Source organism: Camellia sinensis, chromosome 7 (genome assembly GCF_055761805.1).
Source record: "Camellia sinensis isolate YWXY chromosome 7, ASM5576180v1, whole genome shotgun sequence".
NCBI classification, from domain to species: domain Eukaryota; kingdom Viridiplantae; phylum Streptophyta; class Magnoliopsida; order Ericales; family Theaceae; genus Camellia; species Camellia sinensis.
Window position 1 is genome coordinate 105,222,281 of NC_138967.1, and position 72,089 is coordinate 105,294,369.

At 40.5% G+C, this 72,089-nt stretch overlaps 2 protein-coding genes across 2 annotated transcripts; one reads left to right on the forward strand and one right to left on the reverse strand.

Moving 5' to 3' along the window:
* The first annotated feature begins 18,151 nt into the window (after positions 1–18,151).
* LOC145796006 (uncharacterized) lies at positions 18,152–18,610 on the forward strand. The gene has a single exon (XM_082880974.1). It carries the CDS (start codon positions 18,152–18,154, stop codon positions 18,608–18,610), a length of 459 nt encoding a protein of 152 aa, XP_082737100.1.
* Positions 18,611–24,897: 6,287 nt separating this feature from the next.
* On the reverse strand, positions 24,898–29,331 carry LOC114300321 (pentatricopeptide repeat-containing protein At2g20710, mitochondrial). The gene is made up of 2 exons (XM_082878957.1): positions 28,927–29,331; positions 24,898–26,248 (listed from the first exon to the last, which is right to left on the reverse strand). Exons 1-2 carry the CDS (start codon positions 29,227–29,229, stop codon positions 25,019–25,021), a joined length of 1,533 nt encoding a protein of 510 aa, XP_082735083.1. The 5' UTR covers positions 29,230–29,331; the 3' UTR covers positions 24,898–25,018.
* Between the last annotated feature and the right edge of the window lie 42,758 nt (positions 29,332–72,089).

Below are 72,089 nucleotides of genomic sequence, written 5' to 3' on the forward strand. Positions count from 1 at the left end.
AGTTAGACTGGCTCCCTGCTTCTCAACTTTTACTACGATTTATTCATAAGCCCTATTTAAATGCCCATTCTCATTCTTTTCAGATCTACAAGAAATAAAGACAACAGTACGAAAAAGCACAACTCATTATTTTATTTACAAACTTACACATAAATTCACTACAAAAGTTACACGACCAAAAAAAAAATAAAAACAACAACAACAACAAAAATTTTATTTACAAACAACAACACGTAAAACGCAAAAATTTTACATCAATCATTCATCCTCGCTTGAGGCTAGGTCTTCTTTGTCAACCCCCTCATCTAGGGGGATCTGGGCCACATCGTCTTCATCTATTCTCACATTGCTGCAGTCCAAGTTTGGGAACAATTCTTTTATTTTACGTTTAAAAGTCTTCCAGCTGCTGTCCCAGAACTCAGCCATCTCATGCTTGTAGAAGTCCGACCGCTAGAAGCTCTGGATCACTTCATCTTCACTCCTACTTCCAGTGGTCGATCCCGACGGGCCAGCCCCCCTATCCCTCTCTTTCGCCAAGCTGCTGGCGATAGCGACATCAATAGCCATCTGGAACTCGGCGAACCCGTTGAACTGCTCTACCACTGGAACACATAGGTCGTGGTACGCCGCCCTCTTAGATGTCAACTTGGCCCTCTCTTCTTCCAAGATCTTCTCCAACCCTGCCTTCTCAACCACTGACTTGGCCCTCTCGCCGGCCAGGGCCTTCTCCATCTCTGCCCTCTCAATCGCCAGTCTAGCCCGCTCGTTCGCCAGCACCCTCTCCAACTCAGCGATCTTCTGATCTGCTTCTTCCTTTTCTTTGATCGACTGAGCGCGTATATCTTCATTACAGACCATGGTTTCATCCCACATTTTGTTGGCAACGGTACAAGCTTTTTGGGCCTCTTCCAGCTTTTTCTGCTCGCCAGCTAACTGAAACTCGAGCGACACCACCTTGTGGCGTTCCATTTCTAGCTCTAACTTGGTCGCGAGCAGCTCAGTATTAGCACGGTCTGCTGAATAGCCCTGCACCATCGCCAACACCTCCATCTTCTTGGCGTTCTGGGCATACTCTAGCCCCCTAGCACACGCACTCCGCGCAACTTTCCTCTAGCCCCCGGTCTCCCTCTTTAAACTTTCAAGTTGGGCCTTCACCTCCTCCAACTTTGCCTTCAGTGGCTCAACTTCACCTTTTGCGCGTGCCGTTTTGTTCAATAAGGCTCCTGCTAAGGCCGTCGCCTCCATCTGGGTCGAGCACAACCCCCTTAGCAGTTCGGCCTCTGTGAAACTTGCCATCGAACACACGGCCGCGTCCTCCACTACTTCCAAGAGCCGATCTGTAGCAGTCCTGGCTTCACCTACTTCTCCCTCTAGTCGCCCGGACACTGCTGGAGCGTGGTAAATGGCGGTCTTCAACCTGGCCCTCCCTCCTTCTCCTTGGGGCACAAGACCCCCCTTGGGCTGTTGCTCTGTCCCCTGCTCAGAGCCAGTCGCCCCACCTTCTACTTGTGTTTCGGGGCCCAGGGTACTCTCCATCCCCTTCGTTGTTCCCTCTAACTCCACTTCGGGGGTCCCCTCTGCCATCCCCTCCTTCATCCTCTTCAAGGCTGGCCCCTCCTCCATTTCCTTTACTCTTTTCTTCTTCTTCAGCATAGCCTCTACCTTCTTTTTGCTCTTTTCCTTCAGAGGATCCATTGGAGGTGGTCGTGGCTCAAAACCGCTCAGGTCCTTCTCTCCCAGCGGCTTGGGGCACGGTCGGACTCGTTCCCTCACGATCGGTTTGAGCGGGCGGCCTAACTTCGCCTCTTTGTACTGATCGGCCTTGGTGAAGGTGGTTCTGTCCTCCGCCTCTTACCTCTTCCTCCTCACCTCTAGTTCTGTCGGCGCAAGATCTCTACCGGTCGGCTAAGGGCTGAACGAGGTCGTCCCACTTGGTGCCCTCCTTCTCCCTCCATGCATTCACCTTTTTCACCCTCTCCTCTACCATTCGCCTCCAACCTTGGCTCAACCGACTTGGTTGGCACCTTCCACACCGTTCACACTCCTACTCCCCCGTTGGCGGACACATAGAACCACCGCGGCCTTTACCTCTTCACTGACGACGACAACCCCACCACCAGACCCTTCCCTGCTGCTACTTGTAAAGCGACCCAAGTCTCTTGCTGGCCCGAAGCCTTGTAGAATGCAAAAAACTCATCCACCGTCATTGCAGCCCCCTCGTTCACCCGCGGCCACGTGCTTGCACAGGCCAATAAAATCTTCCATGCATTGGGCATTAGTTGGCTCGGAGCCACCTCCAACCGATTCAACACGTCCACTACTATCCGGGGAAGTGGCAACCTCAACCCCCCTTTAGCACCACTTCGTAGAGGGAAAACTACCTCGGTCGGGCGTCAGATGGCCTCTCCTTCGACGTCGGCAATTTCAACTCTATCTCCGCGGGAATCTGATACCTCTCGCACATCTCCTCCAACTTCTCCGCCGTACATGTTGATTTATCGGCCTTCATGTGCCAGTGGTCCAGCCCCACTTGACTAATAGGTTTCGCGGCCACAATCATCGTCATAGGACGAGCCCGCACTACCTGACTAACTACCCCCCCTCCCTTCGCTTCGCACGATACTGTTCCACCAACTCCACCACATCGTCGTCGCTTAACGAATCAAGCCTTGCGGTTGCTACTTCCTTTTGGGCCATTTCTCTTCTGTGTCTGCGAATGGTTTCGGATGCAGGTACAAGAAAGTTCACAAAATGTTACAGAGGTGTATCACTAGAAACAAACGAGTTTACTTCTGGGACGTGCTGGTTTTTTGCACAAAGATAGGTAAAATGGATAAAACCAGAAGCTCAAGGCTTGCCTGTATTTCAAGGGTCAAGGTCAAATTTTGCCAGTTTGAAATTTTTTTTTTTTTTTTTTCAAAACCGCCTTTTCAAACACCCTATATTGACCTATCCCTTTGTTTCTTGCTCAACGCCTAACCTTCCCCATTACGGGATTTCGCCACGTGTACGACCACGATCCACTGCCCCCTTCCTCTACTCTGTCTTTTCCACTTCAAATCACCACGTGCCCTGCCACTTCTCGTGCCCCGCGCACCGCCACTTCTCTCTCCACTCGGTCACCCTTCGCAGTCGGCCCTCCTCACAGTCGGTCTCTTCACTCGGTCACCCTTCACGGTCGGCCTTCCTCACGGTCGGTCCCTCCACTCGGTCACCCTTCGCAGTCGACCCTCATCACGGTCGGTCCCTCCACTCAGTCACCCTTTGCGGTCGGCCCTCCTCACGGTCGGTCCCTCTACTCGGTCACCCTTCGCAGTAAGCCCTCCTCACAGTCAGTTCCTCCGCTCGGTCACCCCTCGCCGTCGGCCCACCTCTCGGTCGGTCTTCGCTCCGCTGGTCTCTCACAACCCTCGTTTTCTTCATTATTCCCTTCGTTGGACTAAAGCTGCACTTGGGAATGGGGGACTACTGACATGGGTAAGCCCATAAAGGATATGGCCCACCACCTAAGGTCCAATCCATGATTCAAATACTAAAGCTCAACACTCGTGAAACCCGGCGTTACACCAAACACCAATGACATCTAAACACTTAGCAAGTAGAGAATCACCCACATCAGCAAACAAAGATCCTGCAAAGTTATTACATCACACATCAACCATTAATGAGTTTTCCTACGGCATTTATTGCGATAACCCTTCCCCGTCGGGACAAGACGGCCTCACCATGAACAAGGTACGCTAGAGCATAGACTTTTGGCCAAGGTGACAGGTCGGAAGGGACAACGAAATGATTAGCAGAGCATATAAGCAGGCATCAAAGACAAGGAAATGGTTAAGCTTTTCTATCACTAATCTATCTCTACATTCCATCTCTCTTTCTAACTTGCTCGTCGGAGGGTTCGTTGGGGGACTCTCCGTTTCTCGTTGAACTCTTGTGCAGGTCTCTCTGTGGGCTTGGTACCTCGGGCACCGGTTTGGGAAGCGTGGATCAATTCGACCCATTTCATCTGAAACACGTTGTATCATCAGAATCCACTTGGGCCCATTTGGTAATAATTTCTCCAAGCTCACCAATAATAATCTGGCTACAATTTTTGACACAGTGGATAAATTAGTATTATTATAGATAAGCTCAATCACCAGGATTCCCATGTTCATGGCTTCTTGTGAGGCTTCAAGCAAATGATCAAACATAGAATTACTATTCATCCTGCAAGTAACCAAGGAATCAAGGAAAGAAAAAGTTACACATTCTATTGGAGTTTTAAAATCTGCCAATAATATAGGCATTAAAGCATCAACATGACTTTCAAAATCCAATTTTATCACATTGTCATACTGAAACACACTTTTATCCCCATAATTAGCAGTTAGTAATGTAACCCTACGAAAAAAAAAATGATCTTTAAATTAACAAAAAAACAATTAACTAAAATCGATAAAAAAAAAAGAAAAAAAAAAGAAGAAGAGGGTATTTTAGCTAGTATTAAACTTGAAAGAAAAAAATATTTTAAATTTTTTACGTGTATCTACAGTAATAGATGCAATGATTTAGTTTGAAAACAAATAAACAATGTGAAATCTAACAAGAAATTTTTTCGTTAACGATGACCATATTTCTCATGAGAGATAAAGTGTTCTGTGAAAGATATTTTGCCATAGCATTTTAAATATATCTACTACTACCATAAAAGTGTGAAGAGCATATCATATTTTTTACTTTTTTTTAAATCTCAATTTTACTCTCTTAAATCTATTATAATTTTTAAAAGTCATGAAGAGTTCTATATAAACCAACTATCTCTTTCTTTTTGGAGCAGAAAACTCAAAAATAATATATCTGTTTCCAAGAGTCCTATATAAATATAAACAAACTGTCTCCCTTCTTATCAAAAAAAAAAATTTTATCTTTTTATTTTTTACATTGATGATGATTAAAGAACAAAAAATAATTACCATTTCTTATTTGATGTGCCTGTTTCTATACTGATATATATAATATTTCAATATAAATATAAACAAACTGTGTCCCTTCCTATTAACAAAAAAAAAAAAAAAACGTCTCTCTATTTTTTACATTGAAGATGATTAAAGAATTGAAGAACAAAAAATAATTACTCTTTTTTTATTTCTTGTGTCTGTTTCTATCTTGATATAAATAATATTTATAATTTTTTTATCATGGATTAAATCATTATGAATAATTTTGGTTGAATATTAAATTGTATGTATTCATTCGAATCTAGATAAAGTAAAGCATATGGGTTTTTTAAATAAAGATTTGTGTTGCATCTCAAAAATTTGTAATTTATCTTTATACGCTTTCTTTTTGTTTAAATTATATTTTATGAACAGTAATATTTTATATTTTATTTTAATAACCAAGGTATGATATCAAAATTCTAAACAAGAATAACTTTCGTTGGTTTTCTTTTTTAAATCTATTTTTCAGCTTTTTATTTTTTATATTTTCTCATTTTTGGTGATTAAAGATACTGAAATTTCATCATATTTTATATTTAAATTATACTTTTACATGAAAATCTAATATTTAATAATCTAAATAGAATTAAAAGGTAAAACATTAGTAAAAAAATTTACAAATTCAAACATGTACTGATTTTTTATTATTATATTTTTTTTGTTATTATTATTTTTATTTAATATTCATAATTTTTTTCCCAAAAAGAATACACAACAAATTATTTTCTAAGTGTATTTAGATTAAGTGAATCTAAATCTAAAAGTAAAATTAAAAATTAACAAAAGTATTAAATTAAGTGAATCTAAAAAGAAAATAAAAGGGTTATTAAAAAAAAAACAGTGTCAAAGACCCTCCCCCAAAAAAAAAGTATGAAAATCAAAAAATTCAAAACAAAAGTTTGAAAAAACAAACCAAATCAAACACTATAAACTTCTCATTTTTTTTTATTTTTTTTTAAATCATTCTTCACTAATCTCTAATTTTACACAAATCATTTGCAAATTCTTTTCAATTTTTATATGAATTTAATAATCTAATTAAAAAATGATGCATATACAAAAAAAAAAAAAAAATCTACGTTATGACAAATTATTTAATTATGAATAATTAATTTCTCATTGTTATCTGTATTATATTGTTACAAAAGATTTCACATATTATTTTTGTGATATTTTATATATATTAATGTCTACATATAATATATATATATATATATATATGTAAATTATATATCTTACTGTATTCATACATTGTCAATCTGTAATGCTATATTACCATCAGATACTTTAATTTTCTAACATGTATCGCTTTAGTAATATAGTTATATTTGTTAGGAAAAAAATTGCGGAATTGTGTATCATTCTCCTATCAACTTATATTCAATACATGTATACATACATGTCATACAAACTAGTGTTCACAACAAACATTTTCAATAACAAACGAAAACTTTGCAAACACCTCCATCACAACAATAATTTAACTTTTTTTTCCTTACAGAAAAATCACATTATTAAAGGAAAATTGATTTTAAAATTCATAACAATATGGTATCGCCTCAAACTCTTACTTATGAAAATATTTTTATTACCAGGAGATGGTGAAATAAAAGCTACAGAGATTTATTGCAACATACTCTCCAAGTGTTGTGAAGTTCAAGAAAAATAATGTACCTCATGTACACATTTTATGTTTATAAAATTTCTCATTTGTCATTTAAATTTTTTAGCCGAGTATGTGTTCATTTCTTACTTAGTTATATTTTGAATACAAATCAATTTACCCATACAAGTCTTCATACTTTGTATATATATCACATACTAATTTAAGAGACACACATAATTACAGTACTAATAACTGATGAAAAATCACATGTCACATGCAACGCACGTGCCCAACCAATAGTATGTATATCTCAACAAAAGTGTATATTTCCTTATTCTTCTATGTTACATTATCTTTTTTATTTTGCATAAAAAAGTATTTTCATCCTATTATAGATTGCTTTCATGATGTTTGATTTATTATATAATTTATATGGTATATTGCACGTATATGTGTACTTGTGTATATGGTAAAAAAAAAATTATTCTTCTTTAGCCCCATTAGTGATGAAATCTTAGTTCCTTCTTGTGGATGTCGTGCCTTTTTAGGTATAAGGCCCATTTCTACACTATGTTGTGCCAACTCGCTTTATCACACCGATAGAGTTGCCTCTTAATTTTAAGGGAGATTAAGAAACCTTTAATAATGAAAACTAAGTAAAAGACATAATCCATCACAACTAGAGAAATTAAGGTTCAAGAATTAATATATAAAAGGGGCTGGTCATTGAATGATGCACTCTCTTTTTTGAACATTGGTGTTTTTATTATTGGCAATCATGTTTGACAAAACTCTTTTCAGTTATAATTTTATTCGATCTTTTTATTTCAGTGAGGATATGAGTTTTAGATGTGAATTCAACTCGAATTGTGTCTTGCATAGATGTTTCAGGAGTTAATTTTTTTCATATTTGCCATTTCGCTGACTATGTCTGGGATTGAGCTACCCGGTTAGCTCGCGAGGGTCGAAGGGGTAGCTCCCAGGCGGGGTCCGAGGGACAGAGCCCCCAAAGCAAAAAGTAAAATTGTAGACAAAGTTGTTTGTCCGCTTAAGTGGCCATTCTTGCACTCGAACGGAGATCGCGACCTTTCAGAAGTTTCACTCGCCTACAAAAGTACTAGGAGTTGTTTTTTTCTACCCAAGCTGCCATTCCCGCGGTCGAGCATAGACCCTGTTTAGTCACACACGTTTTAGTCAGTCCGCTCGAGCGGCCATTCTTGTACGAACGGAGATCGCATATCTGTTTTCTATAAATATGTGGTTTTATCAGATTTTTGGGTTACGGTTTCCAGATTTTCTTCTTGGGTATTTGGGTTTTTCTCTGGAGCCACTTTGCTTGTTTCCTTTGATATCTGTAAGAGTTTAATCATGAATTGAGTGGATTATATCAAAGGGTTTGTTTTGTTTGTTTTATTTATTCAATACAAAAGAGAGAGTTGTTCTTCGTTGGATTCCGGGGAATTCTGGCCTGAAGCTTTGGTGGATTCCGGAGTGACTCATTGTCGTGATTCGATATCGACGTTGTGGATTCAATGTTGGGCAAGACAATTCCGAGGTGAAGACGGGGCTAGAAGAGACACATAGGGGTCGGTTCGATTCGGGCATAGATTCACTAGATAATTGAGAGTACACTTGTGTAATTCCTTTATGTCTTCTTAGTGGATTGTTTTGTAGCTTTTGCCTATGATTTTTTTATCACAATATGAGACGCTGTAATTGTGATTTTTCTACGTAAAATCGTTGTGTCTATTTGTCTTTGATTGTTTGATTGAGATTGCTATTTATTGTTTAAAATTCTTACATAATCACATATCAATATTTCTAGGATTTTAGATTTTTCAATGAGTTTAATGATTAATTATTTCATACAAAATCTATTATTGACCCAAAAACTTTTACTAATCTTAAAACTAGATGATTTGAATAAAATAAATATCATTTATTTTAGATAAAATGAATAAAACCACGTTTTTTTTATTAAAATTATGATTTTTAAATAAAAAGAGAGTTTTATTTTATTATGGCCATAAACATGAATTAAGATAAACAATATTTATAAAAATACTCAAAACATCTAGTTTTGCATAGAAAGAGAACTTAACTTGATTTATTGGAAAACAATGCAACCAAGAACATGTGTAATGCTATCACTATAGCAAAACTGGGTTTTCACAGCTTCACATCAGTGACATACAGTAAATGCAAGCTGTGATTTCTCACTTTTACGACTTGCTTTTTTTTGCATGTCGTAAATAATTTTCCAACAATGATGTGTCTATTATGTAGGTCGCGAATGCTAATAACGATGATTTTTTTTACGGCTTGCAATATTAGTCGTAAATAATAAACTTTTTATAACGTGCATATGACATGTCGTTAATACATCAACTATACACGACAAGCGTACACCATCTATTAAAAATATTGAACATTTCACGGTGCATAAAAAGCCAGTCGTTAAAAAGTACACTTTTCACGACGCACATATGCTAGCCGTTAAAAATATTTTACTTTTCACGACACGCAATTTCTATCGTGAATAGTATGACCGAAATAAAAATAGGCGCCAAAGTGAAATACTCTGGAGCCAAACCCCCAAACCCAAAAATATATTAGACAAAAAATAAATATATCAAAATACACCTACTGTTTGGCTTCAAATTGTACAGGAACATAGAAACTGAGAAAATGGGGAGAAGAGAGAGGGTTCGAAGAAGATACTTGGGCAAAACCAAGAAGAGGGGGTTAACCGAGAAGGCTTTGGCTTTGGCTTCTAATCAAAATGAACCCAGAAGGTTTCCTCAATAGGGAGAAGGGTTCAGAGGGAGCTCAATCTCATCTCTTTGAATCGTCTCATCAAAGAAGGGTTACCTGGTACATTGCTTCCTCACCTCCTTCCTCTTATCTTTGTTGATTTTTATTAAAGTGATTACTCATTGTTTGTTTGGTTTTAAAGAACAAGGAACTTACTTGGGTTCCCTCACAAGTGTCTTACATGCATTACATAAAATAAATATGATCCTAAATATACAACTAATTATACAAATATAAATCTAAGTCCAGTTTGAGACTACTAACAAGATTTTTATACGCAAAAAGTAAATAACAAGTAAGAAGAAAAAATATTCCAAAAAACAACATGATAATTCAAACCGAACTTAATGCATCATTTCTACATGATTAAGTTAGCCTAAACATGTTGTTTTAAGAAAAATAAATAAAACATGCGAAAATAGGTGAAAAACAAGCAAAACTAACACCCTACATGATGATCATGCCATATTATTGTCCTAACTATGATTAACTATTGAAAAAAGGTAGAAAATAAGTGTTGAAATAAATAAACAATGAGGGTTTTACTGTTGATTTGGATAAACTGAAGAGCATGTGAAGAAAATGCAAAAAAAAAAAAAAAAAAACAGTAAGTTTTCTTGCTTGCAAAACATCCCTCCAGCTTAGTTTCTAATTTACTTCAATTGTTCCAAGCTTTAGATGATTTTTAGTGATTAGCGTTACTGTGAGAGGGTATATTTTCCTAGTTAAAGCAAGGGAAGAAAAGAAGGCAAGTATTTTCTCTCAAAACTCACAAAAATTGTTCAAAATTCTAACCCATTGAAAGAGGGGAGAAGGGGCTCATTTTATAGGCAAAAAGGATCTTGGGGAGCACACTAAGGCTTCCCCATCACTTCCTCTTGTCACCTCCTTCCGTAATTGCACCAAGATTGAGTTTCCAAAACAGGTTCTACCACAAATGGAAGTGCACCCACATAGAGCATGTGCGTACGCACCAATCATGTGCGCGCGCACAAAGTAGATACATGCGCATAGTTTGCCTTTGGTTCCTATGCCATCCACGCATGCACAAGTATGGAGTCCCATGCCCTTGGCTTGCTTGTGGCTCAAGTAAACTCAAATTATCTCTCAATCAATGTTTTTAATAAAACTAGTCACTAATTTTGAAAAATATCATCATTCAATACACAATCGGGCCTCTCTCTCTCTTTTGGGGTTAAAAAGTTAGTTTTGGGCTTAAAATGGGTTCAAGATAAAATGGCCATTCGCAAAAAGTCAATTTTTGGCTAAAACAAAGCTACACAGCAACTTTAAACAACCTCAAACATTTTAAAGTTGAAGTAATTATCATTTCATCATCAGGAGACTAACAAGCGCTTAGGGCCGTAAATGAGCCAAGCCGAGTCGAGTTTTGCTGAACTTGAGCTCGACTCGATAACTAACTGGGCTTGAGCTTGGCTCGGCTCGGCTCGACTCGATAAGATTTTTTTAATTATTTAAATAAAAAATATTATTTATATTAAACAATTTATTTATTATATAATTTAAATAAAGATAAACAAACCGAGTTTGACTAGTTGAGCTTATTCTGTGACGCCCCAAATTTTTGGAACATCAAGGGAAATTAAATAAATAAAATGACTTAATAAATCAAAAAGTTGATATCTTAATTGGACATTTCAACTCTCGTACATAACCAAAGGTTCAAATAACAATAGATAAAAACTTAAAATTATCCAAATACAACATCAAATGAAATTATAAAGTCCTTAATAACTATTATATAAAATAATATAATATATTCGGCTCTAATCAGAGTTTCAAGTCAGCCAAGGCTCTACGTTAGCGTCAACTCCATTTCAGCTTCAATTATTTCCTCGCCAAAACCTGGCATAAAACGCGAAGGCAACAAAAATATATGCCATGAGTTTTGCAACAAAGTAAGAAAACATAACCAACCTACCATTCTTTTTAAAAGAAAAATAATGAGATTATAAACATGAGATAACAATATAATTGTAAATATAAATTACAACCATTAAAATAATTTCAATAATTTTAATAAATTAGGTGACACTCGAAATCTCACCAAAGAGATTTAACTTACCAACCACTAAGCATGACAACGGTTATTTTGAAACCCCCCCTTGGTCAAATATTCAAGTGTTATCAACTGTAACTACAAAGGATGCCCACGTCCGGAGTTATATACTCAAGTAGTGGCATTCGTGATCTGCCCTAAGGAAACGGTCTGTCAGGGGTACGTAACCTCTCTGTGTGCCACCTGCACATCCATCCTTATTCAAAAACCGAATACCAAAAAGGGTTTAAATAAGTCCCGTGCCATCTTAAGGTTTTGCGACACAATTTACGTGAGAATTCTCAAAACCAGGGCTCACCCTGAACAACCGGTATTAACCGTCAACCCTTAATTTCATGCACTCTTTAAAATTAGAACTCACCCTGAACAACCGGTATTAACCATCAACCGTTAATTTCGTAAATTTCGTTGATCATTTTAATTGATTTTCATACTAATCATGAATAATTACAAATTAGATCACAATCAATATTATACCATTTCAATACAATTTTTAACAGAAAATATCAACACATACGTTCTACAACAATCCATCAATGTGTATAAATTATTGTGAACAGTTTAATCAAGTCATGGTGTGATATAATAATTTTAAACACTAAAATAAATCACAACACACATGCATTGACTGCTAATTTACAAGATTCAATTAAATAGACTGGCACAATATTGATTTTTAGTCCTAATAAATGGTTGAAGTAGTAATCTTGATTCTTTATCATCTTGCCCAAAATTTTCAGGACATAAATTTCATAGTTAAAATTATAAATAAATTATTTATACAAGTCTAAAATTCATGTAACTATATGGGATATTCAAAAAACATGTTTTGCTTATTTTTCAGAAAGAATTTCCCAAAAATAAGTTATAAATAATTCGGTAAAATTTCAAGATATTTCATGACACGGATTTGTTACATTTTCTTAAAATAATTCCATACGTAAATTTATAAATCAATTCCATAATCTAAAAATTTATTATGAAACTAGACTTCTCAAATTTCATTTTTTATTCAGAAAATACCAGATTTGGTTCAATATAGGATTTTTAGTGATTTTTCCAATATGCCGTAAAATCTGTCTACCGTTTCAGATCTAATTAAAAGTTCTTATAAGTTTTTATAAAACTAGAATAATTGTTACAAAAATTCTTGGATGAACTAGACATTATTCTTAAGAACTTTGTAGAAGAAATCATCTCAAAAGTTTGAGCATAAAATTGTCTGCAAATTTTTACAAGTTTCTGGCAGAGTTAAGAGTCATATAATCAAACCAAATATATTCAATCATCTCTTTAATGGTACAAACTACATATGCAAGTCCAATTCCAAAATTAAACCATGATTTTAAGGCTACTAATAAAAATAGCCTTCAAATATTTAACCTACAAATCACAAATTTACATACAACTATAAACAAAATTTTATCTAAATTTTTAGCTATTTTAACATATGAACACAAATCTAAAAATTTAACAATTAAAAAGAATGAGAGCGTTATGAGAGTTTTCTTACTATGCTAGGTTGCTAACGATTTATCGCCCGATTTTGATTTATGATTTTGATTGTAAGATATGACCGTCATGGCTCCATGATCGTCTTGCTGAAATTTCACATCAATCGGACACGATCTCACCATTGATCGTCCATTGGATTATCTCAGAACTTTTAGTTGTCGATCATCATCTTAGACTGAAAATTTCCAAGATCTAACCCCAAAAATGGATTCTACACATCGAAAAACCTAAGAGTGGTCATCCCTGAAGTCATAAAACCACTTGATTAACCCAAATGTACTAGGATGCACCGTAGCACCATGAGCCGAGAAACGCTGGATAAAATTCAGTTCAACTTCTCCAAACAGCTGTGGCACGCGCGAACAGAAAGGCCCAGAAATTTAGTTTCAAATCCACTACTTCAAGTTCTTATATCTTTTTTGTCATAGTTCCGTTTTGTCTTATTTTTCCGTCATTGGATTTACCTCACGACCTAGTTTTTGTTTCACTCCTCACACACCTCGTTCCGTCTCTTTTTTGCATGCCATCAGATCTCTAAAATTTGACCAAAAATAAGATTTTTCCTCCCGTCTCCGACTTTTCCTCGAACCATATTTCGGACTCCATAACTTTCTTAATTCTTAACGGTTTTACTTCATTCTTTCACCAATCTCTTCAACTTACTTCATACTTCATTCTACATGACCTAATTTTCTCACTTCTTCCCGAAATGGATGGTTTTGGCATGCCGAAACTAAGCCGGAAACCAACTTTTGAAATTCAAAATAAACTTCTCCAACTTTGTTTCTTTCTCCTCCATCTTTCTTCTTCTTCTCTTTCTTCACCTACAACACTTTGTGAATGGTGGTTCTAGATGATAGTGGTGGTGGCGGTTCGACGGTGTGACGGTGGTGGAGAAGTTCGCGGGTTGGTGGTTCTGGTGGTGATAGTATGGGTTAAGGCCGTGGCTATGGAGGTTGGGGGAGGAGGAAGAACAGAGATAAAGAAAAAGAATGAGAGTTTTGAGAATAAGAAGTGGAGAGAAAGAGAGAGAACCGAGAGAGAGAGAAAGAGGAAACAGATATATATATATATATATATATATGAAACTGGAAGAGAAGCAAAATGTGAAGAGATGTGAAGGAAAAGTTAGGCTCAATTTATGGGGAAAAATGAGAAAGAGTAAAAGAAGATAAAAGAAAATGAAAAGAAATTTAAATAAAAGAAAATGAAATTTAACACCTGGTGGTATCGGATCAGCATGTCCACCATGTTTTGTTTTGGTAATGATAACCGAGAGAGGGGTGCATGTGGAAGGTAAGAAAACATGGGAAGCAAACCCATGCTTTTTTGATTGGGTTTTAGTACAAAAAATATTACGTTCCAGCATAACTTGATTACAAAAAAATATAGAGAAAAATATAATAAAAATATTATAAGGTTCATAAATTAATATTGAGTAATAATATAAGGTCAAAAATATTTTATTTTGAATAAATTTTCAGTATAAAAATATACAGACTATTAAATTCAAAATATTGTGAATAATTATTTAAGAAAATTAAAAATATATATATATATATATATATATTATTTTTATTATATAAAAATACGGGATTTCACATATTCGAGCTTGAAACGAGTCGAGCCAGCATGCGAACAACTCGGTTCGTTTGCAACCCTATACTCCCGAAGTCTTAAGGTCAGTTAAAATAGGGTGTCTACACATGCTTGTGTGCGAGAGTAAAATTTACACTGTTGAAATAAATCGAAGCTCTATGATTGAATTAAGCTATTCGGGCTTGTAAGACAAGAGAATTGTGAGCTTCCCAACTGTGGTTGGCTGAATAACTCTTCTGATGCTGAAATCAAGGACTTCTGAAGGAAGAGAAAAGGAATATATATATATATATAGATAGATAGAGAGAGAGAGAGAGAGAGAGAGAGAGAGAGAGAGAGAGAGAGAGAGAGAGAGAGAAGTTACAGAGAGCGTGAAATTCGAATCCTTCTCCAAGAGAAGTTAAGTACCTTAGATACGAGGTACTGCCTTGCTCTCCAATGTGAGCCTAAAGTAGCTCATGAGCCTCTTTGGTTCAAGTGATCATAGCCTTTGGATGTGGGGGCTGAAGGGGTTTAATACAAAACGGGTCAGATCCAAGCCTTGGACCGGCCCAATCCACTAAAGCCCAAATCCAAGTGGGTTAGATGAATATATAGGCAAGCCAATTAAGCCTAACTCCATGATCAATAGTCTACCCAAGTCTTTAAGCACTTGGGCCCAACTCGCAGTGGAAAAGCTAGTCCAGCCGCGATGCTGGGCTAGGCCGAGCTGCAAGACTTAATCTATGAGCCGAGCTGATGGGCCGAACCCATCCTCAGAACTAAAGTGGGTCGAGCCCATACAAAGATATCAGAATGGATGAGCCCATCTCTATAAACGATCTTGTAAAAGGCCGAGCTGAGGCACAACGGTACCGAGCTGAGGCACAACGATACCGAGTTGAGGAAACCTCATAGAGAAACGTGGAAGCCATGAATACATGCACATGGAGGATGTCACCTCAGCTGGTCCCCTCCCCCTAGAATCATGGAATTGGTTGATCAAGGGAATGTGGTCTGTTAGTAGCATGATTACAACAAGTATATGCATCCATTACCAACAACTTAATGGTCTCCTACCTTGAGTAATGTTAAAGTAAGCCTAGAAGCACCAAAGCTTCATGAAACCATCTTAGGCAACAAGCAAAGCTTTCTATATAAGCCTCACTCTCTTCACATTGAAGGTATCTGATCTAATCTGATCTTAACTTGAGCACAACCGAATTTACTCTTTCATTCCCTCTCTCTACACCTAGAGAGAGTCCTTCATCTTCTCCGATCACTCATTCCCACACCGGAGGGGTTTTCTGGCCAACCCCGGCCGACCCCGGCCGGGCAGCCTTGACGGTGTTCTGTATTGCAAGTCCTCGGTTCCTGGACAGTCCATCCAGTTGCGGAGCTCCGATCCACAATCATCTAGTGCAGTATTCGGTACGCACAATTGGTGCGGTGAACATGGAATGCTTTGTCTTTGAGTTCTGCACCCAGTTCTGGCAATGGGGATTGAGGACATTCCACCATCGGCATTGACTCCACAAATAGAGAAGATGAAGGATAAAGGCATGGTACTCCCGACAGTTCTGGAGAAAAAGACCGGAAAACAACAACCAGACTTTCTAATCTGTTGAGCATCGACAACCCTTCGCTGGTGGTTTTTCCCACCATTTTCTATCAAAGAAGGATTATAGAGATCGAATCATCGATTCCATGGGAATGGAGATACAAGAACTGAAAGCACAACTCAAAAGGGTGATGGGCGACCCAACGGAGAAGAGGGCCGACGCAGAATCCTCTTGTCTGCACCGGAGAAGTCCATCCCTGGAATCACCTGAAAAGAAGGTCCCGAGGAATGAGTCTGGACAGCAAAGTCAGCCAATTCCGGTGCAAAGGGAAACAGCGAGCAGCCACACCCATAGTTCACAACGGAGAAGGGCTAAGAGGTAGAGAACAGCCAGCCAGCAGACAAAGTATCTACCTCAGGATCTCCGCACCTGGTTGGTCGAGAACAGAGAAAATGAACAACGATAGGAATGAGAAGTTCAACATCTTGATCGCATTCTTCATCAGAGGAAGCACTGAGCACTGAATGAGCTCGTCCCCTCTCACTTTTCTCCTATATCTAGCAATTTTAGACCACGCTGTAAGTGCAGTACTAATTCGCGAAGTGGAAAAGGAACAGAGGCTGATGTATACAGCAAGACTCTCCTAGATGCCGAGACACGGTACTTACTATTGGAAAAACTGGCTTACGCCCTACTCATTATCTTAAGGAAGTTGCAACACTACTTCTAGGGTCACACCATCAATGTCCTCACCGAGTTCTCCCTCAGATCTGTCTGTGGCCAAGCTGATGTCTCGGGCCGAACGGCGAATGAGCGGTTGAGCTTAGTGAGTTTGACATTCGGTATTAGCCTAGAACAGCAATCAAGGCCCAGGTCTTGACAGATTTTATCGCCGAATTCACACCTTCCCAGAGAACCGAACATAAGAAATCCAGCTCAGTACAGGTACTATGTACCACCGAACTGGGAAAACAATGTGCTTTAGAAGCATGGAAACTCTTCATTGGCAACATCCGACAACTGTACGTTGCCGGATCATCCAATAATTGAGGTTCGGGGGCAGGGATGGTACTCATATCTCCAGAAGGATTTACCTGGGAAAACAAAAACTCCAGCTTGGTGCAGAGAACCGAGAATAAGAACTCTAGTTCGGTGCAGGTACCACGTACCACCGATCTGGGAAAACAATGTGCTTCAGAAGCATGGAAACTCTTCATTGGCAACATCCGGCTGCTCTACATTGCCGGATCATCCAATAATCGAGGTTCGGGGGCAGGGATGGTACTCATATCTCCAGAAGGATTCACTTGGGAAAACAAGAACTCCAGCTCGGCACAGAGAACCGAGCATAAGAACTCCAACTCGGTACAGGTACCACGTACCATCGAACTGGGAAAACAATGTGCTTCAAAAGCATGGAAACTCTTCATCGGCAACATCTGACAGCTCTACGTTGCCGAATAACTGAGGCTCGGGGGTAGGGATGGTACTCATATCTCCAGAAGGATTCATCTGGGAGCAAGCTCTGAAGCTTGGATGGAAGGCCTCTAACAACGAGGCCGAATATAAAGCACTACTCGCAGGATTGCGCAATGCCGAACAATTCAGTGCAGGTCAACTCCTGGTTTTCAATGATTCTCAGTTAGTTGTCAACCAACTCACTGGGATCTATAAAGCAAGAGATGAAAGAATGGCAAAGTATACGGGTGGAATGAATCAATCGGGACAGAAACAACCATGCTGATACTCTAGCTTGCCTTGGCTCATCAGTGGAAACCAAAGATGCTAGAAAGATTTGGGTCGAGTTTTTGCCAAAATCGAGTACTGTGTCTCCAGATTTGGTCCTTTGTAGGAACTTAGGACCGAGCTGGATGGATCCAATGCTTAGTTTTCTGAGATCTGGCACTCTCCCTAAAGATAAGAAATAGGCAAACAAAACCATCATTGATGGCATAAAAAAGCGGCTTGAAAGTGCAAGAAGAAAGTGGGTTGAAGAGTTACCCTATGTGTTATGGGCATACCGAACCACGGTACGGCTCTCGACCGGGGAAACTCCCTATTCCTTACCTACAAAAGTGAGGTTGTTATTCCACTGGAAGTTGGTCTCCTAACTATCCAGTCAGAACTGTTCAAAGTTACAAGTAACGAAGAAGCCATTGCTCAAGCACTAGACATAGCGAAAGGCCAAAGAGAAGCAACACTGATTAGACTTGCAGCCTATCAGCAGCAGCTTATCAAGGATTTAAACAAGAAAGTTCTCCCAAGACAATTTACACCTGGTGAATTGGTTTTGGGCAAAGTTATGGATCACAAAAGGGTGCTTGGCAAAGGAAATTCAGGACCTAACTGGGAGGGGCCTTACAAGGTTACAGTCATTGCTGGAAATAGAGCATACTACCTGGAGGATCTCAAGGGCAAAGCCATACCTCGGCCCTGGAATATAGAAAACCTCAAGAGGTACTATCAATAGACTATCCCCTTTAAATATCCATCAAAGTGTAACGACATTTGTCTTTTGATCAATGGAAGAAGTCTCTCCTCTATTTGTTTCCACCACCTATACAGTCTTAAGGCCAGAATAGATTGATCAACTTAGCCCCTAAGATTCAAGCTCTAGGGGAATTGTTCAAACTAAGGATGGTTTTAACTAAGGCAGAGTTAGCAATAACTCTCGGAATAAGCATCATTGGGAATGAACGAATTTTAGCAAAGTCAAGGAGTGACCTTTGGAATTAGCTTCGGTTTTTACCGAATGGAATTAGCTTTGGTGTTTACTAAACGGACTTAGCTTTAGTGTTTACCAAACGGGCTCAGCTTTGGTGTTTACTAAACGGACTTAGCTTTGGTGTTTACCAAACAGAATTAGTTTCGGAGCGACCGAGCGTAATTTGGTTTTAGTCAGAGCTCAAGCATGCCAAGTGGAATTGCTTGGTGGATTTATGTTTGGCAACTAAAATGGAACTTAGCCAAGTGGAATTGCTTGGTGGAAACCGCACTAACGAATTTTTCAACTGATCCTTTCTTTTCTACCAATCACAGAATTTTTACAAGTCACAAACGACTCTTTCTTAAGTACAAGTACATCAACACTTCAGTACTGCTGCATACAAACAGAGTTTGAACAAACTAGGCTAAATTCTATCGGGAGCAAACTTTCAGCACTAGTCTTACTCAACTCTAGCCAGGGGCAAACAATTGTTTTTTCAAACCAACCTGGACCTGAGTAAGACACCTCTTTTTACCTCTATCTCATTCAAATGCACTTATGCTATCACAGTTGCAACAAACTTAAGCAGCTCTACCTAAAGAGCACAGTCTTCAGTACCGATCTTACTTAGCTCCAGGTGGGGGCAAACAATTATTTTTCAGAACCAACCTGGACCTAAGTAAGACCCTCTCCTTTCATTACAAAACCAAGCACAGTCGTACAACATATTCGTTAACCAGACTGAGCATCTATTTGGCCCTGAGGTCCCAACAGTGCTCGGCCGGGGGCAAACAGTACAGAAAACATTCAGATGTAAAAGCAAGAAAGCATCAGATTGCAAAATCAAAAGGAAAATTCCATCATCCAACAAAGACACAGTTGGCCTCACAAACAGCTTGTCTTACCAAACATAAGGGGGCAACTCATCAGGAAGACCGAGCTCCAGTACAGCAGAAAGCAAAAAGAAGAAAAAACAAAATGTGACAAATTTCAAATCGTTTCAATGGGCACTTCAACTTTCATCAGCAGGAGGAATTTCATGAGTAACATCTACAATCTTATCTGGGCCACCTTGGGGAGGAAAAGTAGAGGCAACTCCAACTTCCTGGAAAGCAGGAGCCTCCTTAACCACATCTCCCACAGCTTCAGTTTCCAAGGTTCTACCCCTTTCAACATTCACCGTTTCATTGGCAGTATTTCTCTCCAAAGTCTTGAATGTCGAATCAGTCCCTGGGAAAATCTTAGCTGGAGGAATAGCAGGGGTATCAGCAGCCTTCAGACCCAAGGATTTTGAGGGAACAGGAATATCTTGAAACAGAGGAGACCCTTCAGGAATTTGAGCAATAGTTAGGGCACTTGTCCAGCCTTTGAGAAAAAACTAAGGGAAAGACATAGAAATAGCACTAGTCACCAAAATAGTGGCACAAGGGCCAGCAATGGCGTTAGAGATAGAAAAGCAAGAGGAAAGAAGGGTTTTAGATGAACTTACAGTGATTTGATGAGAGGACAAAGAACGAAGGTCTTGAAGACTGGAATCAAAAGATAATAGCAGCATTTGGAACCCGGTGGCAAGCGTTTGGATAGAGCACTGTCGGAACAAAGATGGGAGAATGAAAGGGTTTTGGGATTTCAAAACTTTGAAACAAACAAGGAGGACGAAGAGACAGCCCTAGGGTATTTATGACCCTTGACCAGCGTGATGGTACAAATCACGTCCCTCTGTACAGAATTGGCGTCTTTTCTTTGCACACCAGTACCACGCTACCACGTGTCACCATGGAAGGACACATGCAGAGCGCGTGTGTTAGGATCGCCACTAAGGCCGAACTAGAGTAGACCCGAAACGATGCGACGGTTGGGGTATTGAAAAGTAGCTCCCCCCAAGGGAAACCTTAGCGCGAGCTAGGGGGAAAATGAAGGGGCTGAATACGAAACGGGTCGGATCCAAGCCTTGGGCCGGCCCAATCCACTAAAGTCCAAATCCAAGTGGGTTAGATAAATATATGGGCAAGCCAATTAAGCCCAACTCCATGATCAATAGTCTACCCAAGTCCTCAAGCACTTGGGCCCAACTCGCTGTGGAAAGGCTAGTCCAGCCGCGATGTTGGGCTGGGCCGAGCTGAGCTGCAAGACTTAATCTATGGGCCGAGTTGATGGTCCGAACCCATTGTTAGAACTAAAGTGGGCCGAGCCCATACAAAGATATCCGAATGGACGAGCCCATCTCTATAAACAATCTTGTGAAAGGCCGAGCTGAGGCACAACGGTACCGAGCTGAGGAAACCTCTTAGAGAAATGTAGAAGCTATGAATACATGCACATGGAGGATGCCACCCCAGCTGGTCACCTCTCCCTAGAATCACGAAATTGGTTGATCAAGGGAATGTGGTCTGTTATCTGCATGACTACAACAAGTATATGCATCCATTATCAACAACTTGATGGTCTCCTACCTTGAGCAATGTTAAAGTAAGCCTAGAAGCACCAAAGCTTCATGAAACCATCTTGGGCAACAAGAAAAGTTTTCTATATAAGCCTCACTCTCTTCACATTGAAGGTATCTGATCTAATCTGATCTTAACTTGAGCACAACTGAATTTACTCTTTCATTCTCTCTCTCTACACCTAGAGAGAGTCCTTCATCTTCTCCGATCACTCATTCCCACGCCGAAGGGGTTTTCTGGCCAATCTCGACTGGGCAGCCTTAACGATATTCTGTGTTGCAGGTCCTCAGTTCCTGGACAGTCCATCCAGTTGCGGAGCTCCGATCCACAATCATCTAGTGCGGTATTCGGTACGCACAGGGGCTATAGATCAGTTAGGCACGATTGCCCATGCAGCTTGATCCATATCGCCATGGCATAATATTTTGCTCTAACCATTTTTGTTCATCACCTAGGGAACGTGATGACATGCATGTTCTCCTATGGCCTATAGTTTAATGCGAGGCTTGAGCCTTTATCATCTATTATCGACCCTGGGCCAATATTCCCAGCTTGACCCTCTCTAAAGGTAGTTTTGGGCTTCGATATTCCGCCCTGATAGGCTTAGCTCATTCTAACGAACAAGGTGGGTTCGACCAACATCGGTAGCCTGAATGTCCTTGGATTAGTCAGGTGTTAGGCCTCAAATTGATGTGACTAAACGGGTTTTTCCCGTATCAATATCTGAAGCTGGTTCGGCCTTCATTGTTACCCTAAGTGGAATCGGCCCACATTGGCACTGACGGTGTATTTGACTCATTTCATTTGACTAGATGGATTCGGCCCATTCTAGGGGCCCACATCAATAGGGCTTGCTTGATGGGATTGGCCCACGTCAATATCGTTAGTGAGTTCGTTCCATGCAAGTGGGCTTGAATTGGTTTGGTCCTGTAAAGGTAGCTCGACTCGATTCTGGCCTTGCTTTGGTCATATTGACCTCCTCAGTTAAGAAAATAATGCAAGGAGATTTAGGGCTCAAATTATATATTGAACTTTGCACTACATCAATGGACCTTCACTATTATATTTTTCTTTCTAAAAAAAGTTAGGTACTATTCACTCTATTTGGTTTCAGTTTTCAAAATTTACTTTTTAAAAAATTCTACTTCTTTATTTTTCATATTTTCTTTTTGTTTTCACTGAATTTTTTTAACATTTTTTTTTAAGACACACCAAACATAAATACGCTTAAAAAGTATAATATTTGTGAAAAAAATCTTTAAAAAATTCACTAAATACCAAAAATATAAAAAAATATACAAAAATTCAATACATTTTTTGTATTTTGTGTATTTATTAATTTTTTAAAATATTTTTTCACAAATATTTTACTATTTAGATACATCTAAGTAAGGTACATCTAACAAAGTAAAAAAAATGTTTGAAATTTTAAAAATATTCACTAAAAACAAAAAATAAAATAAAAACTAAAAAATAAAAAATTTAATTTTCAAAAAATTAAATTTTAAAAATTGAAACGTAACACACTGATTGTTCTTCTAACACATGCTTTTTTAAGCAAAAATTCAAAATGTCCATATTGATTTTTTTAAGCCATTTTATTACGACATGGTGATGTAATCTTGTTGTACCACTTTGCCATCCACGAGCATTAGAATTCGAATCATATAGAAAATGAAATAATGAAAAGTTAAAGGACAATTTAGTTATTTCACAATTAAAAGCTAGAAACCTAAAACTATTACCAAAAAAAGTAGGCTAAAAAGTATTGATAATTAATAGCTTGACTAGCTGCAATTGCATAAACTTGCAGTATAGAGGGGATAAAGTAGTCATATGCAAAGCTCAAAATGGAGATATACACGACCCACTATGGAAATCCTAATAGGGATCAGTAAGCCGAGATACATAAAATGGGCAAGAGACCGAATAAGAACATCATTCACTAGAAGGAAAGGGGGCTGAGGAAAGACCATTCACACATGACTAAGGGTAAGTTTGGTAATTCTTAAAAAATTTAAAAAGTCAAAAAGTCACTATTCTATTTAAATCACATCATCTTATTTAAGTCACATCACCTCTCTAACACATCACTTCAAACCCAACCCAAATCCAACCCATATTTCATAAAAAGTCAAAAAGTGCACTTATTTAGTCTTCCTAAACTTGGCCTAAGGGTCGTTTGGTATTTGAGTTGGGCAAAAAAATTGCAAAAAGGACAAAAAAAAAAAAAAAGTCAAAAAATTACAAAAAGACAAAAATTGTCATTCCAAGGCCAAAAAATCAAAAAAGAATACCAAACGATCAAAAAAGTCCTAGGTTAAAAAAGTCAAAAAATTAATTAAAAAAGTCATTGTCAAACGAGTACTAAATGTAATAGAAATGTGCATTTCATGTTTTAGTTCAAGATAGTTTTGTTCTGTAGGGCAATCACGGAGCGGCACACCTAAAGCTCCATTTCGAAATAAAAGTCATAGTGGTCGAATGGCCCATTCATTTGGCAGCACATCTTATTAGCTGGTGGCATGACAACCTTCCCTGCTCACCTATTTTTAGTGGACATTTGCCACTTCGTTTCATTTTAGAATTCAAGGGATATAGTCACAATCTCACTTTGGTACCCGCACCTCACTTTCGTACAAGTGTATGGCATTTTAAAAACTACAGTTGATTTTATCATAAGCTTTTGGAGATATCATCATTTAAAGCAAAATCATCGAACTTAACTTTAGATTTGTGTATAGTGTGGAGGAGGGTCATAGGCAAGAAGAATATATTATTTGAAATTAGGATATATCAACATTTAAGGCAAAATCATCAGACTTGCTTTAAATTCGTGTATAGTATAGAGGAGGGTCATATCATAGACAAGTAAGAATATATTATTTGAAATTTGCCTATTGCGAAGAAAAGCACTCTGAAAGGGGGAGATAAGATTTTGTAGGACAGATTGCATGCGCCTAATCATAATGCCTGAAATTGTTTTATAAATTACATTACTGAGGCTAATAGGCTTGAAATGGGCAGGCCGAGAAGCATTTTCTATGATTCAACTTCTCTGTTTTCATGTATTGAGGGTGTAGGAGTACCCAGACATAAATAAAAACTTGTAAATGCGGTTAAAAAGAGGGATAATGATCATCATAAATATAAATGTGATGAAGAGAGAAAAAGCCTAAACTAACATGAAATGCGATAGTAAAACAAGCCGTAAATTTTTTTATTTAACTAGTAGCATATAGTAATTGACAGAGTAAAATGACGAAAAGATTCACATAACTGATTCTATTTGAATGGAACCTATGTTTGATCTTGTTGAAGTGTAGAACGTACTTGCTGGTTGAATTAATATATTCCTTACACCATTATCTTGTTTTAAAAAATAAAATAATGTGCTAGGCCATAGGATTTTGGTTTCCTGTTCTTCAAGATCATCAAATGGTCCAGAAATAGGGAGGAAGATATAACCACGCAATCCACTTTTGACCTCCGCACATGTTTTTTTGACAATTACTATCAAATTATCAGAACGCAGTATTGATATACATTGCCACTGAAACGTAATTTTGAGAGCGACTCTCTCTACTCATGCTTAGGAGGCGGTTATAATTAAATCTGCTATGGAAAACTGAATTAAACCTAAATCAGTTGACAAGACTCAGATACAAGCAACCAACAGATCAATATAACTAAATTGTTCACAAATAGCCAAAGCTTTCAATACAATTCAGCTAATACTCTCTCGCACTTCAACTCGCATGCCTCTTTCTCCCTTCAGAGCCAGATCATCCCCTCCCATGATGAGATCAAGTGCTCCGGATGCTGGATTTCCATTTTCTATGTAATTTACTAATCTTTCACAAACCTCTGATGGTACAACATCCTTTTCCCTTAATAATTCTATCAACTCCCCTGCTACTTCTATGCTTCCCTTTCCCTTCAAATATTCCACACATGCTGCCAGAGTAGGAAGGTTTGGCTTCCACCTAGAATGACTCGCCGCGAGTGCCTTCTTCATCATCCCCACTGCCTTTTCCATTTGATCATCATCATGATATCCGGCTGCCAAGCGCTGCCATATTCTTGCGTGGGGCTCGATACCACTCTCTATCAGCCTATTTACAATTGATTCAGCATTTCCTAAAAGGCCTTTCTTGCAATAAGCATTGATGAGAAAGTTCGGAATTCGATAATCAAAAGATGTTTTCTTGTTCCACTCCTCCCATATCTTTTCCGCACCATCAAGGTCATCTAACTTCACTAGTGAGCTTATCATACTAAGGTAGCCCATATTGTATATTTTTCCAATTTTCTTGTACAAATTCCATATACCATACACTTCATCCTTGTTCCCCATACTAGCATACAGAGTGAGTAGAACCTCATAAGCAAACCTTCTCATCTTACCCCTAACAAGTCGCTCTGATTTCTTTACCATTGGTAAAGCCTTTTCTACCATACCAGCTCTCAAGTAACAATTTGCCGCCACGACATATGCATTCCAGTCCACAGTGACATCAGCTTCCATCTTTATCAGAAGCTTCTCCATTCCTTCAATATCAGAAGCAATTGCATACGCATCTAAGCGGGTATTGAATGTGAAATTGTTACCTGTAATGCCTTCCTCTTCCATCTCTTGCATGAGGGAATCTAGTTTTTCATGCTTTCCCATGTCAGCATAGAGCTTAAGCATCACATTGTACGGCAGTGATGTTCTATTGAATCCCAGGTCTGTCATCTTCTGCATGATTGCCTCTGCTTTCTCCAAAGATTTTTCTTGGGCATAACAGTTTAAGAGAGCACCATAGACCTGCAAGCCTCTCAAAGTGATAGGAATGTTACTGAAATACTTCTCTGCTTGTTCTAGGCCATTAACCTTTGATATCAAATCCAACCGAATCGCAACATCTCCAGGTAACAAGTCAAGATATCTTTTATTGCTCATCCATTCAGATACCTAACAATGAGAATAAGAAGCATGAACTAATGGGGAAATTTTCAAAATTGAAGTAGCTAAGAAGAAAATTAAAATTATAATCAACATCAGAGGGTACAATACTATCGATTCTTGAGTATTTCTAGAAAGGAGAATGAAAGGGAGTCTTGTGCCAGGCTTATGAATACACGTACGGCTTCTCATATGGACTGCATTATGGTTTAGACAACATAATAGTCAATACAAGCATAACTTCTCATTTATAAACCTTCAACAATTGTTAAAATTTTGGTGGTCTAGAATTGATACTTCAACAACTAGGCAGTGCACTCTCTGAGATCATCAGTCGTTGCCTAAGAAGCATGAACATGGACACATGACCTGACATGGACACTGACAGAGTAAATTTAAAAATTTTAAAAATATATATATATATATATATATCTGGAGACAAGATGTGAGAGACACAAAATAAATAGTTTACACATTTATTATATGTCATGTCATATATATGAATACTTCCTTCAAAGATAATATAAAAAATAAAAATAAGAAACAGCATAACACCAATTTCTAAAGCTTAAAGGAAGTGTTAATGGGTATAAATTTACATTTTTTTTTACTTATTAGATCCTAAATTATTTTTGTTCAAACTAGTAACATGTTATGGACACGTGTTTCCCAAGGGTTTGAACTGTGTATGAGTCATATTTTGTTTTAAAATAATAGTACAAGTTTGGACATGTGCCCAATGTGTCAGGAAATGCCCGATAAAGGCACAACGGTTTCTAGAAAGTGTCTGCGCTTCTTAGATTGTTGTTGTTATAAACATTCCAACAAAGTAAACCACTGGTACCAAAGAGTGTTAATACAGCTAGAAACATTATTCTGATATTTTATGATCAGCTCCATTTAATTTTCCATTAATGAAATATACTACAGTTACAGATGTATCTTTCTTTGTAAACATAACACTGTCAATTCACAAAATGGTTTGTTCTTCATATGATCTACGAACCATTCTCCAATCCTGTGATTCCAAATTTACATTAGATTTTTCGATTCATTATGGTTTATCCACTTCCTCTAGAACTGCAAACTATCCAGCAAGATTAAAGCACCATACTATTTTTAATTGTTTGTTCAAAAAAAAAAATAATACTATTTTTAATTGTAGGGACTTTTTTTTTTGGGTGAATAAATTGTAGGGACAGTCTGCTCAGAATATGCATTTTCCATCAAGAGGGAGGGAAATTTGCTACCCTCCAAATTTTATCTCCTATGGTGAACACCATATTGTATCCAGTGGCCAGAGATAGGCACCCTAATCAAACACTAAACACATTTTCAAAAGCATATAAGGAGGTCTCCTTCAGTCCACAACTTCTGCATTGAATTAATTATTTTCTTTTTAATGGCAGCATGTTATCATTTAACTAATAGAGTTGGTTATAGAGCTGAGCTTTGCACGTTCCATTTCTTGCTATAGTTTTCCTTTTCTCCCTTAAAGATACCATATCCATTAATATCAGAGTAATTTATGCCATATTTCATTCACGGATTTGTTGACAGATATGAAAAAGAAATCACTATTCCTTGTTTGGTTATCATGGAAAACAATGTGAAGAAAAAAGAAAAGAAAAAAAAGAGAGCAAATATGATGAATGTACATGGGAAAGTTTTTATTTCAAGACATCATTTCTCCTCTTTTTCATGATTTCATTTCATGAAAATATTAAAACCTAGAGTTTTCTAAATAGGACAGGATGCACAAAGGAAATGGTTTTCCTACTCATTTTTCTTTCCATCAACAATTCCAAGTTCCATACAAAGCCTTAGAGCATCTCCAATGGTATTAGGCATTTTACCTATCTAAACATTACTATAAAGTATACATTTTACTTTGCCTATCAACTGTTTCATGTTTCTACTCCACCCATACTCTGTATTTTAGCTATTTATCCAAATACTATTAACTTTATAGAATGTCACATTAGAAACAAAGATGGAGGGAAATAATCTTAATGATTAAATACATTTTGCCTAGCCTTGAAGGCTATCTACATGTAGCTAGTGAATATGAGTGGAGCTAAAATGCCTAATCATATGCCTAGTGCATTGGAGTTGAAAAACGTCAATCATGCTAGACATTTTGACTAACAAGCATTATATACCTAGTGAGTTGGACATACACACTCTAAAGTAGTGTTTGGTTCACTAGAATCAAGGTGGAATGAAATAACTATTCTATCTTAATATCCATTCTCATGTTTTAGGTCACTAAATAAATGATTGAAAATGCACTGCAAATGGAATAGAAGCATCTCCAACCCTTCACCAAAATTTTCATCCAATTTGATTCCCAATTTGAGTAAAAGTTGGATTTGATATGAACATTTGATGAAAAGATTGGAGACGATTTTTAAGCACTTTTTCATCAAATTTAAAGTTTGATGATAAAAAAAAGGTGAAGGATTGGAGATAAGAACCAAATTTTAACTTTCATTGCAACTATTATCACATTACTTTCAAACTAAACTAAATAAATCAGCTATTATGCTTTTCAAATGCTATTAAGTTAGACAAGCACAAAACAAAAGCACAGAGTTACAAGTAAAAATCATAAGTGCACAACTAACAATTTCAGCAATCCACAGACTTACATGAGAGAGAGAGAGAGAGAGAGAGAGAGAGAATACCTCGAGAGCGTGATTGAAACGTTTGGATTTTCTGAGCCGCCTGATGAGAACCTCAAGGTATGATTGCTTGGCAGGTCTTCCTTCACCGACCCATTGGTCGAGTACTGGTACAATTGAAACCCTAGGGTTTTCCAATTGTAAAAGCCTACCATACAGAGTGTCCTTTGAAGACGATGAGGAAGTCACGGTCTCGGTCTCGGTCTCGGTCTCGGTGGAGTAGAACAAAACCCTGAAAAACCTAGAAATGCTACATTGATTACCCAGTGAATTCCATGTACACAGCTTGAGAAGCTTCATCCCCATGAGAGAGAGGACACAGATTTTCTAATCCGAATGTCGTAGACCGTGGGCTCGTTTGTTTTGGGAGATGGAACGGGGGATTGGGGGATTAATAGTGAGGAATTTGTTAGCGAGGGAATTAATAGTGAAGGTTAAATTATTTTTATATAAAGTAATAAAATAAATAAAAAATATAAAAAATTAAACATTAATATTTAAAAAAAAAAATTTCAATATATAAAAAATATAAAAAATAAAAAAATTTATAATTCCTTCATTATTTTTTTAATATCATCTTTACATCTTCTTTACCAATTCTCTTTCCTCCTCCTTACTAGTTGTGTGGGTGAAAATCTGACCACACTGCCTGCTTAGTGATCAACTGGAGAGCACAGGCAGAATAGATGGCTTCAGCAACCTGAAACAGAAAGAAAAGGCTCCGGCGGTGGTTCTTCCACCCGGGGGCACTCCGACGATCAAGTCAGTATATCTCTCAAAGATAATCAAGTGCAAAACTTAATACTCAAAACATAAATTGCATACCTTAGACCCACGGGGTGCCTCTCTTTTATAATATACTCAACCCAAGTCCCACTAGAAGTATGACTTCTATGAACTCCAATTTAGTGCTTACTTTGGACTCTTTAAGAGATAAAGATAAATTCCCTTAAGAGTTTTATCTTGGTTAAGTCCCCTCTTTGCCTTAGGACTCTTGTCCCTTATCTGCTTATCTCGGATTCCGATATCTTCGGGGATAACCTCGGCAACTCCGAGATTATCTCGGCTTAACTATGACGACACGTGGCACCTCGGCTGACACGTCGGCGTCACCATACCACGTGTTGGTATTCAGAAAATATATCCCCACACTAGTCTCAAGAAATTACTAGTCTCCTCCTATCTCTCAAAATAAACACTCCATTCTCAATTCTTTTTTCACTATCAAATCTAAATCCCTCTCTATAACTCCAAAGAAACGGGACAAAAGTCTTCTTTATTTCTCACTCAGGTTTATGTTGGTTTGAGAGACACAAACGACCGTCGATAAATCTGTTTGGTTTGCTTTTTAAAAAGGTTTGACTTATCTCGTATTCGGGATTCAATTGGACAGAATATTTAAATGGGTAAATTACACACTATTTTTTTTTTAATTACAATTGTAGGGACTTTCTTTCTTATTTCAATAATAACAAAAAAAATTTCTTACCTGTGAGCTAGTATTAAGTTTCTCACACCGCTAATCTTCTATTAGTTTATTTAACAAAATATATTAATATCATACTAATATCATTTACTATGAATAAAAAAATTCAAGGTTGTTTTCATATTCAAATAGTAAATTTCCACTTACCTCTCGTCAAGTTTTATAAAAAAATTAATAAAGACTCACACATTATTTTAATAACGTTGAATAAAATTATTAATTACTTAAATATAAGGATTCTGGTTTAAACTCGACCCATTTATTGTTTTCGGATCCGAAAACTCATATATTTAACTGTTATTCAGCTCATTTCCATCTTTTTGTTTGTTGAGTTTGGCTATTGGAGTTTTGGTTATGATTGAAACATGTTTGGAAGTTAGTTTTTCAACGTGTTGTTGCTCAGAATTTTCTTTATTCGCTCAAGCGACCATTCATGCACTCGAGTGGTCTTTTGCAGTCTACAAAACTACTAAGAGTTTGAATTCTTCGCTCGAGTGGTCTTTCTTGCGCTCGAATGAACTTTTGCAGGTCTAAAACTACTGAGAGGGGGTCGTTGTATGCTCGAGCAGTGCCTTCTTTTTGTGTCGGTCGCTCAAGCAACCATTTCTTCGCTCGAGCAGTCTATGCGTATGTCAGTCCGAAAGACATCTTTTTTCAATCACTTTTTCATCTCTTTCTCTCTCTAAACATTTCAAAACCCTAGATCTGCTCTCTCTCTCTCTCTCTCTCTAGTTCTTGAACTTTAGCTCCAAATACTCTCAATTCGTGAGTTTTCTTGTTGGAATAAATCTTACGTGTACAGTTGTAACATGCAATAATTGCACCAAAAATATTACCAACTTATATAAAAAAATATAAGTTGAACATAACATAAATTGTTTAAGTTAAACCAAACAAATCATATACCTAGAACCAAAAATACTTACAGAGAAGCAGATAACTTTCAAACAGATTATAAAATCTGGAAACAAAAAATAATTTGATTGAGACTTGTGTTTGATACAATTTTCTTAAGACAAATTTGTCCTCCGCTACGGTGCTCACGAGTTTTTTATTGGATGTTCGTCTCCTAGAATACAACGATCGAACCTTGTAGAAACAGCACTACCACGACAAGTCTAGCGAACCTTACTGTACAAAATTCTCTTACAGAAAAGACAGAGTGCAAAAGAAAAGAAACACAAGATGAATTCCTATTTAATAGCAAGCACATTATGGCCTTGTGCTAATCCCAATTTTCATGAGCATATTTGAGAATAAGTCTTGTTCTCATAGAAAGCGGCTCCACTTCCATGCTCACATAAGTGAAATCTGTCAAGGATGTTCCTGTAATTTACACACCGCACTCAACAAGAGCTACAAAATTTTATTAAGAGTACAAAAACTCAACCTTCCAACATTATAGGACAAATGCATTTACATCATAGGGATGGACAACAAAATATTAAGGAGTGCATTTTTTACAACCACCATATGATTCGTTTTTCCCATTGAACCTAGTTACAAGATCTCTGGTCCCTAAGTTGGGTGTCCTCATACATGGTTTATGATTTTATAGGCTTCAAACCCATCCCCCTTGATGTATTCTAGACCCTATCTCTTACTAAGGCCTTGGTTAACGGATCCGCAAGATTATCCCAAGATTTTACATAATTCACAGTTATGATGCCATTACTTAAATAGGATCTCACATTACTATTTTTCTTTCGAATAGGTCTGGATTTACCATTATAAAAATGGTTCTTCACTCTACCAATAACAACTGTGCTATCACAACGAATTAACACAGGAGAAATTGGTTTTTCCTAAAAAGGGATTTCATGTAACAAATCTCTCAATCAATTCGCTTCTTCACATGCTGAAGCAAATGCTATAAACTCAGTTTCCATTGTAGAACTAGCAATTATAGTCTGTTTTTTAGACTTCCAACATATAGCACTACCACCTAAGGTAAAAATAAAACCTGAGGTAGAGAGAGAATCACCTGACAAAGTATTCCAATCAGCATCACTATATCCCTCAAGTACCGTTGGGTACTTGTTACAAAACAAACCATAATTTTTAGTACCAGATAAATATCTCATAATTCTTCCCGTGGCTAGCCAATGATCTCGACTTGGCTTGCTATTAAATCTGCTAAGTACTCCAATCGTATATGCAATATCAGGTCTAGTACAGTCAGTAGTATATCTCAAACTACAAATCATGCTAGCATATTGCTTTTGATTAATCACTTCTTTTTCATTTGTTACAACAGATAAATGTATGTTTGCATCAAAAGGAGTAGCAACATGTTTATAGTCTAGAAGATTATATTTCTTTAAAATTTTCTCAACATAATGTGATTGATCAAGAAAAATGCCATCTTTAGTCTTGGTAATTTTAATTCCCAAAATAAAATTAGCTTCACCAAGATCTTTCATATCAAAGTGACTATTAAACATATTTTTAGTCTCATTTATAATATGCAAATTAGAGCCAAAGATAAGTATATCATCCACATATAGGCTAATAATCACATGTGCATTCTCACAAGTTTTATAATATATGCACTTATCACATTTATTAGTTTTATAGCCATTCTCAAGCATGCATAAATCAAATTTCTGATGTCACTGTTTATGAGCTTGTTTTAAACCATAAAGGGATTTAGTTAACTTACACACCTTGTTTTCTTGGCCAGGCTCCACAAAGCCCTCGAGTTGGTTCATGTAAATCTTCTCATCTAGATCTCCATTTAAAAATGATGTTTTCACATCAATTTGATGAATTTTTAAATCATGAATTGCAACCGGAGAAAAAGTATCAAAGAAATTAAGATCAACTTGTTACTTAAAACCTTTAGCGACAAGCCTTACTTTATATTTATCTATAGTTCCATCCGGTTTAAGTTTTTTTACGAAGGACCCATTTACACCCAATAGTTTTACAACCTAGAGAAAAGTCCACTAGTTTCCATGTTTTATTTGAAAGTAGTGAATATATCTCATCATTTACAGCATCTTTCCAGAAAATAGCATCAGGTGATGATAAAGCTTCTTGCACCGTAAGAGAAATTTCTTCCACATTGTAAAAATAATAGTCGGGGCCAAAATCCTTTTCAACTCTAGCTCGTTTACTCTTCCTTGGTTGGATTTGAGAATTTTATTGTTCTTGAAAAACTTGAGATAGAGTAGAAGAGCTAGGCATGGATAAAATATTTTCAAAAATTATTTTACCCCCACTATTTCTAGATTTGAAAGGAAATTTATTTTCATGAAAAATAGTATCACTTGATTCAAAAATAATATTATTTTCCATATCAAAAAATCTATAAGCTGTACTATGCAACGCATACCCAAGAAAAGCACATGTGGTAGCTCATTTACCCAATTTAGGTCATTTAGGATCTACAAGCCTCACAAAAGCTAAACAACCTCAAACCTTCAAATAACCTAGATTTGGTTTATGCCCCCGCCACAACTCATAAGATACAATTTTAGTCTTTTTGTATGGCACTCTATTTATCACATGGCAAGCTGTCAAAATAGCCTTGCCCCAAAGATTTGAGGGAGCACCTAAATCAATAAGCATAGCATTCGTCAAGTCAATTAGCGTTCTATTTTTTCTTTCAGCTACGCCATTAGATGAAGGTGAATATGGTGGGGTGATCTCATGAATACTTCCCAATGATTGAACAAAAGAGTTGAATCCAAAAGATTCATACTCCCGGCCTCTATCACTTCTAATTCTCTTAATCTTTTTACCGAATTGATTTTTCTACTTCAAGAAGGAATTCTTTAAATTTTTCAAAAGCATCACTTTTATTTTTTAATAAATATATGTTTGTATATTTTGAAAAATCATCAATAAAGTGATAAAATATCAGTTACCACCCCGAGTTAAAATTCCTTAAAACTCACACAAATCAGTGTAAAATAATTCTAGCAATTCGATATTTTTTTCAACACTTTTATAAGACCTCTTGGTAATCTTTGCTTTCCTGCAAACTTCACATTTCTCTAAATTTTTTGTCACTTTAGGAATTAATTCTAAACTACTCATGATTCCTATATATTTACTATTAATATGACACAAGAGAGCATGCCAAAAATTAATAGAAGACAAAGTGTAAGCGGTGCCATAGTAATCATAAAATTGATCAACAATGAAATTTAAGAGATAAAAACAATATTTATACTCATCTATATTGTAGGTAGCCACTTTTGCTTCATGTGCCTTGTAGTCTTCATCATTCATCTCCTCGGTTGGGATTTTGTTTGGATTCTTCTAGGTAAGAACATATGCAACTTTCAAAAAGTTGAGGTAAAAAAGAACTTTTCCTTTTCACCTCTTAAAATGAACTCTCTTGAACTTGAAAGGCTTGTTGAGATCTCCAATTCCATCATTGATTTTTTTTTTTTTGTATTTGTTCCATGGTTGATCTCCTTAAAATTGTTGGTGAAAATACTAGAAGAATTATATTTTATTGATAAATAATGCAAAGAAAATGAGATACAAATAGATCAGGCTGATGCACGGATATCTCATTTTCTTTAAGGAGATCAAGCCCACTGCAGTAGGCAGAATCCAAATACCGATGCAACAGCCACGAACTATGACTTGTCCTCTCCAGGATACAACAGCTCTACCACTTGTCGTATGGTTCATGCCAACTCTGCACAAGATGGTGAACCCAAAGCTCCACCAAAAAAAATGCTCTTCTTTGCTAGTAATCTTTCAAGTATAAACAGTAGTTAGTGTAGAAAAGAGTAGATGAGAGGAATTATTTATAGGCCACTAGGACCTTACAATTTACACCAAAAAATAATAACCATTAAACTAGAGAAAAGGCAAAGTCTCTAAAAATTAACTTACCACCAAGTCCATGAACTTCCAATTAATCTCCATTCATGAACATGACATAAGGTCACCAAAAAATAATGAATCTCCATTCACCGAACAAAATAAGATTCATGAATAAAATCAAAAAAGCCACAAAAATAAATAAATAAATAAATAAAAGATATTAAAATGGTCCAACAAATCTTAATATAGGATCTGACTAAACATTAAACCCAAATACAAACAGAAAACAAATCAAATCTGTTTTCCATGAAGTTCTCAAACCATAAACAATTGATTATAAAATTAAAAGTTGATTCAACATGTTGTCTTTATTGATCCACAAAACTAATTCTATATTTATTCTGAGTATATCAGAACATCATTATTAATTAAATGCAAACACTAATAGTAAACATAAAAGATGGATCAATTCTGATTAAATAAACACTAGAAACTTAGACCTAAAATCTGTAAAAAAAAAAAAAAACAAAAAAACAAAAAAAAAACAAACAAACAGATCAACATATCCAAAGAAAAAAAAAACGACATATCTTGTCGTCCACGCCATTCAAATATATTATATTATCCATTAGGCGAAGTTCTATTCACAGTGCAAATTTCCAATTATACAACAATATATAATTGCAAAGAAACACAAAGTAGAAGATCCGAGATAGATAACATCGGTTTGTACCAAAACCAATAGGTACAAATTCAAGTCTATTAATTTAAAATAAAATAGAAGACCTTATATAACTTAGATTAAATAAAAAACAGTACATAATTATTTATTTATTTATTTTTACAGAAATAAATAACTTAGTGATGCAGATCACCACCAACAATGTACACCAAAGAAACAAAACAACATACTCAAAGTCAACACAGATTCGAGCACTATCATTTATCTTAAACAACACTATGTTGGTGTATAAAAACCAGAATCAGATTCAAATACATAGGAAATAATTAACCAGTATGCTAAATGATAAACAGAATAAAAACCAAAAAAAAATACAGAATGTAATTCTGTATTAAAATCAGAACAAAAACCAATATACCACCAGAAATTGTTCGAATCAAACCGAATAAGATAAACATTGTATCTAGATATTTTGCACCGTCGCTATAAATTTGTAATCAGACTTTTGTGCAAGATAACATGAATTGACATCTATACATACACATGATGCACATCATACGTAAGAAAGATTCATATGAATAGATTAACATATTTAGAACACAATAATATGGTACTTAGGAAAAGCATACTTATACTATTTAACACAAAGATTCCATATTAACACCAAATATACATAATCACAATTTGTATTTCATTTGAATAGGAAAACATATTTTTCTATAAAACAAAACTATACATATATGACAAACCTGTAATTATAATTGTCATTTTATATATAAAACAGACAGATAGAATGGGACGTATTGGGTCCTCCAAAATAAGTGTGAACCAATAGAAACAAAACTAAGTATGATCTTGAACTCATTAATGATATTTGTTTTATCTTAGCAGACAGTCATATAATTTGAAAACTGTGATTGGTTATTAAACCAAAAATTTATGTAAAATATCCAATTTCAAAAACTTACAGAGAATTTAAATCCATCTTATCAAAAAGTAGATATACACTCTGAACTAGCAATTAAAATATTATATATAATGAAATTATGATTATCAATAGGCTGGCACTGGCTCACGAAACATTTTCCTACAAAAGTCCCAACATGCAAACATATTGTATATATATGTTTCCTTTTGTCCATATGAATTGATATGTATCCATCACGTCAACATTAGCAAACAGAAAAAAAAAAAAAAAAAAAAAAAATTCTAATATGTTTTCTTTCTTAACAACGGTTAAAAGAATTTATGAATCAACAACTTCCCGTAATAATTAGATTCAATAAAATAATAATATACATAAAATAAGAAGACTGAATTGCACATCTCAATTTGCAGTAACGAATGAAACAAGATTAGACAAATTTTAATAACAATTTAACACGAAGTAGAATCATATTCAAACACACATTCGGGTAAAAATAGTACACAACGAATTTTAATATATATGCATTTTGTATTAAACCAGAATCGTGAATTTGTCTTAAGATTGTTGGAATAAATCTTATGTGTACAGTTGTAACATACAATAACTGCACCAAAAATATTACCAATTTATATTAAAAAAATGTAAGTTGAATATATCGTAAATTGTTTGGGTTAAACCAAACAAATCATATACCTAGAACCAAAAATACTTATAGAGAAATAGATAACTTTCAAACAGCTTGTAAAAATCTGGAAACGAAAAAAAATTTGATCGAGGTTTGTGTTGGACAGAATTTTCTTAAGACAAATTCGTCCCTCGATCGAACTTTGCAGAAACAACACTACCACGGCAAGTCTGGCGAACCTTACTATGCAGATTCTCTTATAGAAAAGACAGAGTGTAGAAGAAAAGAAACACAAGATGAATTCCTATTTAACGAATGCAATGGGGTCTAATTACATAGGTGAAATGGTGGCTCTTCAATGAAGAGACAAACTTTTCTATGAAGAGACAAAACTCTTCTATGAAATAGGTGCAAATAACAAATATGACTGTTTTTTCAAACATATTCAAATTTTGAATTGAATCAGGTTCAATTTTGACCCAAATAAATAACAAATAAATTTAATCTTAAAATTAAATAAATGTTGTCTTAAAACCATAGTCAAATGGTGCACTTTGGAGTCAATTTCCCATTCACATATTAATGGTTTCCAAACCATTTTCCCAACATTTCTCACTTTAATCCTTTGGAGAAAAACGTTAAGCACGTCGAGGACTTTGTTTTAATCGGAGCATCTAGTGTTTTCGACGCCATCAAGTTCTACCCATCTTTTTTTCGTGTCTTCTACTTGTAGGGATTTCTTTGACTTTTTTATATGATTTTTAACTTAGTTATTTGCTCTTTGAAACGGGTTATTTATTTGAATTTTTTTGGTAAAACTTTGGGTTTGGTTTGAAATCAAAAGATGGGTTTTCCAAATTGATTTTTGAAAATGGTTGCATGAATATGGTTGTGGATGAATTGTGTTGACATGGTGGAAATCTTTTCTAAAAATTGATTTCGAAAGAAAAGGGAGTTTGCCCTAATTTTGAATATTTGAAATTGTGAAAAGGGAAATGGAAAATGATGTTTTGTGGAATTGGAATAATGGTTATGTTGATGATGATGGTGGAGTTGGATATGTAATATCACTCCCATTGTAATTGATGAAAATGTATATTTTGATTAGAATTTATCTATTGAATAGAAATATCTGTTTTGGGCTATCAGTAGAGGATAATCTTGTTTGTTGCAGACATTGTATGAGGATTAACATTGTAAATGTATTAGTTTTTAGAAAAAAAATGGTGAATACCTTGGTGAATCTGGTTAGGTGGTGTGGCTGTGGTTATGATGTTAGCCTATGTGTCCTTGGTGAAAGTCCAAAAACCCGCACGGTTAGGTGTCAATCCTTTTGGTTAGTATTGATAAAATGGGTTTGGTAGTGCTTGTATGGCCTATTGGCAGACACATACCTAGAGATTCCTAGTGTGTTGTATCCACTGGCTTGTTTTTTGTACAAAAGAATTATTTTCATGAATTGATATATAATTTGGCATTGCATTGCTTTGATATGGAAAACGAGAAATGTTTGGAAAATGGCATGCATTGTGCATTCACCTTAAGATTTTGCTAAGATTTATATACTTTGTTAGAGTATTCCTACTGAGCTTTGGCTTATCCTATGTGGAAAACAACTTTCAGGTGCTGATGATATGTTTCTGCCAAGGAGATAGTTTGGAAGGACTCGGAGCTTAAGGCTTCCCTTTTTGTTTCTCGATGTAAATATTTTTTTCCAAGCTTGGGGCTTTACTTGTATTAAGTTTAAACTCATTTTGTTGTAACCAGGCATTGTCTTGGAAAGTTGTAAGCCATAAGGGCATTTCTTTATTTGATTTTAAATTTCCTTTATATTCTTATATCCATGTCATATGTATAGATTCAGAATATAAGATTTATGAATATATATTGCATATGTTATCTTTTGTAATGATTAAAGATAAAATGAATGGATGATATGAGATTATTGATCAATTATATCACTATTATGAGTTAGGTTAATGTTAATTATTTCGAGGTGTTGCATTAAAAGTCCTAATGATAGCATGTATGGTAGCTTAAGTCCTATGCAAATGTTTTTGGACGCATAAGTCCCGTTTTGAAATGCAATTGACGTTCCTACCCTTTCGATAGATCATGTCAATTTGCAAGTTAAATGATGATGACTTAATAAACTCATAAGCAATGTAACAAAATCAAATATGAAAATTGAGAATGTTGGATTTAAGATCTGGAGACCTAGTCTATAGGTAAGAAGTAAGTTGTTCTTAGTTTTGGAATTGTGAATATTCTCAATTTTAAAACTAAGAATGATTTCAGTTTATAATTACCAAAACTAAGAAATTTCTCGATTTTTTCCAGTACTAACTGAGAATATTATCAATTTTGAGAATTTCTCAATTTTTTTCAAGGTTAAAATTGAGAATATTATCAATTTACTTTCTCTCTCTTACCCTCACTTTCATCCTCCTCTTTCTACATTTTCCAAATCTGGAAATCTCCAGATTTGGTTCTAGATAGATATGATTGGGTCACAACGGTGAGAGACGACAACAGTGGAAAGCAGTGGGCAAGTACGATGGTGAGAAGCAGTGGGCAACGATGACTATGACTTCCTTCCTCCGAACATCATCGGCTTCATTTTTCGACGATTGATAGGTGGATGGGTCTGGTTCTGAGTCTAGGTAGGGATCAAGTTAAGAATTGGGTCTGAGAAGGAAATACTGTTGTTATGAGTGCTTTGCTTTATGGGTCTACTATATTCTGCATGTATGAAGTGAAAGAGTTAAAAGAATTATAGAGATAGAGGGGGGAACGAAACGGTAAGAGAGAGAGAGAGAGCCAGAAAGAGTGCAAGGAACAAAATATTTGGGGTTTTCAATTTATAAGGGTACATTGGTCATATAAAATTAAAATAGGACTTAGTTTAAAGTTTTGTGAGTAGGACCTAAGCTACTATTAACATAGGACTTGATAATTTTAGAAAAATAAAGGAGATTTCTGTAATTATTGAAACTATAGGAGATGACTTTTTAATTGTCAGAAATCTTAGGGAATGTAACTGTAATTTACCCTATTTAAATATAGTGGGTTTATTGTGACCTTAATCTCAATAATCTATGTAACGTCCCGAAAATATTACAATAAGATCATCCCACAACAGATATTAAATAACAACAGATGTCTGAATATAATGTTCTTTCATTTATAAGATTTCATCTCTTTACAAAAGTGTAACACATGCAGTAATACATTCATAAGTCCTAACCCTGAATCTATAGCATGTGTCATAGCAAAAGGTATTAAACAAGAGTTAAACAGATATAATAATGCCCTATTAGATATATCTTTCCAAGACAGTGCTTGGTTACAACAAAAGTGAGTTTGAACTCAATACAAATAAAGTTCTAGGCTTGTACAAAATATATACAACTATAAAATAAAAATAAAAATAGAAGCTTTTGGCTCCAAGTCCTCCAAGCTACTGCTTTTCCGGAAGCATGTCATCAGCACCTGAAAAATAGTTTTTCACATAGGGTGAGCCAAAGCCCAGTAAAGATATTCTAACACAATGTATGAATCTTAACAGAGTTATAAAGTGAATGCATATGCAATGCTAGTGCTAAATATTTTATATCTCTTTTCAAAACTATGCAATGCCAAGCTTACATCTCAATTCATGTTCATTTTCTTTACAATAGAAAACAGGGCAGTGGATACAACACTAGGAATCTCTAGGATGTGTCTGCAAGTAGGCTACAAGCACTATCAATTTGTCATTTTTAATGATATTAATTGGAAGGCTCGACACCTAACCACGTGGGATTTTGGACTTTTACCAAGGACACACAGGCAGCATAATACCACAACTACATTCCTACCCAGATTCACCATGGTATTCACCCATTTTTTCTCAAAACAACAACAATTTCAATGTGTTAAATATGTTCCAATGCTCCATGCAAATGGATGAGAAAATAGTTTCAATTAATCTAATTCTCATGCAATTTCTATAACAACCATAGCTATCCTCCACCGATAGCCCAAAATAGATATCTCTAAGCAGATAATTAATTTTCAACACATATATAATTTTCAACATTTCCAAATAGGAGTGATAATTCATATTCAACTCCAACATCATCATTATCATCGTTCCAATTCCATAAAACCCACATTGTAGCGATCCTGGTTTTGACCCATCTCTGTGTGGTGTTCCGGGCTTGGGTTGGTATGGTTTTGAACAGTGTTACATATCTTAGTTTCCCTGTATTCCCCTTATTTTGGTTATCGGTTTGTAGCGGTGTGTTTGGAACAGGTAATGTCTCCAAAGCTTTTGATGCGAATCTAACCCGAATTGTGCCTTGCAGAGTTGTATCTTAAGTTAATTCTTTCATGTTTTACCACTTCGTTGAGTAGGTCGGGGATTAAGCTACCCGGTCAGCTCATGGGGGTCCAGGGGACAGCGCCCCTTGGCGGGTCTAGGGCAACGCCTAGGCGGGGACGAGGGGCAGCGCCCCCGAAGCAAAAATGCAAAATGCATTCGAAGTTGCTTGTCTGCTCGAGCGGCCGTTTATGCGCTCGAGCGGAGAATGTTTGGTTCTAGAAGTTTGACCTGTCTGCAAAAGTACTGGGAAAGTGTATTCGACGCTCAAGCGGAGCTTTCCGCGCTTGAGCGGGAGGCTGTGTCTGATGCTTAAGCGGGGTTTTTCACGCTCGAGCGGACCATGTTATATCAGTTCGTGAATCTGATATTTCAGATCACTTTTTCAATTCTCTCTCTCTCTCTCTCTCTCTCTAAAACTCTCCAGAATTTCAGATCTAGAGCTTCTCTCCCTAGAAGTCCTCTTCTCTTTTTGACTTCTCCAAATCCATTGGGATTTAGACCTAAGTTCTTTATCAAAGTTGGCTATCACCTCGAGGGCTTCGTTGTGTGCGGTGGAGATCGAGTTTAGGTATCGTTGATTTTGGGGTTTCGTTACAATTCTTCTTTAATACTCGAGGTAAGGATTTTCTTAGAGTTATATATATATTTTGCAAAGATGTAGATGATTTTCGAAATCATCGTTTGATAGCTTTGAAAATTGATTGTTGATTCAAGAAGTTGAGTGATTTTGAAAGTGGGTTTGTCTCTTGTTTCTTTAAAATGATCTTATGGGTTTTGATCTTCGTTGATTGAAGAAAAGATGATTTTGAAAAGTTTTCTTTCAAAAGATTTGAGTTGTATAGTTTTGGTGAGAAAACCTAGAAATTTGAGATTTTTAAAAGAGATTGAAAATCCATGAATGATATGGTTATAGTTATTTTGTGTGTCAAAATAAATGGATGTTTGGAAAATTTGTTATTTATATTTATATAAATGATGAATTTCATGGAATATGAGAATTGTTGTTCATTTTGGAAATTATTGTTCAAAACGTTGAAATAGTCTTGAAATGACTAATTGTTGAGGATACTTGAGAAAAGGGAATTGTGTTATTCCTTGGATGATGAATCGGAATAAAAGTATTTATATTCATCTGGTAAAATTGGCATATCAATTCATTTGATTACATTAAACTTTGAAAGTTGATTTGAAAACTTGCATTGAGAAAAGAATGTTGAGAAACAAGTTTTCATGGAATGATTTTAGGGTAAATACATTGGTAAGTCTTGATAGGTGGTGTAGATGATATTGAATAAGTTGGTCTGAGAGTCTGGGGTGAAAGACCGAAAACCCGTGTGGATAGGTGTTGAGGCTTCCGGTTAATACCGGTAAAATTGACAATTTGGTAGTACTTGTATAGTCTACTTGCAGACACCAACCTAGGGATTACCAGAGTCGTATTTACCGTCCTTGAAATAAATTGTTAAGTTTTGAACAATTGAAATTGCATGACATCATTAAGCATGATGGTCTTCAAAAGATGAAAATGTGATTTACTTTCAAAAAGGGGCATAGCATGACATGTGCATTTCATCTCTTGAGACTTGTATAAAATGTATATACTTTGTTAAGGATTTCTTACTGGGCTTTATGCTCACCCTACGGGATTTTTTTGCAGGAAAAGATGTGGTGATCTCCGCCTAACTAAAGGCGATGAAATATGTGTTGAGAGTACAAGGCTCTCATTTTGCTGTAACTCTGTTTGTAAGCCAACGGCTGTATTTATGTGGGTTTGAATAACCATTTTGTGTAACTGTAGACGCTCCATTTTTGACCGGCCTTAAGACTCAGATGTCACCAATTGAGCGCTTGGTGATTGCGCATGTTGTGCTCGTTTCGAGGTCTCGGAGTTCTTGGCTGAGAGCCTCGCCTCCGGACCACGGGACCCTTTGTACTTTGACTCAGTCTGCGGACTAAGTCTTGTTTTCTCTTCCCGGAGGGAGGGAGAGGTCTTGTAGACCATCTCTCAGTGGTCGTAGGCCACTGTTCCCATTTGGAGACTAGTTTCTAGTTTTCGGAGCCGTCGGCCGTGCACCTCAGTTCGAGACCGCTTAACATTCTCCGTTTGGCATTTTTTTTGGAACACACCTTGTTTCCTCTGTCTAGAGGGACACTGTGGTCCGGGAGACCACTTTTGTGGTCATACGCCACTTTTTGTGCTCAACAGCTAGTTTCCGAAGCCCCCAGCAGCGCGTCTTGCCTCCCGAACTCTCGTTTTGCATCCGTGTTGGTTCGTTCTTGGCACGAACCTTGTTTTCCTTGTTTGGAAGGTGGTAGAAGGGTGGGAGACCAGCCTTCTCCTTGGAAACCACTTTTCTCCCCGCCCAGCCGATTTTCTGGTGGAGAAACTGGTTTTCTTGATCTTTGAGCCACATTTTCTAGTTTGCCACCCCACCATTGGCTTGCTTTCAGTGTGGAGACCACCAATTACCCTGGCCAACCACTTTGTTTTTGGGAAACTACTTTGGGTGGTCGGCCGACCACTAAAAGTAGCAGGTCGACCACCTTTTCTGGGCGGCAGGTTTCCTCCTGTTTTGTCTGACTGAATGGATGCCAGTTGTGCTAGTTGGAAGGCACAGACTGTATCCTCCATACACGTGTATGGAGGATTTGCATCCAAGCTTTTAGTTTCTTGAGAAAGCTTTAGCTTCAAACCTCTATAAGAGAGGCCCTCCCTCTTATTTGTACAGGTTGAGAATTTTGTTGAAGGCAAAATACATATCTCTCTCTATATCTCTATATTTTGGCTCAAAGTGTGTATTGTTCTTGACCTATTGCACCACACCTCATAGCCATACACCTCCACCATTGATCTAAGGTTTTTGGAGGGTATTTTGAGAGGTTGAAGAGTTGGTTTTTGGTCCCAAAACTTGCTGATTTTGCTGAGCTTCAAGGGTAACTCATTTTTCCTCTTTTTAAGCTCTATCTTGATCATTCTCTTAGCCATACTAGCATGCATATTTAGGCTTTGTTGTCAATTGAAAAAAGCTTCATATTTAAGTGTTTTTCATGTTTGTTTAAGGCTCTTTTGGTGTTGAGGATCATCTACCCTCTTGCACGCTCTATTTAGCCTTGTTTTGTGCCATGCCATGAGACCTTTGTGTTGATCTTTGCTTGGCCCTTTAGCCACTGAAATCCAACGGATTTTCAATGGTTAGCATGTGGTTTTGAGGGCCTAAATTAGAGAGGGGAGACCCTCTCTCTTTTGGCCTTGTTTGTTTTCATTTTTGGCCTTTCAAAGGAGCACATACTTTCATACTTCCAAGGCTTGGTTCAGGCCCTTTTTGATGACTTTTGGGACCTGCCTAGACTCTGTCTATGGCTGGTTTGGTCACCTTGTGTTTGCCTCTTGCATGTGTAGAATAATCCCTTTCATGGCTTACCAAAGTAGCACCTCATTCTTGCATGTATTGGTCATGTCTTAGTGGGTTTTTAGCCATCGTTTGGCATTCCATGATTCTATTTTTGGCTGGTTTGGTAGCCTCTCATATGTTTCATATGCTTGTAGTGTAAATCATGTTTACTAGCTTGAATTGCATGATGTTTTGGCCCTCTATTCTAGCATATTTTGGCCATGATCTAAACTGATTTTGTTCATTTTTTGGGCTGCCTTAGCTATGTTTTGAGGCCTCTTGGTCAAATGATGCTTGCCATGCATGCTTGTAGTGTAATAGCCTTGCCTAGCTTTGAGTTTTTGAGGTCCCTTGCATGCTTAACTTGAGGTATTTGCATGTTTTGGCATTATGAGGAATGTTATTTCAGATCTTATTTCTTAGCCATGTTCTCATGTTTGTCACTCTTTCAATGTGCTTGAGAGTTGCATCATTATACCCCATTTGTGAGCCATTGCATGAGCTTCATTTTTGTGCCTTTCAAGCCATCATCTTAGTTCACTTTTGCCCCTATTCTGGCCTGCATAGGGTATGTTTGGAGTTGGTTTGGCCATTTGAGTATTGCCTTGCATGCCTATAGTATAATACACTTCACTAGTTTCGATGCTTGAGCCATTCAACATGCATTGTGTGAGTTGTTTACATCATTTGGAGTCATTTTGTATGCCATTTCAGAGTTGGAACATGTGTCCTTGCACTCCATATTTCATCCTTTTCAATGCATTTGGAAAGTTGTGTTTTATGCCTTAGGCTTGGGGCCATTGCATTGGGCATGTTTGCATGAGTTTTGGAGCCTTGTTTTTATCATCTTTGGCCACTAATTTGGGTGTGGCTGAGGCCCATCCATTTTGGTTTAAGTCCATTTTGCATCGAGTATGCCATTGTAGTTCATAGCATTGAGTATGCCACGTTGTCGCATGATTGATCATTGCATTGTGCATGCCTTGTTCATCTCATTGGGTATATTAGTTCCATGTGCATTGCGTATGCTAGTGTCATGAGCATTGTGCATGCCATGTAGCTTATAGCATTGTGTATGCTAGTTGCATGTTTGCATGTTATCCCTTGCATGTTTACATCACTTAGTTGCATTGCATTGGGATTGCATGCTAGAGTTGCATTTGTGCATGCCATGTTTGTTGCATTGTGTTTGGGATAGGAGTTAATCTGAACACGGGAAACAAGGGACGTCTCGTACTCAAAGTGACGAAACGTGCCTCGATTCCCGGTCGCCGACATTCTTGACTACCCATGACGGAGTTGTTGGCTTTAGATACTTGTATGTGCATTCATTTCACATTGAGTCGTGCAATTCGGCTCCACAGCCATCATGTATCGAAATGCATAATTGGTGGCCCAAGGGTCGAGGACTACACTCCCTTGAGCTTATGCAATGATGGGGAGAGTGGTTGTGCACACAGGTCTTGTAAATACTTTGTCGTGCCTCTCTCTTTCCCTTTGTTGCAGAAAACCAGAAACCAGGAGAGGAAACTGGTCGGCCGACCAAATTTACTGGCAGGTGTAGACACCCCATTTTTGACCGACCTTGAGACTCAGACGTCACCAGTTGAGCGCTTGGTGATATTGCATATCGTGCTCGTTCAGAAGTTTCAGAGTCTCGGCTGCGAGCCCTACCTCCGGATTTTCGAACCCTCTTCTATGCCTTGCCTCGGTTTGTGAACCAGGCTCGGTTTTCTCTGTTTCTTTTCCTGAGGGGAGGGAGAGGTCCCGTAGACCATCTCTTAGTGGCCGTGGGCTACAATTTGTGGCTGTAGGCCATTTTGCCCATTTCGGAGCCCGGTTCTCGATTTTCAGAGCCGTCAGGCCGTATGCCTCGGTTCGGGACAGCTTAACCATCTCCTATTGCTCCGTTTTTTGGCATGCATCTTATTTACTCCCTTTTGAGGGACACTGAGGCCTGAGAGACCCACTTTGTGGTCGAATGCCATTTTCGGTGCTTAATAGGCAGTTTTCGGGGCCCCGAACTGCGTGTTCTGGCCCCCGAACATTCGTTTTGCATCGGTTTTCGTTCATTTTTGGTAGGTACCTCTGTTTCATCCCTAGGAAGGCCGTAGAAGGGTGGGAGGCCAGCAATTGTTTCAGCAACCAGTTATATTCCTCCGGCGCCCTCCGACGCCCACTTTTTCTCACTTCCGAGCCAATGTTGAACACCCTTGGGCCATTTTCTTGAACTTTTAACCACATATTTGTGTTGTAGACACATGGGAGGACACCAAAAGTTGGTGGCCGGCCAGTAATTCCACCTGACCCTTTTGAACCCTTCCTAAAAATGGCCTATTCTCGCTCTTGTTTTATAGTTGGCAATTTTGAACCATAGGGTTGTGTTGAGGACACCTGGGAGGACAACATTTTGTGGTGGCCGGCCAGAAAATCTTTTGACCTTTTTGACCCTTGGTTGGCCGGCCATAGGGGGTGGCCCGCCGGCCACCTGCAGCTCCAAAAAGTGGCCGGCCATAATCCTTGCAATGTGTACATTACAGTTATACACTTTTTTCCCCCAAAAAATCTGTATCCGGGGGGGACAACTTTTGGGGGGAAACTTGGCTTGTTTTCCCCCCATTTCTTTCTCTCGTTTTCCCCCCTCTTTGGTCCAGATACTTGGCTGGCCAGCTCTGTCCTAAGGGTTAGAAAATTTCCCTTCAAGCCCTTTGCAATATATCTCTCTCCCTCTCCATCTCCAAGCTTCCATTCTTCAAACCCTACACCATTTTACACTACACCACCAAGCCCTACCCTTCCATCCTCCACTCCAGCAGTTTGAGGGTGTTCTCCAGAGCTTAGGGGTGCTGTAAACTCAAGCCAAGAGTTGCTAAAGACTTGTCTTCAAGGGTAAGTTCTATTTCCCCTCTTTTGAGCTTATTTTTGTATCATTTCTTAACCATACATGCTTGCTGTTTTAAGCTCCGGCCCTAACTGAAAGTGGCATTTTTTTGAGCTCCTTTTCACTTTTTCTTAAGGGCCTCTCATTGTTTGAGGCCCCCTTGATACACTTGCTTCATTATCCTTCTTATATGCCATTATCTTGCATAATATTTTTGGCCTGTGTATGATCTGTTTTGGAGTATGATGTAAACTGTAGATAGGATTAATTTGAGCCCCTCTTCAACATTGAAGAAGGGCTCATTACTGTTTGGGACCTCCATGTGCCACTTGTCATTATACCCCTCTTTGGTCCCCTTTTTTGCATGATTTATTAGCCTATTGTGCTTCTGTTTTTGGGCTCTTTTCAGAACTGAAAACAGTCTTATTTTGGCCCATTCTTCATGTTTCATTAAGGGACTTTCATAGTTTGAGGCATCTTTTATATACTTTATGTTATATCTCTCTTTTTGGCCTCATTTTGCATAGCATTTTGGACATATTTGCATACTGTTTTGGGTCTGGCCACCAACTGTAAATTGCATTATTTTTGGCCCCTCTTCAACATTGTTGAAGGGCCCCTTTGTGTTTAAGGCCAGCAACCACTACTTGCTTCTTTGGCCACCTTTTGGCCCATTTCTTGCATGAGAGTTTAGCTATACCTGTGCTGGTTTTTGTGGTTTGCTATAAAATGTAAAAGATCATATTTTGGGCCCCTCTTCAACTTTGTTGAAGGGCCCTAATCTTTTTGGGGTCAGAAGCTGCGAGTTGTTTCATTATCTCACATTTAGGGCCATTTTTGCATGCTATTTTTGCCCTATTTGTGTTTGCTGTTTGGCCATGCTTTGAACTGTAAAAATTCTTATCTAGGGGCTTTCTTGCATCTGTATTTTCATCTCATGTTCAAATTATGCATGCATTGCATAGCTATAGGCCATTTCATGCGCCAAAATCCACGTTTCGGGGCTCGTTCCATGCATCGGGTTTCATTTTACCGGGTTTCGGGGCTGTTTTGCATCTCATTTTACCTTTGATTTTTGCATTATAGTATGCCATATTCCATGTCTCATTAGAGTGGCATTTCGGTGCCTGAGGGTCGGTCCTCGGTTTGCGTGCACGCATGCACGCATTTCGAGTTGTCTTGTTTTTATCTGATGGCCTCCCATGTGAGTGTGGCTGAGGCTCTCTCATGTTGGTGTAAGCCCATTATTGCATTGCGTATGCCATTTCATCCATAGCATTGTGTGTGCTCGGTTGTGTATTACCTCGTGCAGCGTGTATGCCATTCCATGACATTGTGTATGTTAGGATTGTATCTTAGTTGCATTTCATGCATGTCATGCATATTGCATCGTGTTCGGGATAGGAGTTAGCCTGGGCACGGGAAACGAGGTGCGTTCCGTACTCTGAGTGACGGAACGTGTCTCAATTCCCTAGTCACCGACACTCCGGATCATCCATGATGGAGTTAGGTTCTTGTTGTGTTTATATGTGTATTCATTCCATATTAAATTGTGCAATTTGACTCCTTGGCCATCATGCATCGAGATGCGTGATTGGTGGCACGAGGATCGAGGCATGCATATATCTGTGAAAATACATTGCTATGCCCCTTTCCTGCTCTCTGTTGCAGCAAATCAAGAATCAGCGATCTTCCGAGGCTTGGCACGCATTTCAAGAACAGGTACAAACAGAGGCTAATTGGGGCATCGTCATGGATTTCCGCGCAAAGGCAACCCGGGCATGCATCATTCATCATCCAGAATGGAATCAAGGCAGTCCCTGGCTTGCATGCCAGTTTATTTATTTTCTTAGTTAATTTGTTAATTAATTAGGAATTTGTACATATTCGGACTGTAATATTTATTTGGACTATACTATTCTTTTATTCGGGACTGTATATTTATTCGGACCCTCTGCACGAGGGCATAACTGTAATAAGTGTGGGTGAGTGTGATGTATGTCTTCCAACCCCACGTCTTTCTTCCCTTTTATTTACCTGCTTATGATGGTTAGATTAAGGCATGTTTCAATTAGCATACAGTATGACAGCATGTTTGCATCATTCATGTGTTTTGCGTGCACCAGGCTCGGCGCATCATACTAACTGCATTGTATTTCAATTTCCAAGTTGAATACATGTTAGCTGTAGCATTCCATATGCCATGTTTAGAATAGCCGAGCCTGCTATAGTTTGCATTTTTGCATGTGTTGCATTAGGCATTTCTGTATACTTAGGATCATGCATGATTTCTAATGTAGTTTCTGTTTTGGCTCGGAGTACTCGGTGAGTTTTTATGCTTTAGCATCCTTGCATGCGCGTGAGTGACTGCCATGAATAGCATGCTTACCATGAGGCTATTTGCTTATGTGAAATAACTACCTGAATGCCTGTGGGTGAAGGTTGGGTTACTTGGATTGGAATAAATCATCAACTGTTTGTTTTAAGCCCACTAGATAATGGCAAAACCATCTTTTCTAAGCCCACCCGAGGGTGGCAAAATCTGCATTTTAAGCCTACTTGCGAGTAGCAAACCATCTTTCAAAAAACAAACATGAAATGTTTTCTTCCAATTCGGGCGATCCAGTCTATATTTGTATGCTGTGCGCATCACATAGTAACCTAGGCTAATAACCGGAATAAGGACACACAATGTTTTCAAAGCTTGATATCATGGTTAGTAGAGGCCGATCTTTGATCGGGCGAGCGGGGGTGCTCACGAAGTGACCTTCTCCAATCGTACCCAAGTTCCCGAGCCGAGGCAACTTTGATGATGACGGACACGTGGCCTTTGGCACCGAGTCAGGGTTTCCTAAATTTCCCCAAAATAAAATATTTAGGTGGCGACTCTGTATCTGGTGAAGCAGTCCATGTTTGGCACTTCTTCCAAAAAATCAGTCTTCTCAAAACGATTTGCCGGATTTGGACTCTTTGATTCAGACTTAGAACCGCGACAATTTGAGAGTCCTGAGCTGTAGTGACCCCAAATGAGCAGAATGGGAGCTCGTTCCTCCCGGGGCGTTCGGGGGACGTCTACAGTTTCTGGCGACTCTGCTGGGGATTTAGAGAACTTGACTCGAACTCATGATATCTGTTTTTGACTACACTTGTGTGTTTCTTTGCATTGCATTTGCATTGGTGCGCCTAGGACACCGTTTTTGCCATCTGCTATTCCTGAACGGTTTGCCGGAGGCTTGTCTTGTCAAGGCATGACCATAAGGCTGACCGGTTGTGGGCTCTGCCAGTATGGGAACACAAACCCCGGTTTTACCGGGGCACCCTTTTTGACCATTCGACCTAGTGCATATTCGGATCCATAGTGACCATTCCAAACTAGGACAGGTTGCTTACCCGTTTATAGGTTGTTTGAAACCGCTGTGTGCGTAGTGAAACCCTAGCTCCTGACAAAATAGGACAGGGAAACCCTACCCCAACATAGGGGTGTTTTGGCTCTCACTTACTTGTTATGTGCTTTTGGGGTGCGTCTCCATACGAATGCATGTATCAGTTTACAGGGATTGGGCATCAGGCCTGCAGGCATCAGTTCAGTATTGTGGGTATCAGGCCTGCGGGCATCAGTCAGTATTTGAGAATCAGTTATCTGCGGGTATCAGATTCAGTCTTTGAGGACAGTGATTCAGGGATAATAATCAGTGTTGGAGGACAGTGTGTATTCAGCTTGTCAACCGTGTGTTGTTATGCCGGGCTGTGTGTCATGCATTTATTTTAAGCTGTTATGCTGTCAGTTTATCTGTTTATTTATTTCCTTTTCGCTTTATTTATCTTTTGCTAGGGCAGTTCCAGCACAATTGCTTCCAACCCAGCAGACATTCCCCAAGCACTTTGGACACGAGGTCGTCGACTCAATCGATCCGAGGATCTATTTGACGGACAGCCAGTGTTCCATTCTCTACCCCCGGTTATCAGGCAGAGATCGAGGAAGCGCAGTGTTTCCGAGCAGAGGACTACCCCGTCAGTGGACAGTCAGATTGGGATCCCAATTACTGCTATAGAAATAGACTTGCCAATAGTTCGGACGAACTAAGGTAGTATGGCAACACCGACAGGAGTCGAGGAAATGATGCGTCAGATGCAAGAAACCATGAGAGCCATGCAACAGGACGCCATTCGCCGGGATGAGTTTGCCAAACAACAGGCTGAGATCATGGCCTAACAGGTCGAACTGATTACCAGGCTGCAACAGCAGAATGCGGCATCTGCTTCACACCAAGTCCCTCCTCCGCTAGGGGCTCCATTACCCGAGCAGGCACCTACTGTTTAGAACGCTTTGCCTAACACCCAGAACACTGTGCCAAATATCCAGAACCTATAAGAGGACACGAATCTTCCAATGGGGCCAGCTCCGCCCCCGCTTCCACCACAACTGTCCAAGACCCATACACCCAATCACCCGGACTCTCCCTTCGAGTTCGAGATTGATCATACAGCTCTGAAATTGAGCAAGCTTGAGAAGCTCTTCAAGAAATCCCAAGGGGTAAGGGCTATTCCGGATATCGAAGATGGATATACCGATGTGGCCGTGACATTGCCCGATAGGTTCAAGATGCCGCAAATTGACCGTTTCGACGGATCTGGAGACCCAATGGTCCATCTTCGGCTATTCTCAGACATCCTGCGGCCAATGGGCCTAACCCGACCACAGAAGCTTTCACTGTTCGGCCGAACCCTGTCGGGTGTGGCCGCCCACTGGTACGCGAAGTTAGAGGATGAGGTCAAAAGAAATTGGGATGAAATGGCTCAGGCCTTCGTCGCGCAATACTCGTACAACACTCAAATTGAGATTACAACTCGTGATCTCGAAACGACGAGGCAAGAGCCCAAGGAAACTTTCTCGGATTTTGTAACCCGGTGGAGGGCAAAGGCGTTGATGATGACTTTAAGGCCCACTGACAAGGACCAAATCCGGATGATTGTGCGCAATCTCCAACCAAAGTTGATGCAGAGAATGATTGTACTCCCCTTTCCCACTTTCTCAGATTTACACGAAATGGGAGTGCAAATCGAAGATGCAATGAAGCAAGGTCTGTTTGACCAGGATAGGGAGCAACCGAGGAGGACTTTCAACTGAAATAACAATGCAGGCCCGAGTGGCGCTGCAAACGCAAGAGCCTCGGAAGTCAGTATGGTCACCACCATTCCCCCTCCCCTTCCAAGGCCCATGGCAGCCACACCCTTCTCCGGTGCATCTGGAAGCAATACTCAAACCTCCAAATACCCCCCCAGAGGCCAAAGAACCTTCACCCCACTATACATGCCTTTGTCTAAGGCTCTGGGGGTCTTGATCAGAAAGGGGCATCTGAAACCCCTAGAGCCGAGGCCATTGCCGAATCCACTCCCTCCCTCTCACAACCCGGCCAAGTACTGCGCATATCACCAGCAGCATGGCCATGATACTGACCAATGTTATAGGCTGCGTCACGAGATTCAAGACCTCATTGACAAAAATGTGATTTTGCCGCCAGAAAAACCCAACGTCACAACCAACCCCCTCCCTACACACAACCAAAATCCACCTCCCAAAAGAGTCAACTTTATCCAGACTGGGGTCGTGTCTTACGATCCTAGCATCTATATTACTCCCACCCACCTACCTAAGCCGGAGGTGTTCCTCCCCGACTGCACTAACTTTTTGTGCATGTTGGACGTCTCCACAACCCAACCAGAGCCGACGGTGGTGGCCATCGAAGATGGGGAAGGGCAGACTTCAGGAGAGAATGGGGTTGTTGAATCTGGGACTGGACAGAGTTTTGCTGGGAAAGTCTATGATCCAAGCGAGTACATCTTACCAAGAAGCCAGATTGGGCTGGGTATAGAATTACCAGAGACAGGAGAGCTGTGCATGATCCAGGGGGATGGATTTGGGCTAGGGGCAGATGATTTGACAGCTGTAGAGGAGGACTTTTCCAACCTGTAATTTTTCGATGATCAAGAATCAGGAGACGCCGCAATCAACTGGTTCGACAATGAGGAATCGGCAGAGGCCACTGGATGGCTCGATGATCAACCAGATGTAGTGGGAGAATCCCAGCCAGAATAGGGCCCTGCAGGGGCGAGAGAATCAGCTGTGGCCGGAAGGGCCAGAAGTCAAGTTATATTGCCGGAGAGCGCCGGTATGAAGAATTTCGCTCTGGACGGAAGCATTGTGGATGCAAGAAAGGCTGAACAACAAGCTGCACTGACGCAGATAAAACAACAAGGTTCTGAGAGAACCGGGAAAGCTAAGATCCATGAAGGGATTGAAAGTGCTACGGGCACAAGAACGGAGGATGCTGTGGGCATACAGACTGAAAGTGCTGTGAGCACGAACATGCCCGAACCAGACGGGTGCCTTCTGAACGCCAGTGGAATGTGGTGGGAAGACGATGACTTATGTCTTGCCCACACGGATGAAGATTGGGGAAACAATCAACCGGATGACACTTCGTACCTCGATGAGGTGGATCACATGACGAGAAGCGGGCGGTACTTCAAGCCCCCGCACCTAGACCAACCCGAGGCATCCGGGAAGGATAGAGAAGCGGAGAAACAGAAGGAGAAGCAGATTGAAGAGGAAGCTGTGCTGAAACAGCTAAAGAAGATACAAGCAGACATCTCCATCTGGGGACTGCTTATGGCATCGTGAGTACATAGGCAAGCTGTCCTATCTGCTATGGACAAGTCCAAACTCTCCATAGACACTACACCAGAGCAGCTGGTTGGGCTGGTTTTTCCGGGAGGAGGTTCCCCGGCATTAACCTTTTCAGACAAGGAGCTACCGCCTGAGGGCACAAATCACAACAAGCCCCTCTATATTTCCGTGGAATGTAGAGAAAAGTGGATACCGGTGGTACTTGTGGATACCGGGTCTGCTATTAATGTCTGCCCAACCAGGACAGCGTATGCAATCGGGTTGAAGCCCGCGGACTTCGTCCCGACTACTCAAGTAATCAGAGCATACGACAATACCTGCAGGGAAGTGACGGGGACCGTCAAAATTCAAACCAAGGTTGGTCCAGGACAACACAACATTGAATTTCATGTCTTGGACGTTCCCGCAACCTTTAACCTACTTTTGGGGCGACCGTGGTTACACCAGGTCAAGGCAGTCTCTTCCACTCTACATCAGATGCTGAAGAACCCTCACGGGAAGGGGGTAGCAATTGTTTTTGGGAATTCATCAATCCATCCGCCGCCGGAAGTGTCTACGCCTGTCTTAGAAATCGAGCATGGCACCGAGGATGTGTTCTTATCGGGGTTCACTTTGGCTGAGGCTCGAGTGGTACAGAATGTCATGGCTGTGAATGAGGGGTGTACATCAGTGCTCAATCCGTCTACCTCATGAACAAGCTACAACACATCCCCGGAATGGGATTGGGAAGAAGCGGCCGGAAAGGCGTCGCGGCATTGGCCGAAGTGCCACACAACCCTCACACCTTTGGATTGGGTTATCTGCCCACCAAAGAGGACTGGGTGAGGAAGGGGAAAGAGATGGCCGGAAGAGCCAGAGCAAAGAAGGCTGGGAAGCCTTTTGAGTTAATGCATAGGCCCATTTGGGGTACCCTAAACGGACGCTTCGCCCGGGAGGGGGAAGACTTTTCATTTTGCGGCTTCCCAGAACCATGGCTGAACGCGGAGAAGAAGCGCGTGCCTGGTTTCGAGATCTTCTTCGACTTGCAATTACCTGGGGATGACGTTGCTGAAGAGCAGACAGACCCACCAACTGAGGTTGAGCAGTGTAAAGCAGTGGATTCTGAGAGCACCGAACTTGAGATGGGGGTAGCACTGGCATGTCTACTTTCAGATCCTTCGATCGACCAAAAGTTCTTGGGGGATAACTCCTCGGTTTCCATGACTGGAGATGAAACAGCTGCGAGCTTTCCAGCGACTATCTTGGATGCATCTATCGCACCCTCTCTCACTTGGCAGTACGAGGAGGGATTTTTGTCCAGCAACACCGGGTCAGGTAGTGAGCCGGAATCTGATCCCACCGAGTCCTATGAGTCGGAATCAGGTTCCAGCTCGACTGAGTCTGAGTCTGGTAATCCAGGGGATGATAACCCGGATGCCACAGTTATGTCCAGGTCGTCTTTTTCTTTCTCATTTGAGTCTGTTGTAACCGAGAATTCAGACGATTTGGTTGAGCTTAATGAGAATCAAGTAACTGTGGTTTCTGAGTACTTTTCTGTGCCCTTAATTTATTGCATAAATTCAGACTTTCAAAATTTTGATGAAAATGACGAGGACGAAATTCCTCCGGTTTTGCAACGTCTAATTGAGCAGGAGCAGGAGAGATTTGTCAAACCCTTAACAGATGAAATCATTACCATGAACATTGGTACTGAGGAGGACCCGCGACTGGTCCAGATCGGGTCCATGTTGTCATCGGAGGAACGCGAGCGCTTAGTCGCTTTATTAAAAGATTTCAAAGATGTTTTCGCGTGGTCCTACGAAGACATGCCTGGGATCGATCCTGAGATTGTATAGCACCGGATCCCCCTTGACCCCGAAGCCCGACCTGTTAAGCAAAAACTCAGAAGGATCCGCCCCGACTGGGCTCTCAAGATTAAAGAAGAGGTCACAAAGCAAATCGATGCAGGCTTCCTGCTGGTATCCGAATACCCGACTTGGTTGGCCAACATCGTTCCAGTGCCGAAGAAGGATGGCAGGATCCAGGTGTGCGTGGATTTCAGGGATTTGAACAGAGCAAGTCCGAAGGACGACTTTCCCTTACCGTATATCGATGAACTGGTGGACTTCACAACAGGGCATGCTTTACTTTCATTCATGGATGGCTTCTCAGGGTACAATCAGATAGTAATGGCACCAGAAGACAGAGAAAAGACTGCATTCACCACCCCGTAGGGGACTTACTGCTACAGCGTAATGCCATTTGGGTTGAAGAACGCCGGAGCTACTTATCAACGGGCCGCAACCACGATATTACACGACATGATCCACAAGGAGGTTGAGGTGTATGTGGACGACATGATTGTCAAGTCCAAGGAAAGAGAGGACCACTACACCACCTTGCAAAAGTTCTTTCAAAGGATCAGGGAATTCTGGTTGCGGCTAAATCCTCAGAAATGCACGTTCGGTGTTACAGCGGGAAAAATGCTTGGGTTTCTGATTACACAAAGGGGCATCGAGGTCGACCCTTCAAAGATCAAGGCCATCTTAGAAATGCCACCACCAAGGACTAAAAAGGAGGTGCGAGGCTTTCTGGGTAAAGTGCAATTTATAAGACGGTTTATCTCTAAATTAACCTTGACTTGTGAACCACTTTTTGGTCTCCTGAAGAAAGGCAAGAAGTTCCAATGGGACGGCCGATGCCAAGCTGTGTTTGAACAGATCAAAGAATATCTTCAGAACCCGCCCGTGTTGTCGCCACCAAAGCCATGGAAACTGTTGATTTTGTACCTTTTGGTGACTGAGACTACGATGGGCTACATGCTCGCACAAGAATCGGAGGATAAGGTGGAGAGGGCCATCTACTATCTAAGCAAGAAGATGTTGGACTACGAGACCCGCTACACTCCACTCGAGAAGGCTTGCCTGGCTTTGGTATGGGCTACCAGGAAGCTGCGGCACTACTTTTTAGCTCACTCCGTAATGTTGGTTTCACGACTAGATCCCATCAAATACCTTTTCGAGAAACCGGCACTTACGGGTAGACTAGCTCGCTGGTTGCTGTTGCTCTCCGAATTCGATCTGAAATACGTCACACGCAAGTCAGTCAAAGGAAGAGCAGTGGCAGAGTTCTTGGCCGATCATCCAGTCGAAGAAGGTGAAGCAGTTGAGTATTTATTCCCAGATGAAGCCATTTTGCACATCGACGATGAATATTGGACGATGTACTTTGACGGAGCATCGAATCAGTACGGGTATGGGATAGGAGTGTTGCTGATAGCACCCGACAATTCTCGTATCCCTCTAGCCTTCAAACTCCGGTTCAAAGTCTCGAACAATGAAGCAGAGTATGAGGCGTGCATTGCTGGCCTAGAAGCGGCCTTGGAACTAGGGGCAAGACGTTTGGACGTCATCGGGGATTCAAACCTCGTTGTATCTCAAGCAAACGGAGACTGGAAAGTCAAAGAAGAAAAGATGATGATGTACCATCAGACCTTGGACTTGTTAATCCCTCGGTTTGAAAAGCTAAACTTCGCTCATCTTCCAAGAGAGAACAACAGGTTCGCAGATTCTTTAGCAACTCTATCTTCTATGATAGACATCCCATTTGGAATCCGGATGCGTCCAGTCGTCATTGACCAGAAATTTGTGCCAGCCTATGAGTCGATCGCCGCTATAAATGGGGTTCAGGATGAAAACCCCTAGTATTATGACATTTGGAATTTCTTGGAAAAAGAAGCATACCCGCCAGGGGTAAATGCCAAGGATAAGAGGGCAATCAGAAGAATGGCCGTCCAGTTCATCATCTGTGGGGGTAAACTGTATAAGAGAGGTCATCTGGGAATGCACAAGCTATGTGTTGAAGCCGAAGAGTCAAAGCGCCTGATGGAGGCCATCCATGGAGGAGAATGCGGTGCGCATATAAATGGAGTGATGCTAGCACGGAAGATCCTCAGACAGGGTTACTACTAGTCCACCATGGAGGAGGATTGTATTAGTTTTGTTCGGCGATGCCACAAATGTCAAATTCATGCAAACCGCATGAACATCCCGCCGTTGAAGCTGTATAACATGACTTCGCCATGGCCTTTTTCAGTTTGGGGAATCGATGTGATCGGGGCTATCACTCTGAAGGGGTCGAATGGGCATGAGTTCATCCTAGTTGCGATAAATTATTTCACGAAGTGGGTCGAGGCCCAATCATATGCGGTGTTGAAGGCGTCGCACGTTGCAAAGTTTATCAGGAACAACATCATTTGTCGCTATGGGGTCCCAAATGAGATAATTTCAGATAATGGTTCCCACTTCAAGAAGGAAGTGATAGACTTGTTGGAGAAATACAACGTGGCTTTCCATAAGTCATCTACATACCGGCCGCAAACCAACGGAGCGGTCGAGGCCGCCAACAAGAATATCAAACACATACTGCAGAAGATGGTGGAAACCTACCGGGATTGGCCAGATAAGCTGCCGTTTGCTCTGTGGGGCTACAGGACTTCAATCAGAACTTCTACCGGAGCGACTCCGTATTCATTGGTTTATGGGATGGAGGCCGTTCTACCTATCGAGATTGAGGTTCCGTCATTACGAGTATTGGTTGAGTGCCAAATAGCCGAAGCAGATTGGCAGCAGAGCAGATTTGAGGAACTCATGCTTTTTGACGAGAGAAGACTGAAAGCACTGTACCATATTCAAGGCTATCAGCGCAAAATTGCCCGGGCTTTCAACAAGAAGGTTAAGTCCAGGAACCTAAAAGAAGGAGATTTGGTGCTCAAGGACAACCGAGCTCCCATCCACGACCCAAGGGGCAAGTTCAAACCCAATTGAACTGGTCCCTACATCATCAAAGCTATCTGGTCAGGTGGAGCTGTGGTTCTGATGGATCTAGATGGTCTAGAGTTTTCTCAACCGATCAATATGGACAAGTTGAAGAAATATTACCCCTGAGAGGCTCGCTAGGCCGAAAACCCGAAAGGGCGACCTAGGCAAAAGTTAGAGCACAAAAAATTGGAAAGTATAAAAACTGAGCTCGCAAGGTTGAAAACCCGCAAAGGGTGGCCTTGGCAAAAGTTAGAGCGCAAAAGGAGAGTGAAAATACCCGAGTGAACCTAAGCTTGAACTACGTAAGGCTTGATTCCCATCTTTGGGATACGTAGGCAAATTCACCTTGAAGTTCAGCCATAAACTTTTCCCCGATCAACATTGTCCATTTTGATCATCTCGGTCATCTTTGTCCATCAGCATTTATCGTGATCTCCGGTATAGTGCTATTCAGACTAGGGGCAACTTTCCGTTGCTGCGACGGTGCAGAGCTATCCAGATTAGGGGCAACTTTCCGTTGCCATGCAGTGCCGCGGTACTGTTCAAACTAGGGGCAAATTTCCAGTTGCAGGGATCTGGGATTGTGCATCTCAGTGACAGATCTTAGGCGTATCCAGTTCTGATCCACATCAAAAATGGTTTTGAAAAGTTTTAATAAAAGTTGACTTTGTTCGAATTAATCTCTTTACAACTAAGACCATTTTTGGACCAAAGCGGAAAATTTTCAGTACCACAACCTTCAATTTCATTGATTTCAAAACAGAGTTCTCCTGCTCTTGCATACAATCGAAGTTGCTTTTTATTACATTCATAAAGAAAACTTGAAAGTATTAATAAAGCAATAAATCCGGGGCATAGTCAAGTCAAGTATCTCTGCGCCCCCTCCCAGAGCTGGTCGAAGCCTCTGACGCCAAGCTAGGCCCAACCTGTGCCTCCTCGTTGAGCCAATCCAAGCACTCGTCAGACAAAGTGCAATTAAAAGTGGGAGCAGGTGCCAGGAGCTCTCTAGTCCTCCATGCTGTGGCATACCGGGCAAGCTGTGCACCTCGGACCAGGAAAGCAGCTGGGTACTCAATCCCCTCTGGTGGCCAGATCTGATTATGACCGAACTGGCGCAAGAACCGGAACGGAAAGTAGAATACACAGTGGGTTAGACCAATCAACTGGATCCCGATCAGCCAGGACATGCTATAGCTCATTGCCGGGAGGTTGAGCCAAGGATAACGCCAAGCAATGCGATCTGCGGACAAATTGCACATCCAATCAAACCACCACCTTTCGTCAAGAGCATCGACTAGGCGCTGTCGAAAGAAATAGCCTCGAGCCGTGTAGGCCGGGCAAGAGTCCACAGCCTGTAATTTGTCCATTAACCATACCTGGGGAGGGATGAAAAATGAGAGAATAAAGAATAGAGAGGTGTACGATGAGAGAAAAGTAAGACAAGGGTTTTGTGAGAAAAATCGAGCCTGAGGGCCGAGTGATGTGAGCAAATACATATGTAAGGTTGGGTGGGAAACATTACCTGCAGCAGCAGTGAACTCCCAGCAAATCTAGTCGTCTCCTGGCGATAGACAGAATCCAAGCCCATCAGCGTCTCGGCCAAGGTCATGGCGATGCAGCTCTTTCCTTCCCTCAAGCCTTGGGCAACTTCAATCAGATGAATGCTAGCTCCGCCGAAGCCCGAGGAAAGCAGAAAGTGAGATAGCAAGCACAAGAAAAGGGCGTGTTGCCGAAAACCTTGCCAATAATGGTTGCTGCGGTCACCGGCATCAGAAAAGCGATGGATCAAGCCAAGGATATCCAGTTCCCCATTACAGATCAGAGACCGAGTATCATGAGCGGTGAGTCCACACATCCGCCCTAAAGCCTGGGCATGGCCAAAGCGGAGCTGGGGCAAGATCTCTTCATGACATTCAGACTCCATCAAAACCTGAAAATCTTCAAATGTTGGACATACCTCTTGACCACCGAAGCTAAAGATGTGCGTCACCGGGTTCCAAAACCTCGCCGCGGCATGGAGAAAAGGGAGATGTAGCGGAGTACGGCTCAGCGTGAATAGTGCATTCAAGCCGAAACCCCGGAAGTTCAGCTTTTCCGAGCCGTCTAGAGAAGAGATCCAAGATGTGAGGTTTTCTGTAAGAAACGCCTCCATTTCTTGTGCAAAGCAGTGATGAAATGAATGTTTCCGAAGTTGAGGCTTTTATAGAGGGAAAAACACTATTCAAGGGACACGTGTCAAAAATTTGATGGCTGCTGAAATAAGTGGCCGGCCGGCCACCTTTTCTAGCAGGCCGGCCACATTTCTCCTTTCCAACACAAAAAACTGGCCGTCCGGCTCCAAAAAGTGGCCGGCCATGCTCCAGTGTATGCCTTTGGCCCTGTTTTACCCTCTGAGGGAAAGTTTCAAGCATTTCCATGCAACGGATGTACCGAAAGCCTCTATTTTCCTCTGTTTTGGATGCGTTCCGTTGCCCAGATCGTCCGAAGTACACTTCGTTTTATTAAGTCTTGTTTATCAAGTTGTTGTTTTGCTTATCGAGTTGTTGTTTTGTTTATCGAGTTGTCGTTTTGCTTATCGAGTTGTTCGTCGAGCTGTCGTATTTCGTGTTTTTGAGTTGTTACTCTTTGTTTAAAGCTTTTGTTTAAGTCTTGTTCATCGAATTGTCAACATTATTGCATTTTGATTATCGAGTTGTAAACTTGCTAGGATTCTGTTATATCTTAGTAAGTTGAGTTGCTTAGTTTGTTGCGTCGGTTCACTGCCTGACTTGGTGATTACACAATGCACATTCCCATTCAATTTCATTTTTGTGCAAAATAAAATGATGCGATACGATGCTAAAAGTCTAAAATACAAACACCTTTTCAAAAGCTGTTTCATTCTATCATGTTTTACAACAAACAAAGGTATAAGTTTTACAGAAAATAAAACTGCCTAACAATATGCAAAGTGCTACAAACTACTAGCAAAAAGGAAAATAAAGCAGGAAACAGCAGCATCAATGCCCTCGGGAGCGGGAATGGGAGGCCCACCTCATCCTCTTCTGCGGGACAACCTCTGCACCACCATCATCATCCGGGTCGGAGCTGTCGTCTTCAGGATCCCCCTCAGCCTCGCCTCCACTCCCGGAACCAAGATCGGAGTCCCCCTCCTCAGCAGATGTCTCTGACTGACGGTCTGTAACCTCCTCCTCCTCCTCCTCCTCCTCCTCCTCCTCCTCATCGGGCTCCGCCTCTATAATATGTGCCCTGCGTCTGCGAGAGGACCCTCCTCGAGCTCCTCGGAAAGGCCTGGATGGCCCAGCTCCGTGAAAAAGCCTAGATGGCCCAGCTCCGTGAAAGGCCTAGATGGCCCAGGCATCTGAGAACAAAGAATTCAAAGTAAATACATCAGTCCAAATATGTACGTCAGATGCAGATGCAAGCAAAAACTACATGAAGTGGGTGCATGTAAACACAGTGTACAAGCGGGGTGTGTGCCAGATGTGCTCTACACAAATAGCCTATCAATGCAGTAGAAATTAGCATGTCATCAGAAGTATGATAAATGCCGGAAAACTAAAGGGTACCTGGAAGCCCATGATAGACAGTTGTGCTTCCCTCTGCAAGACCATGCCCTCGAGTGAGGCCACCAATCCGATCACCTCCTCCATGTACTCTCTGGGTGGCTGCAAATACAAGCTCAAATCATCAGTGAATAAAGGAGCGTCTAAGCATTTGAATGATAGATGAAAAGCAGTAGAACATACCGGCGGTGAGTCGGGATCAATGACATATCGATGACCAGGCATCGGAGGCTCAATCGGGATTGGAATCGGAGAGGTAGTCCCAAACTGCCACCCCATCAGCTCAGTCAGCATATCCGGCCACCCAGGATGAGGAAGAGTCGGAGGAATCGGAGGAACCGGTCTACCCCCACCTCTTGATGTACCAGCCCTACTAGTAAAAGGAGCGTCTGTACCCCGAGCCTGGGCCTGACTCGAAGATGGTGCACCAACAAGTCTCAGCGACGGAGTACGGACTCCCGTCAATGGGTGCATCAGATATGTGTGGCGATAAGTGGCATAGTCCCCATCCTCGAGATGTAGCAAAGCATCAGTGCCCAGCATAGCACTGACTACATCCTGAGAAGAGAGCCTATCAGCAGTCCGCATACTGACTGGGGGTGCTGCGGGAGGGTCCTGAGAAATGTACCCCCATACTTGACGCAAAAAGCATTCCCCCAGAAACCATGCTCTACCAACCGGTCCTTCGAGCAGGATCCTGTACTGGGAGGTGCCCGATCCTCCGGCATACTGAAATCAGAGACCATCACCCAAGGGCGCCCAAGGCTGCCACGTAATCTGCGGATGACAAGTGCATAAACCAATCAGAAATCGGGAATATGCGGGGCAAATCAAAGATGAAAATGGAAGGGACTGAGAGTTCTGAAGTACCTCCGATGGGCGCACTGTGTCAAAATACTGCCGTAGATAAAAGAGAGTCTCTCGGGGTCTCGGCCGGTGCTGGCCCTCGAACACCAGCGAGTACGGGGTCATGAGGGGCCCTGCCACCTCCAACTCTGGGGCTAACGTCAGGAAATATACGTAGACCCATAACTGAGAAAAGCAGTGCAGAATGTAAATACAAAGTGCTGAGGGCAAAATACAGACTGTGAAGTGCGTTGTGTGTACAATGTACAAGTAATGAGGAGCAGAAATGTAAATCAAGAGGACAGAAAGTACCTCCCAGGCTCTCCAATAACCGCCAAGTAAGTCTCCTTGCCCGCGGGAGGTCGCGCTCATGTAGCAGTAAAGGGTAGCCAGGCCGGCGCCACCCCAGTCGTACCGATTGACCTGTGATAGGTCAACCAGAGCGCTCAACAGATACAACCCAACCGTGTTCCCTCTATCGGCAAACAGAGTAGTCCCGAAGAGGAACATAAGAAAGCCACGGGCATACTGCTCTGTCTCCTCAGGAGTCCCGGGCTCCATCTCCGCCCTCCGAAAATGGGAAGAGAACCAAGTGTATCGAACTCTCCCGGAAGCTCTGTCAACAGGCGGGCGGGCCCCCAGCAAATGTATCCAAGCGGCCTCCCATTCGCCCATGTCCTCGTCGTAAGGAATGGGCCAACCTCCTATATCCAGGCCAGCCAATACAGCAAAATCCAGCGGGGTCATAGTCAAATCCCCAGTGGCGAAAAAATGAAAGGAGTTGGTGGTGTCCCACCATCTCTCCACCAAAGCTGCCATCAGTATCCTCCTGGCAGGACAACGCGATAACCCAACACAGAAGGCTCCGAACCCCGCCAGATCTACTAAATCCTGGACAGCCTCCGGGAGCTCAACATACCAATCTCTCGCGGCGGTGGAGCCATATCCCCGCACAGTGCGAGAACCAACCTGCATTCAAAATGAATACATGTGTCAGTATAAAAATGAATGAGCTGTGTGCCAATGAAATGAATGAGCTGTGTGCCAATGAAGTGGATAAGCTGTGTGCAAGTAAATATGGGCTGCGTGTTCAGAAAATCAGAGTTTGGACTGTGTGTTCTACTCTCAATCAGTGTGGGCTGTGTGTTCACCTTAAACTTGGGCTGCGTGTTCAGAAAATCAGAGTTTGGACTGTGTGTTCTACTCTCAATCGGTGTGGGCCGTGTGTTCACCTTCAACTTGGGCTGCGTGTTCAGAAAATCAGAGTTTGGACTGTGTGTTCTACTCTCAATCAGTGTGGGCTGTGTGTTCACCTTCAATTTGGGCTGCGTGTTCAGAAAATCAGAGTTTGGGCTGCGTGTTCTACTCTCAATCAGTGTGGGCTGTGTGTTCACCTTCAACTTAGGCTGCGTGTTCAGAAAATCAGAGTTTGGACTGTGTGTTCTACTCTCAATCAGTGTGGGCTGTGTGTTCACCTTCAACTTGGGCTGCGTGTTCAAGAAAATCAGAGTTTGGACTGTGTGTTCTACTCTCAATCAGTGTGGACTGTGTGTTCACCTTCAAACTTGGGCTGCGTGTTCAGAAAATCAGAGTTTGGACTGTCTGTTCTACTCTCAATTAGTGTGGGCTGTGTGTTCACCTTCAACTTGGGCTGCGTGTTCAAGGAAATCAGAGTTTGGACTGTGTGTTCCACTCTCAATCAGTGTGGACTATGTGTTCACCTTCAAACTTGGGCTGCGTGTTCAGAAAATCAGAGTTTGGGCTGTGTGTTCTACTCTCAATCAGTGTGGACTGTGTGTTCACCTTCAATTTGGGCTGCGTGTTCAGAAAATCGGAGTTAGGGCTGTGTGTTCTACTCTCAATCAGTGTGGGCTGTGTGTTCACCATCAATTTGGGCTGCGTGTTCAGAAAATCGGAGTTAGGGCTGTGTGTTCTACTCTCAATCAGTGTGGGCTGTGTGTTCACCATCAATTTGGGCTGCGTATTCAGAAAATCAGAGTTTGGGTTGTGTGTTCTACTCTCAATCAGTGTGGGCTGTGTGTTCACCTTCAATTTAGGCTGCGTGTTCAGAAAATCAGAGTTTGAGCTGTGTGTTCTACTCTCAATCAGTGTGGGTTGTGTGTTCACCTTCAACTTGGGCTGCGTGTTCAGAAAATCAGAGTTTGGGCTGTGTGTTCTACTCTCAATCAGTGTGGGCTGTGTGTTCACCTTCAATTTGGGTTGTGTGTTCAGAAAATCAGAGTTTGGGCTGCGTGTTCTACTCTTAGTCAGTGTGTGCTGTGTGTTCACCTTCAAATTCAGGCTGTGTGTTCGACAAATCAGTGGTTGAGCCGTGTGTTCACTTCTTAACTAATGTGTGCTGTGCGTTCGCAATCAATTAATGAGTCGAGTGTTCAGAAATCCAAGTGTTTAAGCCACATGTTCAGGATGCAAACAAAGTACTATGTCATAGGCTAAACTGTGTGTTCAAGCATGGCAAAGGCACGAAATGCACGAAAAATGCAGAAAATAAAGTAAATACCTCTCGCGCCTCATGGGAGAGATGATACTCAGGCTCCCGCAAAAGGAGATCCCCCGGTGCTCGCTCGTCAAAATCAGTAAAGTGACGAAAAATGGCCCGGGGAAGAACATGTGCCGGCGGGGCATACCTCTCGGGAATAAACGGGCGAACCCTCGGAGGCAAAGTCATGACATCAAAATCATCCCTGGCACCTGGAGAGCCTCCACCATGAGGAAAATTACCCGCCATTTCGGAAAATCTACAAAAGGAGCAAAAATGAGCAAAAATGAGCCAAAATTGGAAAAAGTCAACAAAAGTCAACTTTCGGGAAATGAAAAAGTCAACAAAAGTCAACTCCTGAGAAAATCTTCCAAATATTGAGACAAACTCACATCAAGTGGCGAAAATGAGAAAAGAAGCCCCGAAATCAAAATTTAATCAGTTCAAAGTGCTTGAAACTGAATGTTTTCGCGAAAACAACTTGCGTGGGGCGTTGGAAAACGCATATAGAGCCCGGATCTGAGGGAGAAAATGGCTTGGGAAGCAAGAGGAGAAGATTTCGTGGCTGATGTTATGAGCTCAAAGTGTTTGGGTGAGAGAATATATAGAAAAGAAGGTGAAAAGACCAAATTACCCGCGGATTTGGGCAGGTGGCCGGCCGGCCGCCTTTTCTAGCTGGCCGGCTATTCTCTTTTTGAAAAAGTGGCCAGTGGCATCCCCTTGGGAAAATAACTGGCCAGCCGCATCTCCCACATGCTCACCTAGCTCTCTGCAAATTTTGAGGAAGATTGGAGTTCCCGGGACCTGAAAAAGTTCAAGAAAAGTGCACTTTCGGTCGCGAAATTGCTCCGCCGGAACTTCAGCTTCAAGTTCTGACATGTGTCTCATCATTATTCATCGAAATCAAAATGTATCCTTTTTGAATGTGTTGTAGCCTTTCCAGGGAGTAAATTGGAAGCCGTGATCGAGTCGCCTTCGCCGAAACACGCGTTTCCTTGCTCGTTGTTTCGTAACAAACGGTCACCTTGATTTATGCTCATTTTGCACTATTATGCACGTAACTTGCATTCTCATGAGCATACTTGCATCATTATGCACATTTCTTGATATTGCCATACCTTTGTGCTTGGGCATGCGTTGTCACGCACGTTCCTTTCTCGCATCGCGATGCATTCACTCGCCGGCACTGCGTGTGTCAAACTTTCAGAATCACATTGAATATATGTTGTTAGCATATTGTGCTTGTTGAATTTCTCTCTTTTGCAGGCACGATATTGTATGTACGGTTCATTTGAGGCTGGTACGACCAGACGAATCGCGCAGGTATCGTATCTACTCCGTGTGAGACGCGACGAGAATTGAACAATTCTCCGCATTCTTAACTGCATGAAATGTAGTTGTTGCTTTGCATTCTTGCTTAAAACTGTTGCATCTATTTGCGAATACTTGCTTCATTACAGCTTGCTGCATTTGTATGATCATTGAGTTACCTCCGGCTCTGTGCATATCGCTTTGCATTTTGCCCCCTTGCCTGCGGGCACATCTCTGTTTATCTTGTACGTTTGTCTAAGTCTTCGGCCCTGTCAAAAATGGGTCGTCTTTGGGCTTTGACATTCACTCCCGTCACTTATGACTTTTGAGTTCTGTCAAAGAGGGGTAACTGTAGACACCCCATTTTTGACCGACCTTGAGACTCAGACGTCACCAGTTGAGCGCTTGGTGATATTGCATATCGTGCTCGTTCAGAAGTTTCAGAGTCTCGGCTGCGAGCCCTGCCTCCGGATTTCCGAACCCTCTTCTGTGCCTTGCCTCGGTTTGCGAACCAGGCTCGATTTTCTCTGTTTCTTTTCCTGAGGGAAGGGAGAGGTCCCGTAGACCATCTCTCAGTGGCCGTGGGCTACATTTTGTGGCTGTAGGCCATTTTGCCCATTTCGGAGCCCGGTTCCCGGTTTTCGGAGCCGTCAGGCCGTGTGCCTCGGTTCGAGACCGCTTAACCATCTCCTATTGCTCCGGTTTTTGGCATGCATCTTACTTACTCCCTTTTGAGGGACACTGAGGCCTGAGAGACCCACTTCGTGGTCGAATGCCACTTTCGGTGCTTAATAGGCAGTTTTCGGGGCCCCGAACTGCGTGTTCTGGCCCCCGAACATTCGTTTTGCATCGGTTTTCGTTCATTTTTGGTAGGTACCTCTGTTTCATCCCCAGGAAGGCCGTAGAAGGGTGGGAGGCCAGCAATTGTTTCAGCAACCAGTTATATTCCTCCGGCGCCCTCCGACGCCCACTTTTTCTCACTTCCGAGCCAATGTTGAACACCCTTGGGCCATTTTCTTGAACTTTTAACCACATATTTGTGTTGTAGACACATGGGAGGACACCAAAAGTTGGTGGCCGGCCAGTAATTCCACCTGATCCTTTTGAACCTTTCCTAAAAATGGCCTATTCTCTCTCCTGTTTTACAGTTGGCAATTTTGAACCACAGGGTTGTGTTGAGGACACCTGGGAGGATACCATTTTGTGGTGGCCGGCCAGAAAATCTTTTGACCTTTTTGACCCTTGGCCGGCCGACCATAGGGGGTGGCCGGCCGGCCACCTGCAACTCCAAAAAGTGGCCGGCCATAATCCTTGCAATGTGTACATTACAGCTATACACTTTTTTCCCCCCAAAAAATCTGTATCCGGGGGGGACAACTTTTGGGGGGAAACTTGGCTTGTTTTCCCCCCATTTCTTTCCCTCCTTTTCGCCCCTCTTTGGTCCAGATACTTGGCTGGCCAGCTCTGTCCTAAGGGTTAGAAAATTTCCCTTCATGCCCTTTGCATTATATCTTTCTCCCTCTCCATCTCCAAGCTTCCATTCTTTAAACCCTACACCATTTTACACTACACCACCAAGCCCTACCCTTCCATCATCCACTCCAGCAGTTTGAGGGTGTTCTCCAGAGCTTAGGGGTGCTGCAAACTCAAGCCAAGAGTTGCTAAAGACTTGTCTTCAAGGGTAAGTTCTATTTCCCCTCTTTTGAGCTTATTTTTGTATCATTTCTTAACCATACATGCTTGCTGTTTTGAGCTCCGGCCCTAACTGAAAGTGGAATTTTTTTGAGCTCCTTTTCACTTTTTCTTAAGGGCCTCTCACTGTTTGAGGCCTTCTTGATACACTTGCTTCATTATCCTTCTTATATGCCATTATCTTGCATAGTATTTTTGGCCCGTGTATGATCTGTTTTGGAGCATGATGTAAACTGTAGATACTGTTTGGGACCTCCATGTGTCACTTGTCATTATACCCCTATTTGGTCCCCCTTTTTTGCATGATTTATTAGCCTATTGTGCTTCTGTTTTTGGGCTCTTTTCAGAACTGAAAACAGTCTTATTTTGGCCCATTCTTCATGTTTCATTAAGGGCCTTTCATGGTTTGAGGCATCTTTTATATACTTTATGTTATATCTCTCTTTTTGGCCTCATTTTGCATAGCATTTTGGACATATTTGCATACTGTTTTGGGTCCGGCCACCAACTGTAAATTGCATTATTTTTGGCCCCTCTTCAACATTGTTGAAGGCCCCTTTGTGTTTAAGGCCAGCAACCACTACTTGCTTCTTTGGCCACCTTTTGGCCCATTTCTTGCATGAGAGTTTAGCTATACCTGTGCTGGTTTTTGTGGTTTTCCATAAACTGTAAAAGATCATATTTTGGGCCCCTCTTCAACTTTGTTGAAGGGCCCTAATCTGTTTGGGGTCAGAAGCTGCGAGTTGTTTCATTATCTCACATTTAGGGCCATTTTTGCATGCTATTTTTGCCCTATTTGTGTTTGCTGTTTGGCCATGCTTTGAACTGTAAAAATTCTTATCTAGGGGCTGCCTTGCATCTGTCTTTTCATCTCATGTTCAAATTATGCATGCATTGCATAGCTATAGGCCATTTCATGCGCCAAAATCCATGTTTCGGGGCTCGTTCCATGCATCGGGTTTCATTTTACCGGGTTTCGGGGCTGTTTTGCATCTCATTTTACCTCTGATTTTTGCATTATAGTATGCCATATTCCATGTCTTTGCCATGTTTCATTAGAGTGGCATTTCGGTGCCTGAGGGTCAGTCCTCGGTTTGCGTGCAAGCATGCACGCATTTCGAGTTGTCTTGTTTTCATCTGATGGCCTCCCATGTGAGTGTGGCTGAGGCTCTCTCATGTTGGTGTAAGCCCATTATTGCATTGCGTATGCCATTTCATCCATAGCATTGTGTGTGCTCGGTTGTGTATTACCTCGTGCAGTGTGTATGCCATTCCATGACATTGTGTATGTTAGGATTGTATCTTAGTTGCATTTCATGCATGTCATGCATATTGCATCGTGTTCGGGATATGAGTTAGCCTGGGCACGGGAAACGAGGTGCGTTCCGTACTCCGAGTGACGGAACGTGTCTCAATTCCCTAGTCACCGACACTCCGGATCATCCATGATGGAGTTAGGTTCTTGTTGTGTTTATATGTGCATTCATTCCATATTAAATTGTGCAATTCGACTCCTTGGCCATCATGCATCGAGATGCGTGATTGGTGGCACGAGGATCGAGGCATGCATATATCTGTGAAAATACATTGCTATGCCCCTTTCTTGCTCTCTGTTGCAGCAAATCAAGAATCAGCGGTCTTCCGAGGCTTGGCACGCATTTCAAGAATAGGTGCAAACAGAGGCTAATTGGGGCATCGTCATGCATTTCCGCGCAAAGGCAACCCGGGCATGCATCATTCATCATCCGGAATGGAATCAAGGCAGTCCCTGGCTTGCATGCCAGTTTATTTATTTTCTTAGTTAATTTGTTAATTAATTAGGAATTTGTACATATTCGGACTGTAATATTTATTTGGACTGTACTATTCTTTTATTCGGGACTGTATATTTATTCGGACCCTCTGCGTGAGGGCATAACTGTAATAAGTGTGGGTGAGTGTGATGTATGTCTTCCAACCCCACGTCTTTCTTCCCTTTTATTTACCTGTTTATGATGGTTAGATTAGGGCATGTTTCAATTAGCATACAGTATGACAGCATGTTTGCATCATTCATCTGTTTTGCATGCACCGGGCTCGGTGCATCATACTAACTGCATTGTATTTCAATTTCCAAGTTGAATACATGTTAGCTGTAGCATTCCATATGCCATGTTTAGAATAGCCGAGCCAGCTATAGTTTGCATTTTTGCATGTGTTGCATTAGGCATTTCTGTATACTTAGGATCATGCATGATTTCTAATGTAGTTTCTGTTTTGGCTCGGAGTACTCGGTGAGTTTTTATGCTTTAGCATCCTTGCATGCGTGTGAGTGACTGCCATGAATAACATGCTTACCATGAGGCTATTTGCTTATGTGATATAACTACCTGAATGCCTGTGGGTGAAGGTTGGGTTACTTGGATTGGAATAAATCATCAACTGTTTGTTTTAAGCCCACTAGATAGTGGCAAAACCATCTTTTCTAAGCCCACCCGAGGGTGGCAAAATCTGCATTTTAAGCCTACTTGCGAGTAGCAAACCATCTTTCAAAAAACAAACATGAAATGTTTTCTTCCAATTCGGGCGATCCAGTCTATACTTGTATGTTGTGCGCATCACATAGTAACCTAGGCT

Bases quoted from the DNA above. Each gene is read 5' to 3' on its own strand.
- LOC145796006 (XM_082880974.1), top strand. From the start codon at position 18,152: ATGGGCATACCGAACCACGGTACGGCTCTCGACCGGGGAAACTCCCTA.
- LOC114300321 (XM_082878957.1), bottom strand. From the start codon at position 29,229: ATGGGGATGAAGCTTCTCAAGCTGTGTACATGGAATTCACTGGGTAAT. The intron at 26,249-28,926 runs GTATTCTCTCTC...TCTCATTGTTAG, and splicing joins GTTTCAATCACGCTCTCGAG to GTATCTGAATGGATGAGCAA.